At 26.6% G+C, this 72089-nt stretch overlaps 6 protein-coding genes across 8 annotated transcripts in view; 2 read left to right on the forward strand and 4 right to left on the reverse strand.

Moving 5' to 3' along the window:
* Positions 1–10442: 10442 nt before the first annotated feature.
* LOC107168216 (uncharacterized) lies at positions 10443–17173 on the reverse strand. 2 transcript variants are annotated; one of them, XM_015517546.2, is made up of 3 exons: positions 16998–17173; positions 13322–13487; positions 10443–10848 (listed from the first exon to the last, which is right to left on the reverse strand). In XM_015517546.2, the coding sequence occupies exons 2-3, from the start codon at positions 13460–13462 to the stop codon at positions 10609–10611; spliced, it is 381 nt and encodes a 126-aa protein (XP_015373032.1). In that variant the 5' UTR covers positions 13463–13487; positions 16998–17173; the 3' UTR covers positions 10443–10608. The 2 variants fall into 2 exon arrangements, with proteins under 2 accessions (XP_015373032.1, XP_015373031.1); XM_015517545.2 differs by having other exon boundaries at positions 16990–17170.
* A 3920-nt stretch (positions 17174–21093) lies between these two features.
* Positions 21094–29443, reverse strand: LOC107168217 (uncharacterized). 2 transcript variants are annotated; one of them, XM_015517547.2, is made up of 2 exons: positions 29222–29443; positions 21094–22190 (listed from the first exon to the last, which is right to left on the reverse strand). In XM_015517547.2, exons 1-2 carry the CDS (start codon positions 29238–29240, stop codon positions 21430–21432), a joined length of 780 nt encoding a protein of 259 aa, XP_015373033.2. In that variant the 5' UTR covers positions 29241–29443; the 3' UTR covers positions 21094–21429. The 2 variants fall into 2 exon arrangements, with proteins under 2 accessions (XP_015373033.2, XP_015373034.2); XM_015517548.2 differs by having other exon boundaries at positions 21094–22178; positions 29222–29441.
* Positions 23807–28541, forward strand: LOC149057806 (uncharacterized). The gene is made up of 3 exons (XM_089225088.1): positions 23807–23954; positions 24014–24204; positions 27940–28541. Exons 1-3 carry the CDS (start codon positions 23807–23809, stop codon positions 28384–28386), a joined length of 786 nt encoding a protein of 261 aa, XP_089081214.1. The 3' UTR covers positions 28387–28541.
* A 6899-nt stretch (positions 29444–36342) lies between the features above and the next one.
* On the reverse strand, positions 36343–47251 carry LOC107168214 (uncharacterized). Its single transcript, XM_015517543.2, has 4 exons — positions 47077–47251; positions 39215–39333; positions 38966–39153; positions 36343–38885 (listed from the first exon to the last, which is right to left on the reverse strand). The coding sequence occupies exons 1-4, from the start codon at positions 47126–47128 to the stop codon at positions 37493–37495; spliced, it is 1752 nt and encodes a 583-aa protein (XP_015373029.1). The 5' UTR covers positions 47129–47251; the 3' UTR covers positions 36343–37492.
* An 8771-nt stretch (positions 47252–56022) lies between these two features.
* On the forward strand, positions 56023–65907 carry LOC107168211 (uncharacterized). The gene is made up of 8 exons (XM_089222906.1): positions 56023–57110; positions 57856–58044; positions 58135–58322; positions 60645–60783; positions 61313–61440; positions 62013–62141; positions 62905–62973; positions 65529–65907. The coding sequence occupies exons 1-8, from the start codon at positions 56063–56065 to the stop codon at positions 65700–65702; spliced, it is 2064 nt and encodes a 687-aa protein (XP_089079032.1). The 5' UTR covers positions 56023–56062; the 3' UTR covers positions 65703–65907.
* A 518-nt stretch (positions 65908–66425) lies between these two features.
* The window catches only part of LOC107168215 (uncharacterized), a 5819-nt gene continuing 155 nt past the window's right edge, over positions 66426–72089 (reverse strand). Inside the window, exons 1-6 of the mRNA XM_015517544.2 lie at positions 72005–72089; positions 71751–71892; positions 71562–71672; positions 70037–70097; positions 69768–69839; positions 66426–67591 (exon numbers count right to left, since the gene is read on the reverse strand). The exon at positions 72005–72089 is cut by the window's right edge and continues 155 nt beyond it. Coding sequence (XP_015373030.1) covers positions 69778–69839; positions 70037–70097; positions 71562–71672; positions 71751–71891 — 375 coding nt within the window. The 5' untranslated portion in view covers position 71892; positions 72005–72089 and the 3' untranslated portion in view covers positions 66426–67591; positions 69768–69777. The remainder of the gene's footprint in view (positions 67592–69767; positions 69840–70036; positions 70098–71561; positions 71673–71750; positions 71893–72004) is intronic.

A 72089-nucleotide genomic window follows, 5' to 3' on the forward strand; every position in this document is an offset into this window, starting at 1 on the left:
CTTAATGATATATTATTGTATTTTTTTATGATATAAACACATCTTATAACAACAATAAAATATGCAATATCACGGCAGCTGAAAACAACTTTTATGAATTCCTCATGAACATATAACTTTTAACGTGTTTAAGTACTTGTATCGTATACTCACTTACACACAACTCTGTTTGTTTTTAAAAGTGCTTAGGAACAAATATAAGAATATAACCAAACAACTTGACCGTTTATTAACGGTAAGGTAAATAAAAGTTGTTCTGTTTTATATGTCTTGTTATGTAAGTCATGATAGTTCAATAAGGTGCATAATGGTGAAAATTTCATGTCTTAGTGTTTAAATAATACATTTTAGATTCTGAACGAAGTGATGAATGTATTGATTTTACAATGATGTGTTTTTTTTTTTGTGTCTGTGTACAGCATAACTAGTCGAAATAATGCTTCGATTTCAAACTTTGGGGATGGTTTCCGATGTAAAATTGAAGATCCTTGGTGCATTATAAAGGTCAAAAGTAAACATTTTCAAACAGTTTTCAAAAAAATCGAGAAAAACAAAAAAAAAATTGACAGAAAAACGGGAATTTTTACGCAAAACCAGTTTTCGACCAAATCGATATTTTTATATGGTTGTAATTCAAAAACTAATCACTGTAAATACTTGAAATTTTCACCAAATGTTAATGTTAGTAATATCTATATATAGTTTAATTTTCAAAAATGTTCGACTTTTTTTGAGTTATTTATAGACCACTGAAATTTTCGATTTTTTTGAGAATTTTTTTTTGAAGTGTCGATAAAAAAATATTGGACAACCAAAAACACATGAAAATTTAATACAAGGTTCCTTATGAGTTGTTCTAATTGTAGCTAAAAAAAATTAAAAATCGTTTGTCACAATTTTTTTTTATTAGCATTTGAAGTTTAAATATTGACAAAAATTCGACAAAACCATGAATATTTGCAAATTAGTTTTAAGTTGAAAAATCATAAAAAATTCTGCGTTTATAACTAAGGATTAAAAATACAAAACTAAGTTTTCCTTCCCATGATTATAGGAAAAATTTTAAGTGCGTTTGAATTTTAAATTTTTACGAAATAGCGTGACGATAACGATTCATCCTCAAACGATTTTAAATATTTGTTATTATTCAAAAAGTATATGTAGTAGATACTTGAAAATTTTACCAGTTATTAAGTTTGGCATTTTCTTTACATTATTTAATTTTCAAAATATTTTGACTTTTTTTGAGATATTTATAGACGACTGAAATTTTCAATTTGTCTGAAAATTTTTTTTTGAAGTGTCGTTAAAATTTTTTTGGCCCTATCAAAATACTTGAAAATTTAATACAAAGTTCCTCATAAGTTATGCTTATAGTGATTAAAAATTATAAGAATACATAGGCACAATTTTTTTTTATTAGCATTTGAAGTTCAAATATTGACTTAATACGTAAAAATCACGGCAATTTTCAAATTATCTTAGATCGAAATTCATAAAAGTTTTTCTTTTTAATTCTAAGATTTGAGAATTTAATACAAGGCTCCTAAAATATTTTTACATTAATAGTTGAAAAATAAAAGAAATGTATTTTCACATTTTTTTTTACAAGCATTTAAATTTTAATTTTGACAACATACGTAAAAATCACGAAAATTCGTAAATTATTTTATTCTAGAAATTCATAAAAAATTTTCCTTTTATACCTAAGATTTGAAGATTTAATACAAGGCTCCTAAAATATTTTTACATTAGCAGTTGAAAAATAAAAGAAATTCATAGTCACAATTTTTTTTTTTAAGCATTCAAATTTTGAATTTTGACATAATACGTAATAATCACAAAAATTCGCAAATTGTTTTAAGCTAGGAATTCATAAAAAATGTTCTTTTTAAATCTAAGATTTGAAAATTTAATACAAGATTCCTTACAAATTTGTCAATCTTTATCATAAAAAAAATGTCCACCGGAAATTCAAATTAAATTTTTATTAGCATTTGAACATATTGACAAAAATTCGTCAAGACCATGAATATTTGCAAATTATTTTGTAGTCAAAATTCATAATATTGTTTGTATTTATATCTAAGGTCATAAAATTTAACACCAAGTATTCCACAAGTTTTGCTTCAAATAGTTATAGAGAAAATTTGAAGCGTCATTATAGGAAAAATGTTTTGAGCGTTTGAGTTTTAAATTTGTATGAAATCGCGTAATGATAACTATTTATCCTCAAACCAGGTATATGTATATCTATGATAATATAAAGTATTATGAATTATGATAACTACATGCGAACAATTTAATCGTTGGTTGTAAGTAGGTATGTCCAAAAAAAATAATGAGTAACATAATATATTAAACTTTGCAATAATTGTAGTTTATTAAATTGAATAATTTTGAAACATTGCATGTGTATTTTACAGCATGAAAAATAGCATCTAAGATCTAATATTATTTAATATTATTAATTTTATTTCAAATGGGAAAACATATTTTAAACGTGTGATAACTGAGAGGTATTTTGAACTACAGAAGGCCTTTTTGATTTAAAGGTACACCCCGCTATGAATTCCTAGATTCACCTATGGACGCTATAGTTATTGGGCGTGTAGATAGATTATATGTTTTTATAGATTCAAAGCCATGCAATGAACACATTATAATATTATATTACAATTATGTGTTTTCTTAGTTTTTTGTTTTGGTCAGTATTTCTTGTAAATGTATATTATATATCTTTGAAAACAAAGTTTACTATTTAATACGATTTTCAACATTGAGCATGGTTTCTGATAAAGATAATTGAATCTAGATTGCACTTTTAAAATATATCAATTTAAAATTCACAAAACTCTAAAATAATCATAAAAACGATAAAAGGGGATGCACTCGTATAATTAAATCAGTTTTCGGCATAATTCAATAGCCGTAGATACTTTAAATTTTCATCAATTGTTAATTTTATAATCGTCTATACCTAACCTTCTATAACGGATCAAAAAGAGTATTTAAAATGTCCAGCATAAATTATTTTACTATGCAGTAGAATATATAATGTAGCAGCAGCATATCCGATATCGGAACAACCGTTTTATCGCCATTGTTAACTTATGTTATTGTAAGTATTAAGTTATGTAGTTATAACTACATGTATGTTTACTTAAATTTAATTTAACTCAAAAGTATGAATGTATATTGTTTTATTTAGGTTGGCATGTAAAAATATTCTTAGTTATTATTAAAAATTATACATTATTCAAAAAAATGTTCCTTTCACTTACTGTAAACACAAGAAGATGCCAGTAATCCAAATGACTTATACGTATATAGGTGAGTATTAGTGTAGTGAAACAAGTAAGTGTAGGTATATATAGTATGCTATATATATATAGGTTATATAAAGATATAATGACATTTAAGATATTATTAAAAATCTTTACAAGGACATGATACCCGCATGACACTTTCAAAACAATTGCATATATATGCATAAATAATTAGAATATTAGATAAAAATTTAACGAAAAACAAGTAGATATAATCGTATTATATAGACACCAACTATTCGTGACCATAAATAACTCAACCATTGGTCATTGGGTATGTATTTGGAAAAAAGCTTTTTCATAGAATCCGAAGACACAACCTCGTTGGACGTTGATTGGCACAAGACTACATATAGATTAGGCAATTTCAACGAAACGGTTCTTCCAAAAGACCTATGTCTTTACTTCTTTAACGCATAAGGTCGATATCGCATTTTAATAAATCAATTATAATATGTGATGAATTGAATCTGGTGCATTCAAATGTTTCCAACAAAAGAGTTATTATCATACTAGGTACCTATATAGCAATCTTATGAGATTCGCATTTCGCTAGATCATATTATTATATGTAGGTATGAGCGCAATGGACGCAGCTCAGTTTTGTACAAATACTTAATAATTAGATTATGAAATTAAACAAAACCAAGTTAAATTAATTTCCACGATTAAATTGTGCAGTGCGATTATTTACAGTACAACCGATGAAGAAATGTTATTGCTCTTAAACGTAGAAATCTTCTTGAAGAACACCTGGTCTTATTGCCTGTGAGAAAATAATTACACCATTCTGTGTGGAGGTTTTAATAGAATGTGAAAAACAAGGTGTTGTCGAATAAATAGCATTTAATTCGATTGTATTTTATAAGGCAGGTACTGTGATCTTTTAAGCTTACGTACATAATTGAATACGATAAAATATACTGCAGCTGAAATTCATTTTAATTTATGGATGACAAAAATGAGGAAGAGGGATGAGGATTTGGTAATTCAAAAACTGCAGCATTAAATAGTTTTTAATTCAAACTTTCACTATAATGAGAAACATTAAATTTGTGCATACCTTGCGTATATATGTATTGACAGATGCCATGGTATAATACTAATAAAATTAAAATATCACAGTTCACGAATTCCAAATCGATTGCTGAAAAATTATTAATATTTGTTTTTTTTTTAACACTTTATACGTTTTTAAATGTTAATAAATCACTATAAAACATTGTTTAAATAATATTTAAATAATGTTTAAATAAAGTTTAAGTATTTATATTTTGATTAATGACGAAAATTGAATATTTTATTTTTGTCATTCTTTATTTTCTCTTATATCTAACATTTAACAAAAATCAAATAAATATAAGGGCATCATTGTTGTGTATGTCAATAAATTGTGTCACAGTCTCAAATAGTGACACGCGCGTATCATAGGTTCGTCATCTCTGTTATATGCAGTATATGAACCATAATGGAATGCATACGGCGATGTTGCAAATAATATTATGAGTTGACGCTGCCGGAGCAACTCTATTCTTCTTTCATCCATTATTTTTGATTTTGATTTTTAAATATCCAACTTATACTTTCTTAGTTATAAAATGAATAAATTACAAACATTAAAAACAAGCATCAGACAAAACACAAATTATATTTTGCTTAAGGGTTTTTATAGTATTATGTCGAAGTTTTAAGAGGACGTCTCATCCACATGTGTTGTCTCCATCTTGTGTATGTACACATCAACTAGATAACAAATTTTCGTTTACTAGTTTCAATAGTGTGCTGTAATTTCGATAAAGCAAATTGACCCATTGTTGAACATTTAAGTAAGAACATTATCTGTGTTCTCTCGTTGGTTTTTTACAATATTCTCATTTTTAAATGAGTTATGAGTATGTAAATTAAAAATAATTGAAAATTGCACATGAGTTCCGTAACTCACTTAAAAATTAATATATTGTAAACAATCAACGACAGAAACTAGATAAATTTCTTACCTATAAGAGTTCAATAATGCTCAAATAATCGCTCAAATCTCATAATAAACAGCACAATATTGAAACTAGTGATTGACAATTTGATATGTAGTACATTTATAAAACTGAGATAACACATGCTGTTACGACATTCTCTTGATGAAATAAGGCAAACATTTTAAGTATAATTACAAGTGATGATTGATTGCACATCTCCTTAAATGGAAATTTTTGATTTATACAAGTATCATATAATCAATGTAGGTATATTCATTATATTTAATTTTTATTAATTTTAAATAAAATGTTTAACATTCTTTCCTAAATATTTAAGGCATGTGTTATCAGTAGGGTTTAGCTTTTAAAGCACTAAATATAACTAAAATATGCACTGTAAAACGCCCTAAAGACATTAAAACAATTAAAAATAAAGACAAATTAAAAAAAAAAAAAATGTAAAAAGTACGACAAAATATTCTAGAAACAACATTATATAAATACTGATACGAGCCTAATCATTTTAAAATTAAAAAGAGTTTTAGTATTTATTTATTTATTTTATTTTTATAATAAATAAAAATATTGTTGCCATGGTAAAAATAAGTGTTGAAATATAAACATTCAAAATGTTCGTCATTCATAATTTATTATAGTATTGTAACGGTCACGTCATATTATACATACATCGTTCTTTTGTAATTAAAAGTTATAAAGTCTATTTATATTCTTGTACTTATAGAACTATCGAGCTTCATTAAGTGTTACTTAATTTTATTAATCAAAAATATACGTACATTTTGATTAATATATAACGATCATGTCAATTATCAGCAAATTGGAGATATTGAAAGGAGATAATTCGGAAATTGCATCGTCCAAAAATGATGTGATGCAACAAGTTTTCGACGATCTTCGGGGAATTAAACAGAACATTTTGGAAAGTATAGATGATTTGCAGACGTCCGGAAGACTTAGCTTAGTTCCGGAGATGGAGAGATCTTCAGCCGGCGATCCGCTCGTGCTATCCACGACCGATCGTATGTCGCAGGTCTTCTCAGATCTCCGTACAAATCAGCCAAAAATAGTGGAAAGTCATGGACCCGTGGATTTATCGCTAAGTAGAAGATGTAACTCGATGCCCAATATGCCAGTGATGCATAAATCTTCTGTCACCCAGGACCACCCCAAGGATGTCGCGGTGGATACACTGTCCAGTGACTCGTGGACGACGGTGGAGGATTCAGTCTCGACTGCAGACGAGCCAGTTGCAGGACCAATCCCGATAGTCTATGAGAGTACGACATTTTGTTACGATACTCTATTGATGAATACGAAAATAATAATGCCTGTTATTTCAGAAAAATACGAGATCGAACTTGCCCCGTCTACGATATTGGTTCAGCCGTCTGAGATCGATGGTCTCGACGATTCGATACCTCGCATTCGAGGCATTCGAGCAGTATCGATGCCCAACATTGCTATACAGTTTGGTGAGGTCGACACGGAATCTGTAGGCGGCTTTTCAAAACGGTCTGAATCGGTTAGTTCCTTGGAACTGATAACCGACGTCGGTGGTAGTGATGGTGCTGGAAAGGAGCCAACGATAACCCCGGTTATTGCAAGGCGACGTAAATCATTATGGAGTAGGACAAAAAAATTCTTCTTAGTAATGATTTGTTGTGGCTCTAGTAATATGCCCCTTAATTAAATGTTAATTATTTTACATCATAATATATGATTCAATGCATATTTTAATAATATTATCTATTTAATCGTTAAAACATTTTTTTTTATTATTATCATAAATTAATCAATATACATATTTAAATTGTGATATGTTCAAACACACCTCACCAAACAATTTAAATGTTTTTCACAGTAGATATGTCATAAAATATATATTTTCGAAAACTTTATGTGATATTTAAAGCCTTAAAGTTTTGTTTGCATTATCTAAACACACGACTATTTTCAAAGTATCTATTTTATAGTACTTAATAAAAATTGTTTTTTTTCAAGAACTTCACTTGAAAAGGATTTGCATCAGTGTATACTTGTCTAATGTCTAAGATTTCGGTTGTATATTTTTTATTAATTTATTTTTAATGCTAACCTAGAGGCAACGTTTTTTAACAAGTCAAAATCATCAATTTCTAATAAAGTGTAGGTACTAAAGAACAATGTTTTTCAAAAACTAATTGTCATACAAATGTTTCTAATTATACTCATTTATGCATAGATTTTAGGTAATATTTCTTTTGTTGTAGTTTATACGGAAACCGTGACTTTCACAAACCCTGTACTATCATACGTTGCAATTATTACCACTCACACGTATGAATAATTTCAATAATTTCATCGTATGATTTAAGTGTTCATATACGAAAGATATTACTAAACATTAATTTTAAAAAAAGACAATAAAATTATTAGAATTTTATATCAAAATTTATGTACCGAATACAAAATTGACTACCTGTAAAATATATACAATATTTTCACAAATCACATACATATATTCCAGTTTGCCGAGTTTATTAACGATCCATAAGTAGTATTTTAAATTAAAACCAATTAAATAACATACAAATAATCGGTTATTCGTATAAATGTTCATAGAATTCCTGGAATTAATGCAGTATAGCCATTTTATTATTAACAGATAATATTTTTGAGGACAAGTCTTAGTAAAACAATTATACCTCTAAATAATAAAATGTCTATACCACATTACTCGTAGGAGTTCAATGTACGTTTAGACGAATAAACGATTCGTCGTGTTATTTGATTGGTATTTATTTTATGATATTACCTATGTGTATTATTGATATACGCGTCAAACTATTACAGCATTAATGTATGCGGTTTGTGAAAATATTGTCTATATTCTACAGGTTTTGTATATTGTATACGGTAAAATAATGTATTTCGTATATGACAAATTGGACATTTTTTGCATGAAATTTTAATTCGGCATACTTTGTAACATCATTTGTATATACGAAAACTTTAAACGGTTATGGTTGATGCATAACTTTATCCATACGATGAAATTATTCGTACATATGAGTGGTGATAATTTGTTACGTATGATAATACAGGGTTTGTGAAAGTCACGGTTTTCGTATAAACTACAACAAAAGAAATATTACCTAAAATCTATGCATAAATGAGTATAATTAGAAACATTTGTATGACAATTAGTTTTTGAAAAACATTGTTCTTTAGTACTTACAATTTATTAGAAATTGATGATTTTGACTTGTTAAAAAATGTTGCCTCTAAGTTAGCATTAAAAATAAATTAATAAAGAATATGCAACTGAAATCTTAGACATTAGACAAGTATACACTGATGCAAATCCTTTTCAAGTGAAGTTCTTGAAAAAAACAATTTTTATTTTATTAAGTACTATAATATAGATACTTTGAAAATAGTCGTGTGTTTAGATAATGCAAACAAAACTTTAAGGCTTTAAATATCACATAAAGTTTTCGAAAATATATATTATATAACATATCTACTGTGAAAAACATTTAAATTGTTTGGTTTGGTTGTTAGGTGGTTAGGTATGTTTGGACATATCTCTATCACAATATAAGTATGTATATTGATTAAATTAGCATTTGAACATATTGACAAAAATTCGTCAAAACCATGAATATTTGCAAATTATTTTGTAGTTCAAAATTCATAATATTGTTTGTATTTATATATAAGGTCATAAAATTTAACACCAAGGTTTCCACAAGTTTTGCTTCAAATAGCTATAGAGAAAATTTGAAGCGTCATTATAGGATAAATGTTTTGAGTGTTTGAGTTTTAAATTTTTATGAAATCGCGTAATGATAACGATTTATCCTCAAACCTGCAGGTATATGTATATCTATGATAATATAAAGTATTATGAATTATGATAACTACATGCAATGTTTTTGGAAAAATTGATTAACCATGCCTTATTCAAAATGCGTCCTAATTGAAAAATAATTTATTTGTTTAAAATAGAATATATGACAATATTTAAATATAATATATCCTAGACTGACAAATCATTTCCGTTCAGAATCGTTTTTCGTATACAATGATACCTATCATTGCATTCAAATTTAATCCCATCCATTAGAGTAACCTACTGTACAGCAGAGCGACATCCACGACTTACCCGATGTTTTAATATATTAGGTATTACAACAAAATAACTTTAATATTAGTTGACAAATCGATATTTTCTGTTAATCTAAATTTGAACCTAATTTCCAAAAAAAAAATATGCATTTATTATGCCTGTGATGTTTTTAAATTACAATTAATACAATTTATGAGTAATTTTGTGCATATTTTAAGGTTTTAGAGTGAAGAAACAAAATTTAAATCAATAAAAAAAAATTAAATTGAAGAGTAGAAGTTTAAATTTTCATAAAAGACTCAAAAAAAAAAAAATTAATGTCTTGATAATTCTATCAATATTTATTCAAAATTCAAGTATTAATGGTCACTCATTTTTGAATCAAAAACACTTTACATCGTATTATCAGTACATTTATCACTTTGTACTGAATCCCAAAAAATGTAATATGCCTATACCACGTGTGGTGATCTCTAAAATTGTTTATGACAATATTAAAACATTGTATAGCGTTGAAAATATTTAAAAAATACAAATAAGTATCAAATATTATGAGCAATATTTATAAATAATTGCAGTTTGATGAATTTTAAGTTTTCAAAATAATTATATACTCGATATGGGTTAAATATATTTATAACACAAATTACAAGTTATTAGTTAAACTAAACGTCATTTTTATTTTGTTTCAAATTGGTATTAATTCCATAATCGAAAAATGCAAAAAAAAGATTACTTTAAAAATAATCAGTATCACAGAAGATAAAATACCAATACAAAAATTTTTTTTGGGGAGGAAACACCTTACACCCCCCCCCCCTCCGTAACTACGCCACTGATTATATTATATTAAAATAGGTCATAACTTAATAATTACCTAACAAAATACTCATATATTGTAATAAGAAAAAATTGATTCCCTAGTATAAGTTTTTTGTTTGGGGAAAATATACTATTTACTTGTTATTTCGATTGGTTATCTACCAATCTAAAAAAAACAACTTTGACTTACAAAATAAAGATAAAATATAATGATTTATTCTAATATGATATTACAATAATTATTTTCTATTTACAAAGATGAGATAAAATGTACAGTTATTTAACGTATACTATATTTTAATAGTATTAAATAATAATGATAATATTAATCATGTTAATTAATGATGCCAAATCAAGGCGTGGGTAATAGTCCCGCGTTTTTTAGAATGATAAAGATTTTCTCTCTCGGGATCTTTTCCGTTTCCCTGTTGACAGCGTGTTGCTCTCCAGGACCGAACCAACTGTTCTGGGCTAAATTTTCTGCAATCTTAGGATTCTTGTAAAATGAATTTTGCATATGCGGAGGCAGCAAAGCATCCCTCTGAAACGCGGCAACCACAATTGGATTGGTTGGCTTGCCGATAGAATTGATCTGTAATAACACATAAAATTTTTTGTTTTTATAGTTAATTTATTATTAGTAGAACTTATTGAAGTTTATTTCATTACAGACTATAGTAAACCAAATATAGTGTCTAATATAATGTTCATACGAGGTTTATAGCATATACCATAAATATCTATTGGTTTATAGTATATGTTTATGAAGAGGATATCTTAACCTAAAGGTGTAATCCATGCGGAAGACAGAGAAACAATTTTTACTGATCCTCCTTCTGAGCTATCAATCATTACATTATATTATTGTAAAATAAAAAAAATAAAAAGATTCGATTCCTGTTTCGTTAGACGGCAATGTACGAAGCAATTTTCCTGATATGTTCACCAAGCGTTCACAGAGTAGAGGCAAGCAAGTTCTGCACCCCAGAGACTTTTTTTTTACACAGTTTTCCCTGCTTTTTGTTTCAAGCCAATAGTCATAATAATTATGATGATTTCGTTTGTACATAATTATGTTAAAATTAAACAAAAAAGACAATAAAGATTACAGAGTACAAATAGTAAATATAAGAGTATCACCATACTAGGACTTGTATATACAATTCAGTCTTTCTTGGGAAGTATGTTAATGTTAATATAATGTAACATAAATATTTAAAAAGTTTGTATATATAGTTTGTAATGTTATGAAATAAATTATGAAAAATTTTTTGGTCCCCTAAAAAAAATTGACTGACTGCCTAGAAATAATAGGTAGATACACGTATAATGTGTCAAAGTGTAATTCAGACACGCTTTACCACGAGTAATAGAAAATAATACCTATTGATTTCTGCTGTACTTATTATTTTAGAAGGAGATATATCGTTATCATTTTAATAGTCTAGTATTTTGTTTTAATAATAAAGTAAGCTAGTATTGGTTAAGCAACTTAAATGTTTCATATTATATTTAATAACACAAAACATATTAAAAAAATTATTTCAAATGTGTTTTTTTAATAAGGAATGTAATTTATATACGATGATAATGTTATTGATTTAGAATTGTATACTAAAAACTTTTAATTAAAAGTTATTAAAATAATAATAGTACATTTATATTATGTCAATTGGGTAATGCAAGTTGTGTGTTCCATTTGTGTGTTCCAGCTACATCCTAATACAATATGGGTTTTTATTAATTCGATCAATTCGTGTCACATAAAGGCTAAAAGGGGTGTAGGTACACAATTTGCATAAAAAATAGTGCCAAAAATAAATTTGGTAGGTATACATTGTAATCTGCGTCACGTTCAAAAATCAATAACGGTATAATCTCCACCACGAACAATAACCAACAAAAAAGACTTAATTTTCAAAAGTTATTTCTATTACACTATATAAATTATTATATGTAACGATTTAATTATAGGTACATTGCATTGTACCCACTATTTTAGTGGAAAGCAAATTGGCTTAAATTACCATTTGAAAAGGTAAGAAACGGCGAAAAATATAAATTATAAGGTTATACTGAAACATTTTAAGATTATAATAAAAAAAGATCATTTTTTTTTACTTGACGGTTCATTTACTTCATTTACGATTTTTATATAAATATTGAAATGACGTTTTTTGATCTCCTTCAATTTAGTCCAAGGCGTCTAGTAGGTATGCATATTAACGTATTTTCGTGGTTAACCTCTGACACGGCCATCAATATTAAAGCATATCTATATTATAATACAATGTCCAAGTAACCATGAACTAAAAATTGAATAGGTGAACAGTTAATAGAAATAGAAATCTTACTTTATTTTAACCCTATATTGTATTATTATAAAAAATTACTAAGTATTATCAGACAAATCTGTGGTTAGTAAAATCCTCAATTACAACTAAAAGTTGTTTATCAATAATTTAAATAAATTGAGTTCTATTTTTCATTCCGTTTTCACAATGATACTTATGTCTAATTTAAACTTACATATTATGTTAATCTAAATAAAACAATTTTAAAGAGCCAATCAAACCTATTATTCAATATTTTTTATTCGAAAGTATATTGCTAAGATGTTAAATACCAGTTTCTGTGATTAATGTGTTCCGTATATATTAAATATTGATAAACAATGCGTTACGTCAATACTTGTATTCAATACGCCTGCAATAGTCTATACCTATTGATATTGTATTATGTATATTATTGATTTAAAATCTGTTATATTTTTATAAAATTGTTTCTTTTAACTGTTTTTGTATTGTATCGAAACGTAACACATTTCAAAAACAGTAAAAATAGTTTGTATTGTCAATAAACTGTGATTAATTATTATGACAATCTAAATTATTAGTATGGGTAATGAATATCGATGCGTTAATACGATGTGCTTCTATGTACAGCACGCGTGTTAATGTATGACATAAGAATCGAGCAACATTATCCGAGATGCGGTACGGTGGTTAGGTCTTAAGTCACACTTCGGTTATTTTAGAGGTTAGGTAATTATCGTGTGGACTTACTGAAAGATTTATGGCGTTGTTTTGTGGTGTTGCTACGAAACCCTGTTGGATGGGTGGCACTAGAGATATCGGCAATTGCTGTGGGCGTGCCGACGTGAACGCCGTGATTGTTAACGCCGAGAAGAGAAGTTTGATATACATATTATGATGTATGGTTTTTGAGCGTCTGCGAATCAGAAAAATATACATAAAAACGTGGAGTAGGTAGGTAGGTACATCATTTAATCATAATATTAAGTCGTTTTCGTTCAAGCACCACGGTCACAGCTGCCGGACATCAATGTTTATTACGAAGGGTTTACGTTTCGTGGGCTATTAAATGTCGGAAATCCCCTCCAGAACATTTCCTGTGACTGAGAAGTGATTGAATGAGGGTCTACCGGAACTCTGGGTGGCCGGAGTCTAAAGAGATGACCTTTCCAACAGTATCTTGTGTGTGTGTGTGTGAGAGAGAGAGAGTACTCTTGACTGCAGTAGAGAATATCTACCTATACCTAACAACGATAATATCTTAAGAGATGTTGATCGTTGAATGAAAAAATAACACAAACAGTTGAACCCCAAAAAAGGGCAACTGGGATCAAAAAAGAAAAAAAAACCTCTTGTATTTAGATATTTTCACCCCCATGATAACATCAAAACAGGAGTGTTGTTGCAATTCGTTGTTATAAAGCTCTTGTACAACAATAAAAGATATTTAGAAATGTCGAATTTCAAAAATGTATTAAATAATATAAATGTAAATAATATAAAAATGTATTTGTTTAAATTTTAAATGCGTCCATAGTTATTATCCATTGCTACTTTAAAAGTTTAAAACATTGTTTTATTCAATTTAGGAATATATTTCATTAAATTGATTTTATATATTTAACCTAAAAATTTTGTTATGTCGTTATGATAATTAATTATTAATCTATTCTTTAATTAAACACAAGCTAACAATCTTTTTTTGATAATAAACATAGACAACATATTAGTATTTTTCGGGAGGTTACTTTTGGTTGATGAACACATGTATGTTAATCAAGAATTCGTCACTGAATACCTGAGTGGTCGCCTATCTAGGAAACTAACGATGCTGACCGATTCTTGACCTCAGAACACGTTAGTGACCTAATCCGACCATCAAGCCACACTAGGTTTCAGTTAAAAAAATATGGAAAATCATTTAAAGGTTGTTGTCCTGAATTTTTTTTAATCTCCTACTAATATAAAAATACAAAAATACTATACAAATTTTAATACGATATGTTGGTCAAACAATTATTAAGTCATATTTTTTCACATAATTAACACGACGGGAAGAGCGGTTGTTACGCGTACTTATCTCTAGTAGCAAACCATTCGATTATTCTAAATGAACTACAAGGTCGTGTTTTCGTTTAATTTCAAACCATACGTAGTTTCCGTGGCCAGATTTTTGGTGGGGGTTTGCATACCCTATTCTCCTCCGGGTACAGAAAATAGACTCAAAATTCTTTAAATCTGCAACTTCCTTCCACTATTAACCGTAAATATATTTGAGTCATTATTTGTTTGTTTTTTTTTTTTAATTTTTACAAAATTTGAAAATATTAATGACAATTTATTGGTATCAAAAAAAAAAAAAAAATATGTTTTTAATGTTTCTATAATTTTTTCGAAAACTTATAGAAAAAGATGCTCGTTTGTCTGAAAACAGACTTATCGTTAAAACTTAATCTATCAATCTTAGACCTTAATTGTTAGACCACGTATGTATTTGTCCGTCATCATCATTCATCTTTGAATTAGTGTCGCAATATATCGTATTATTATGCTATGAATATTTTCATATTGACAAATAACCACTCTTGTGTTACGTATGAATGGTTGCTATATATGATGATGAGGACTTGAAAGGGTCACACATTTTCGTTTCTACTTGACACACATACACCATGTGATGTAAAAACACGTCCCCTAGTTTATTATATAGAAACTGAGTGAAAAAATCAATGTTTTTTTTTTTATAAATGAAGACGTCTGAATGAACAACTAGAAACTACACTAACATCAAATGAAAACCATTCTTTTATAAAAACCTGAACTATCCTGAGATGTACTAGTTTATGGATATAATTATCTATTTATCGTCATCATAAACGATTTGTATGGCACGCAATTTAGATTCATATTCTTACAGTTTTTGTAGCATATTACACTTAAGATTTATTTAAAAACAAAAACAAAGGATTTTTCCTAAAAAAAAACACCTAAATTTTTCAAATTTTCTAGCCGTTGTCATTGTGTTATGTAATACTAAAATATATTGTTCACTTTTATACTACACTGTCTACACTCATTCTCCTCGATGTGTCGTGAGTTGATGGTTTAAAAAGACAAGGTTATTAATATTAGGTCTAATATTGTATGCCGATGTGAACTACAAACGATAGTCCTATAAATATAGATAAAGAATACTTGTGAATAATTGGTTAAGATGATGATCATTAATTAGCAATAAACAAACGTACAAAATGTTTTTTTTGATTGAATTGAACCAAAAAAGAAAGTAGGTAATTACTCTTAAAGTTATGCATCGATTCACCTTAAGCTTCCTGTTAGACAACTGGTTTTTTAGTTCCATATACTAAGATGTAGATTCTTCTATTCAATAAGACGGAATAATGATTACCTTTGGGCATATTTCAGCAATTACACGTATTTTTACGTAATCATATACAAAAAATAAAAACAACAGTAGTGTTAAATTGGATAATACATTTTAATACTAATTGTTTTACCACCAATTTAGTTCATTAAAAAAAAATCAAAAAATGTTTTTTTTTTTATTAAGAACTTTCAGTATAACTATTATAGTTCAACAATTGTCAAAAAATGTTACACTGTAGGAACCCCATCATTGAGTTATTATATTTGTGACATTTTAATTCAATGATGATTAAATCATTGAATATGTACGAAAATGGTTCTTAATATAGACACACTACATAGTCTTATTTATTTCTAAGAGTATTTTACAATATTTTATTTATATTATTATAAGCAATTAATTTTTTTAATTGTAATTTAGTAGATTGAACTATTGTTTTCCAAAAACATGTCATACCTATATTATATTTTTATAAACTATCATAATATTATACATGTATTTATGTAATTTATTATATCAACGTCACGTAGAATCGTGAGAAAGTTCGTGGTATACATTACAGAACTTATTGTGAACATTTTAATATTTTTAAATATCGTTAATATTGTAATGTGTACATTTAATAAGTACAAACTTTAGAATGAGTGATATTAAGTATGAGTATATTTTTAATTGCAACAAAATACTATAAATAGAATAATGAATAACTATGTTTCTTTAAAATATGAACAAAAAATGCAAATTAAAGCAAAAACAACATTTCGTAAACATTCCCGTTTTACGATTGTTTTTTTGTTTGCATTTGCAATAAATTATTATCTAAGAAAAGTTCTGAGATTATCTAATAATTTTAAAGTTTCGGAATTACCTCTGTGAAACCCAAAATACATATCAAAATTTAACGATTATGAAATAGGAAAATACTACCATGTATTTTAACATAAGCATCATTTATACATATATAATATACTACCTATATTTATTTATTGTCTAAAAATATATTTTACTCAATACTACTAAAACTACTTACCGAAGTACCTGAAAACGGTTGAAGAACTTCGGTGATTCTCAACCACCCGTTTAAAATATGGCAAAAAACGATAAAAAAAAAAATGCAATACCGGGTGTTAAGAATACGGCACTTTGCGGGTACTAAAACGAAATAATACTTTCACTGTTGAAGGTTTGAATCGTTTTGCCAGGAACTGTTGTAGTGCAACTAGAACCTTCGTCCTACTTTCCACCACAATACCAACCACTACTAATAAAAATACGCCTTAGTACTTATTTGACTACTTGAATCGTGTATTAAGCAATAACCAATTTGATTAAGCCTCGAACGCTGCTATTTATCAGTTAGTATTTGCAACACCATAGGTACGAGTCTAACTCGTCATTACAAAATTACAAAATAATAAGCACACAACATTATGCTCAAATACATGTGTTAACTGAAATGTGATTTGATATTGAAAGAACGCACAATTTAGTTTTCAAACAATGAAAAAATCGTTTACTATTTATAAATTCTTGAAAGTGGAAATAACAACAGTAAAAACATCAATATAACAAAACGTTATTCTATTTATAGACGAAATTGGTTTTTGATATTGATATTTTCTAATAAATAACTAATAAGTAGGTAACTAAAAAATCTATTGTGGAAATTACGGACAAAATGTGTGGAGGTTATATTAAAGTAGTTTTAATATAAGTAGTCTACAATTTTCAACAATTTAAAATTTCCTTAATTTCAATTTAATTGCAATATGAAATATATTATAATAACATCAAGTTGATTTATGTTTTAAATTAAATAGCACGACAAATTCAATTTGTTCGATATAATAATATACAAATCTATAATCATATGCATAATGCATAATACAATAGGATTAAGAAGAATAAAAATGTCATAAAATTCTACATGATTATGCAATACGTATTATGGTAACGATTATACACACAGCATAATGTCTTTGTAAAATCAAACATTTTTCTATAACACAAAAATATGAGATCTAAAATAATCTACATAAAATCTAAGACTATTGAATATGTCGCCTGCTTAGAAATCGATCATAAAAATATTTGAATTCAAAGATTTTCATCTACATCCAAATTATATTATTTTTATAAATAATGTATTCTGTTGGATTCAAAGTATAAAATAAAAATGGAAACTGACATATTGTTATATAATGGTGTTAGGTACATGATTACTATACGCAGTACTAATATTTTGGTTACACATTTTTCATAACTATACTTTTTATAAGTATTCATTCGTTTATTCAATCATTTTATTACTTATTTATTAGCTATTATTGGTAAGTAACAATTTGTTAAAGAAAAATAATAAAATAATATTTTAAATTAATAGTTAATGGAAAACTAATGAATAATGGATATAGTATCGACTGTACGTGGAAGATATATTTTACTTAATTTAAATTCTGTAGTTGTATATTCTATATGTTATATTAATACTTTGATGATTTTATATTAATTTTAAGTTAATAATCTTGATACTCATGTATAACTTTCCAACATCTTATTTTATTGCGGCACAAGCTAAAAGTTCTTCCATCCTACATCATAATTTATACGTATGCTGATATAACCACTTCTGATACATATTCAACAAAGGTTCTGAAAGTTTCTTAAATGCTAATAAATCCTAACGAAAAAATATCTTGTGAGTACATAAAAATTGTATTAAATATTAATTATATATTTATTTTCATGTTATAATTTTTATACTATATATAACCACACCATGATATAATGAGATCTTATTGCTCAATTTTCAATATAATAGTATAATATTCTGTTTAGCTTCAAAACACGCCATGGCCAGACGAAAATCGGCGGCTCATCTCTATAAGCGGCATCCTACCTTAGAAGAACCCATAGCGCATAGACAAGGCACCTAACCAGGATTTTATACATTTATTTACTTTTTTTTTTTTGTGTATTTTAATTATTTGTCGTTTAAACACCTGGTGCAATAATCCTGCAATCCAATATCATATGTTTGACGTTTGTTAGTAAGTTATCTTAAGTTAAGAGTTGGAGAAAACTATGCTTTTCATGAATGAACTAGTTTGATAATAAATCTTATAATAAATTGCGTATCTACCTACAGGCTATAGTATAATTGGTACATTAGTCCTAGATAGAATTATCTAAAAGACTTTATGTATTTTGACTTTCAATTTTGTTCAAGTTGACTTGTGCCAAAGATAAAAACTAAAATATTTAAATCAGTAAATAGGTACTGTTAAAATTATAATTAGAAGCCATTTTAAAAAGTGTAATAGTATACCTATGAATAATTAATAATATGTACGACCACATTAAATTAATTTAAAGATTTAATTTTTATAAATATTTAACTTTTCTGTAACATTTTAATCAGTAATATACTTAATAAATTGAATATTTAGTATTTTCTAGTTATTTTGAACAAATTTAAAAAAGAAAGTTATTAATGTATTTGAGTTAAAAACTAAATTTGATTTTGAAAAACATTGGTACACACTTTTTACTTTAAAGTTATTTATCTTAGGCTAAAATAATTTAAGTCATTTTTAGGTATATCATCGATATTACTACTCATATACATATATACATTATCAACCCTGATCAATCTCATTTTTTTTCAATAATGAATTTATTCGAATTTTTAATTTTTAATTACATATCAAGATCATATCTTCGAATTCTTAAGATTTTTTGTGCTACTTGAGGAATGTCTTGTGGTGGTGGAAACGTTTATTTTTTTTTCAAATAAGAACCTTTGCTTCTTTCTGTACATTTATTTATTTCCTTACATTTATTAGGTTTTTTTATAAGCAATACTAAACTTTATTATTTTCTATTTTTAAGTTTTTAATTTTTATACCTTATTATTAGTTAACTACCTATTATTGAGTGCCGACGATAAATTGTAAACAAATGTGATGTATTTAAATTTCGATTTCCTTATAATTTTTTTTAGAAATTTATAGTTATTATAAATCTAATACATTTTTTATATTTATAACATCTTAATAATAATATGATGTTTGACATGGTTTATATTTGATATTTATACATTCGAGTATTATTGTTTTTTATTATATAACGTATCGTAAATGTATTTAATTTTTTTATTTCACCATATATAAGTACTTGATTGTGTCACTTTCCTTTGAATTATTTTACTTTCATCTTCTTATTTTGGTAGTTGGCCAGAAAACATACGATGATTCAACACCAGTTTTCGTGAATTTTAAGGTCATCTAACTCTATACATGATGACGTTTATTAGTTAGCGATTTAATTATCGTACAAATTCGTGACTACGCCTCGTGCCCTCGTGAACTCAACGCTTTTTGGATTACAAAACACAGTTGCATGTTCACCAGAAAGCTTTTTTAAGAAAAGATGCCTAATATTTTCTTTAAAAATTAAATATATAGGTATTTTAAATTAACTGGCTAAAATACAGTAATTATACTTATTTTCATGTTCATTACAAGGAGAACTTATATGTACTCCCTTGTCCATTATTATTACTTTTAATTCATGCTATTATTTTTGTTATTCACTTTTATCATATATTCTGAAACTTATAAATACCCAAATCGAGAGGTGATTCAAAAATGTATTAAGAATTTATTTTCTATTCCTAAAGATAGCAGTCTAATAGTTTGAAACAAATTTTGTTCAAAGCGTTGGACATAACGCCACAAAGCTGTTATTTTATATGAAGAGATGCAGTTCGATGTAGTCAGATAGAAATTTATCTAGTAATTCAAATAGGTACTGGATCAATTGGAGGATGTTTTTGGATTTCTAGTAATAGAAAAGTGACTAAATAATTTATTTAAATATTTAATTTCATGTGATTTTTTTTAGAATGAGAATCGTGCCAATTTATTTGTTTGTACAATAATTTTTACGATACATTATATCGTATTTTTGAAAAATTATTAACATATCATTTATTAATGATCGCGTAATTACACGATTTTTTATAGAACTTAGAATCCATGATATTTTAATATACCAAGTCTAAGACTATGATAAAAACTACTTAAAAACTGCAATTATAGTAATTTCCGTGGATTCGTTATAGAAAATAATATTCAATAATGTAAATAGTATATTTATAGATATAACAATCGCTTAACACATTATTAATGAAGTCTTTAATTGTAAGCAATGTTACTTTCCCATTTGATTACACTATTACAGTGGCCATAGAATTAGTTACAAATAAATGGAATTCTGGGTTAAGATCTGACGGAACCGACTGTTGGACAAGTCGAGTATAATAATAATCAGCGTAAAATGACATTACGTATTTAAAAAATATATAAAAAATAATTATTATTAATATGTACATTAACGCATATAATTTGATATTGATATAGTACCTACAATATCCTGTAATTTTGGGATATTTCGGTACCGGCGGTGTTCATTTGTCCGGTGGTAGTAAGTAGTTGGCCAAAATAAAGTTGGGCTGGGTGTTATGCACGTGCTTATGTTCTGAGCTGTCCCGACTTCCGTTTTCAGAACCATCTCGGACGCTGTTTGCAGGCGCTACTACTATTGGCGTTCTACCGAAAGGATAATATTCCACGTTGTCCACGACTACAGCATCATCGTTGCAAGGACTGTGCGACGGCGGAGACACTGATACAGTAGAAGTTGGAGTTTGGGTAGTTGGCGGTGTTGGTGGTATTGGGGATGGTGAAGGTGGTGGAGGTGGAAGGTATACCGGAGGACATTCGGCAGTCGTGATGGGACGATTATCGCCGCATGGCTGTCGTGGCACACGACCGTCGTCGTCTCCTGTTCGGCCGGTCATTGGTATTTCGCCTTTTAACGGCAAATAAAAATAGTAATAGTACACGTGATGATGAACGCCGGTCGGGGTCACTTGGTTTGACGCCAATGGAGCGGTAGGTAACACGCGTGAAGTTTGCTGATTTGGTGGCATCATAGTTGGTGGTGGAATCGGTGGTGGAGTCGGTGGTTGGTAAAACTCCAACGGCTGCCGAAACTGTGGTTGGTGTACAAAATAACGTTGTGGGAGCAATGGTTCTTGAAAAAATTGTCTAAATGCCATCGGTGGTGACGCCCGTGAAGGAACCGAATGGTAAAACTGTGGAAACTGACCAGACCACGCTGTTGCCAATGTAATAACCATGGTACTGATGATCGCTAGAACACAGACTACAATTTATTATTATTTGCACATTAAAAAAATCGGGTAAATGAATGTCACTCTGCTGTACAGTAGGTTACAAGTGGATTACTGTCATGGATTGCATTAAATTTGAATTCAATGATTTAATATCATTGTATACAAAAAACCCGATTCTGAGTGGAGACGGTTAGGATAGTTTATAACAAAAAAAACTTAAAAGACTGAAAATTTAAAATGCCTAGAAATAACTTAAAAAGATTTGAAATATTTTTAAAATTTTATCTGATATAGAAAATGCAACATTCAGTGAAAATTTCATGTGTCTGCAGTACTTTGTTTTAGTATTACAAAAATATCTAAAATAGATTTTCTCAAAAATTGATTTTGTGTAAAAATTCACGTTTTTCTTTAATTTTGTTTTTCAAGGGGCTTTTGTGAACTACTGAGAATTTCAAAATTTGACCTCTCCAATGCACCAGTTCGTGAATCTAGTTAGATTCACTTTCCAACAGAAAAACACACATCATTGTAAAATCAATATTAATCGCTACAAATCACAAATCGCTGACAAAATAAATGTCACCCTGTAAACTATCTGAAACCTATTCAATGAACAAGTCGTATCAGTTTAAACTTGACAACTGATTCGATTATTATTATTTTTGTTATTATTATGTATTATGTATCATTGTCATGAAATTATGTTAGTGTATTAAGTATTATAAATAAAATAGTACCCATTAAAATATTTATTATTGCCTTGAGTATTATTGTGTTTTAATGCAATAATTATGCCTCGTTCAGTATATTATAAATAATTTCACACGAAATTGTTTAATGAAAAAATTCTTGTGGATTTTCTAAATTATCACAGCTACAACTAATGCCTACTAATTCTATAAATACTATTTATCAATATTTATATCATCTATTCATAAAAATTATCAGTTTAACAATTCATCGAATAAGCTATAGCCTATAGGTATCTATTATAGTATAAAGGAATAATTTGCATACAGTCGAATTATTAATAAGTTCAACATTATTGAAAATGTATTATTATGTAAATAAATAAAAATATTGTTAGTATACGATTACACAAAAATAGATCGTTAATATTAATTTTTAAATTGTAACATAATATCAGAATAGTTGCTTAGCTATATTTTTATCGATTATTATTAGTTATTAATGTATTACTATCTTAATATTTGTTTAAATAATATTTAGTTTTATAAATTATGCTAATGTATTGAAATGAGTAATATTCAAAAGAAAAATTCGTCAAGATTTAATCCATGTACTCAAATTGTTGGTACATAAAACTTCTTAGTTTGTATATAATAACAATCGTATGTGTCAAAATATAAACACAAAATTTGTAATTTTACCAATATTTACATATAACGTGTGTACCAAAAATGAACTTAAAACATTGTTTTTATAAACATTTGACGTGGATTTTTCATACATCACCTATTTTCATCAAACACTGAGAATATTTTAAAATTAAACGAATTTATTACTGTATTAGATATTTTATTTATTTGGTTTATCAGAATCTAATTGTCTACTACTAAAGAAAAAGTAGCAGTGTATTATTGTTTTTTAATAATCTTATCAGTTTGATGCTTTACAAAATATGTTGATATTAGTATCTTTTAAAGATCAACCAAAGTCAAAAAAACAAATCAACAAAAAAGAAAATGTTCAAATAGAAATTAGAAATAAGCTCCATCCTGTGAGACACGCACAACAGATCCAAGCAAATGTGCATAAATATATTTTAGGTGCTATTGTTAAATGTACGATATAAGTAAATTAAACTTTAATAAAATCAAAATTTTAGAAATGGGTTCAGCACAGGAAAAAACGTATTTTGAACCCAAGCATAAAATATTTAACCAAATATTTAAGCAAGAAACAGAGATTCTAATGGAAAAAATGAATTACCAACTTGAGAAAGATACAATATTTATACGAGCTGAATACGATGACAAACTGTTACAGGATACCAAATATTACATGAATAAGTTTAACGTAAGTATAAAAATAAATATACCCTAAAGACCTAAAAGCTATATGAGGTGTATTTACGTGTATTTACGAGTATAATACATGAACATAATTATTAAAATTGTTGATAAATATTTGTCTATGGTTGGAATGCGTTTTAAAAATGTTTAATCAAAAAAAACTTTGAAACCTATTTTAATTTTTTTTTAAATATTAAACCTTAAATGTATTAAAAAACTTTTTAACTGGTTGTTTGCTGTACATTGAGTAATAATATTTTACTTCAAATACTCGTTTATTGTGTAAGCTGCGACACATTTTATATTTAATCTAATTATTTATACGCGTTATTTCGACACCAATGTTGATTTCATACTGAAAGTTACTAAGGTAAAATGATTAATTCCAACAAAACAATGTACATAATAATATATTTTTAGAGATATATTTGAATTTTTTAACAATTTGTTGTTAAAATATTGATACTTTGATACTTAGAAATACGATCAATCAAGTCAAAAAAATATAACAATATATCTGTGTACATATTTTTAAATTTATAATCTTGACCAATCTTGACATTACAATGTTACATCACACATTTCATAATAATTACCGTACTCAATAAAGTACCATTCAATTCATTTACGTTTCAAACATAATTTTTTTCTCAGAACATTTGATAAAAACCATTAGTATACTAAATGTAATGTTATATTGTTACCTATATCAAAATATATTCACAATTTTAGTAGGTAAAAGTATTTTTCAATTATTATAGCATGACTTTAGAGGTTCCTTTAATGACCCCCTTATAACTCCACATTATAGATCACACAAAATCATTATAATAAATTATTGAGTAGAGGTAGTTTCAGAAAGAGTGTACTCTATATCTATATTAAAATACAAATCAATGTCTAATTAAATGAAAGCAAAAATGTATTCTTACAATTTACAATCAACAAATTCATATTTTTTTGTTTTATCACATCAGAATTTTTAACTTTAATACCCAAAGTTAAGGTTAGGTTAAGATTTTAGATCAAATTTTATACCCGAAAACACAATCAAAATTGAAAATTTTTAGTACTCCAGAAGTGGATATAAGACACAGATAAGTAACAAACATTATTATAAAAATAATACATCTATCACTCATCCATTCGGAATCTGAAACAGTAAAATTTGCACAGGATAGATATTGATAGTTTAAATATAATAAATTATGATATAATTCAAATTTATTTATAATCCAGTAATTACTTAGTATTATTTTAATTATTTTCAGCTGATTTCCTGCCTAAATGAAAAAAAATTATAATCTATAGTAATATATTCTTTGTGGTTAGAGCCCTCACATGGGGAATGGTTAAACCTGGGTTAAAGGGATCGGTTATTTTATAGGAAAACTTATTTTATAAAAAATTATATTATTATTTTATTATAATTTATTTTAATTAATTAACTAATTTTACTATTTTATGATATGGATTAACCTTAGATATCTATAATGGGTTGTATTTTATTTGAAATCTTGTATAGGGCCAATAAAAACATTTATCGTGGTGGTCTGTTTGTAGTAGTTCCTATATAATATCACATCGAATAATGATATTGCAAATTATATTGACATAATATAATCCCACTTCCATACTTAACCAATGATAGAGCTTTTAACCCTTTGATATTAATAGCTTAGTGGCATAAGCTTGCGATTCATATTTGACAATTTCTACAGATTGAATCAGTGATGCATTGTACAAAATAAACAGTGTTGATTTATTAGAACACAATAGGTATTTTAATAATAATAATTGTATTATATACTGTACATTCTGACATTCGGTAAAAATTTGACAAATACAAGATTTCCTAAAATGTTGATAAATATTTAATTAATGAAAAATTAAAACTGATTCATAATATAATATTATGTATGTTAGATATAAATGTAATACGAATCTAGTATGAACCAATAATCGATTATTATTTATTAACCATGTTAGGTTAAGTTATTTTTATTAACCTATCCTTATATTAATAGTTGGTATTTAATTCATTTATAGATTAAAGTGTTTAAAATCGTTTAGCAAAAAATATACTAAATAATGTTAATACATTTTAGTAGGCAAGTGTATTTTTTTAAAGTAACTCATGCACACCTAAATGATAAGTTCTAAAGTATGAAGTGGTTCATTGGACACACCCTTTACTTAAGCATTACACCATAACACGTCTATTTATTCAAACATAACTTTTACTCATTGTATTCTACCGATGTATACAGTTTGAATATATATTACTTATTTTCATATAAAAATTAGAGTAGGTTATAATGAATTTAATATGAAATAGATTGTCAAAATGAAAATTAAAACGATTACATAAAAAATATCTAGATAAGTTAAATTATTATCCACAAAAATATTTTGATACAAATGAAGATGAATATTTAAAGTACACCAATATAAAGATAAATTAAAATATAATACTTGACAGATAGGCATTTTACATTGGTGTTTTCGATGCACGAAAAAATGGAATATTTATAGGTATATCTCTTAGTATATTTCTCAGTATTTTTTTTTATTATCATTTTATAACATTCATTTATAAAAAATAAAACATTCTACTAAGCATTTCATGACCAAAAAATATTGATTTTTGATACCTTCATAATCACTTTTAATATGTACGTAAGTAAGTGGTCCAAAAGTCTCATTACTTATTTTCAGTAAGTGATTAGTTATATATTTTTAAGTTGTCAGTGTTGTCACAATTTAGAACATTGTAGTCTATACTCTTAATTTAATTTAAAACTGAATCAATATTTAATATAATCAATAAATATATTATAATAATGTATGAAAAATGAAAACTATTGGGAATATTTAATAAAAAAATATTACGTCAGGGCAAGCATATACCGCATAGAACACGCAATCGTGCCTACATTCTATGCACATAGAAATATAGAATAATGCATGTATTTCTGATCTCACGGAATTTTATTATTTAGTTTAATTACTTATATAAATTTACTTGAAAATTATTATTACAGTCACTGTAGTTGTGTCCTATTAACCAGTGGCTTACAACCAGGAGAGGGAGAATTCGTCCTAAGAGAGAGATTTAGGAACTACTTGAAAGAATATAGTGATGATGAAATAGCGAAAATTTCTTAGTTAAAAAAATTATGATTTTTTAAAATTAGGAAAATCGAAAACAGAAAAATTAATTTTCGAGTGGTAGTCCATCGATAATAATAATTATACGAATATTTTACAATGATTGACCTCTTTGTAGATGATCTAATATTGATACGTACAAAGTTTAGTTATACAGTATATATAAACCGTAAAGTTATTTTATATCATTACAAAAAGAGTTTGTCTTATTTAAGGAAGAATTTAGGTAAAAGGTACCTACTTAATTGATTAAATATAGATGTTCCTGAATTATTATTACGCAAACGGTCGACTCTAACAAATGCATGTTGATATAAGTCACCTCCGCCACACATACGAGGTGCATCGCATTCTTAGGTGATTTTTTTTACTGAATATGTGTCCTCTTAATTATTGTGATACTAATATAAAAATATATCCAAATGTTTTCCCTAAAATTCAATTTTTTTAAATAATATTCTCAATTTCCTTAAATACTTATAATTTGTGAACAATCATAATCCCAAAAAAATTATTTGCACACCTATATTCAAACTGAATAAACTACTATAATTCGGAATGTTTACAGGAAGCTGTATCAGCTATTACAATGAACTTAAACAAAAAATGTGAAGAAAAACTAATACAATCTAAAATTGACGCTGAGAAAACGATGTATACAAGTATTGAAAAAACGTTAACACGAAGAGAAAATTATATAAAACAGGAATTCGGATATTTTAAAGAACAAAATCTAGCAGATTTTAAAGAATACTATCGACAATTGATTATGTCGTACCGTCTGAGATTTGAAAAACAACTAGATGACATGGAAAAAAGACATAGATTAAAATATGAAAAAATAAAACAATCATTTGTATGTAGATATAAAAAAAAAATTTATTTGGAGAAAACTAAACTCGAAGAAAAATTATTGTTAGAAAATTCAAGCTCATTATTGGTTCCTGACGAAGAAAAAGTTGAAGAATCGAAACCAAACTTAAAATCAAATAATCAAAAATACTTTAAATGTTGAATAAGAAAATCGACATTTCAAGTTTTGTAAGTTTGAAATTATGTCCAAAAATATGATGTTTCAAAAATTATATAAAGAGGTTGAATATTATAACCATGGATCCAAGACAAAGAATCCCCTTAAATTGAATTTAGAATAAAAAAAGACAAATAAAGTAAAAACAACAATTCATCTTTTAACAAGGTTATTGGGGTCATATGTTAAAATAAATAAATATTATGAACGATCGTTTGATTATTTTGAGTAATTTTATAATTTAAAATTATAAAATTAAAATAAAGTTTTATAAAAAAATATTTTTGGTAGAGTAAGACCTATTAATAAAATACTTTCAATTTAAATAAAAATAACAGGAAAAAATAAAATACTTTTAAAATTAAGTTGTAATGGCCTCAGTGTTTATTTATTTAAATTGAGTAAAAATAAGCTAATAATAAATCATATATTATTTTTAAACACCTAATATAGATATATTAAAATTGATTTCTGTTGAAAAATTAATAGCCAACAATTTCCATGCATACATTTTTTTTGGTTTTTCTGTGATGAATGATGTATTTTTGTTTTTAAATAGTTTCTATTATATATTTAACAATTAGTTACTATTTTTAAATACTTTTTATCTTAAATATTTAATCATAGATTGGACTAAATTAAAATTTGTAGCAAGTATTACATATTTTATTAACTACCCAACAAAATGATAATAAAGAAACAAATTAAATACATCAATGTAATTGCTTACACTTTTTTATAAAATAAGAAAAATGTCACTTACAAGGTAGGTTTTATAATAACAATAACAATAATAATAACATCAAAGTGTGTAACTCACTAATTTTTAAAAAAGCCATAGCGTCAAATTGTAATCCAGTTGCAATCCGTATTGTTCTTAGCAGGATAGCTGTAAGAGCTTCTCTGAACCTGAACTCGCTGTGCAAACCACTTTTTATAGAAATTATACTGATACAATTTTAAGGAAAATCATATAAAATAAAAACTTCTTTTGTTATGCAAACCACCACACAGTTCGTGATCTAAATATCGGTTCCATAGTGCCGTTTTTTACACTAGTCCGGTTTTAAGGAGAAACTTGTGGATGGTACTGCACTAACGTCGTTAATGGACACTCAAATATGATTTTACGTGATTAATTACTTATTCAATGTGCACCGTTACTATACACTTTCGATGCACGATTTCTTGAAATAATATAGTTATTAATATTCATACATAAAAAATATTATAAAACATTTCTAAAAATATAAAATCAACTACTCTGGTTATAAATAAAAACAATACGAGCAGCTTCTTGTAGGTACATCAATGTTTGCATATAAATCATTTACAGTTATTAGAAAATTCAAGTGACTCATGTTTCCTTATGCAATGTCTTTATGAATTTCATTATTTTGTGATAAAATTGTTTCGATCACAAAAATAATTAAGTGGTAAAAAAATATGATTGATTCTATTTACAACGTTTAGTCTCGAGACTGGAATACCTAATCTGTATCTCTATTGGAATTTTTTTTTAAATTTATACTCAATTTCAATAACATAGTTACATAAAAAAAGAACAAATATTAAATTTTCCTCTCTGAGGTTTACACCTAAATGTACCTATTGTATAAAAAAATAAAATCGAATTTTAATGAATGAAACACAATGTTCAAATTAAAAAAAAAAAAAATGATTTTTAAATATCCATTGAAAAACTGAATACAATTAAATTAAGTAAGATAAAGATGTATAGGTACTCCAGTATTTGAAACAAATACAATTTGATGGAAAAGTTGAATATTATCAGTTAAAGTTTCAAAAATCGGAAACCATAGTTTCCGGAATATTGTATTATATGTGAGTGTGTGGCAGAATTATAAAGAGTAACATAAACGTGTATATAAATATGTACTTACCATGAACGTAGAAAATAATGGAGTTTATAAAATATGTGTAAACATTATCATTGTACATAATCCATGTATCGAGACTTGTGTCAGCTGTTGAACATATTGACGTCAGTACGTCACTTCAAAATATTAACATATATAATGCAATTTTATCAACATTATAAAACCAATATTATCGTTATCACTAAAAATAAAAATCGGTGTACTTAAGTAAAATGATGAGACTCGATTTCAATAGTGACGAAAAGTAGTTATAACAATATATGTAAGTATTTTAGTATGTTATATTTAGATACAACTCAATATAACGAAATGCCATATATATTAATACATAAACTATAACGAATATTAAAAACATAAAAATGCAATTATTGTTTTTTTAAAGCAAGGTTAGTTTATTTTAGCTTTAAAGGTAAGTTTTCTATCTTGTTTTGGCATAAATGATTGTATTTATTCACAAGTGGTATATAGGTAAATTATTAAAGTATTACTATAGCAAAAAGTATATTTTTTAAATTGTTATTATGTATTATAATTAAGGGGAACTCGAGGAACCATACGTCATTGGGTATGAGGTGGTACGGTAGGGTTTGTATATTTTGTTTGTAGGTTATTAAGTTTATAGGGTTGTAACACGTGCAGTTTGTATATGCGTTTCCGCAGATTGAGCGTACGACCGCGCCTCACTAAGCCACCATATTAAAGTATCGTATCTAATTTAAAATAATTTGTAGGTACTTTTCAAATTGTACACTTTTTAGACATTTATAACAATATCGTATAGTACAATTTATTTTACATCTAAAATGTCAACCTCTTTTTGATATGACACATGCGCTTTTGTTGATGGCAGAGTGGTTACTGCTCCGCCTACCTATCCGATTGTAATATGAAAATTCTCAAAACATTATTTTGCTTCGAATTATGAACTTAAAGATATATGTTTGATAAAATGTTTTCAAAAATGTTGTTACATTATAATGAATATAATTAATTATGAAAATAATATTTTCTAAAATTCATAATTAATAAGTATTTTATGGGATAATAAGTATTTACAAATAAAATAATCAATTTATTTTTTTTAAGATGATTGCAAACTATTTGGTTTTAGGAATTCAACTATAACCAATATGAAAAGAACTTTCGTTTCTTGCTCCATGTGAAATGTGATTGTGTATGTAGTAAAATACTAGGTAACCATTTCCCGTGCAGTGATGTTTATCTAATATTAAAAAGGAGGAATGTATGTAACCACTCCACTGTAAAGTATAATGGTGTTGTGTATATACTATAAAAGTCATTGAGTTACTGTAATGTAATATGTGTTCAATTTGAATCCAACAGTAGATCATTGCGTACACGAATTACGATTGTGTTTGAAGACAGACCTATTAGCCTATATCATTAAGTATATTTTTAATTTTATGATGTTATATTAATATCGCTATTTTATTAATACATTATGTAGTATATTGGTCGAAAGAGAATTGTTTAATGAAAAATCGTTATTTAACGTATGGATGTCCTATTTCGTTACCATTTAAATTTAAAATTCAGACGTTCATGAAACATTTTTGAACAGTAAATTACGTACAATTTTTTTTTCAATTCCAGTAATAACAACTGATGAGGAAACTTGTATTAAATGTATAAGTTTATTGAATTTTTTTGTTTTCATCAATCATTGAAAAAAAATTACAAAAATTTCAAATATTTCAATGAAAGTCAAAATATTTTTCAAGGAATATTATCATGTAAAATACTAATACAAATAATGGCGAAAATTTCAAGAATAACAACAAAATTAGAAAACTGATTTTATCGAAAACTGCATATTTCTTAATTTTTTCACCACTATAATTATTTATAAAAATACTAGAAATTTGTAACTTTAACCTTCCAAAAAACAAACTAGATTCACTTTAATACCAGGAAATATTCTCGAGTTGAAAATCTTGAAATCTTTTTCTATACTTTAGATCGTGCATACTACACGTCATAATAAAAAAATTATCATTCCAAAAACTTAATTGTTAGACAGCGACATCACATGCGGTTGTGACGTCCTCATCGCTCCTTGCTCCTTTCAGAATTTAAAATAACAAAGTTAAGTGGATTTTTCTGAACGTAAATTTAACCCGAAGACTACACGTACATGGTCCTCTTAACACATTTTTAAATTTAAATTTATGTACTTTGTTAGACAATACCTACATTTAATGCATATAATATGAAGTACAAAATTTATCGATTTCAATAATAACTTATAGAAAAAAGGTATATTTTATTAAATTAACTCAACTACTTTAATTGACAATTGTTTATATTTGAATAGCTGTAAGTTTTATATTATTACTCCGTCAAACTAAATTCAGCAGTAGCTTATAAATTAATTTTAGTAAAAATGTATTTTTACATAAAATTCTTCACATTAGTTTATTTTTAATACTCATCATAAATATTTTCATTATTTTAAAATCGTAATTTTTACCCTACAATATTTTGTTATATGACTCTAAGGTATAATATAAAGCCGGTTCTACGCTAAAAAGTATATTTTATCTTCACAACAACGATGACAATCTACATTTTATTTATCCTAATAAAAGACACAATGAAGCTAAATGAAAGCTTGTACGATAAAATGAATCATATAATAATAATTAGTATAATAAAAATAATATGTACAATACTTTGAAAAAAACATAATTTACAAATTATACCGAATTATAATATTTTAATTGTACCATGATTTACGAGAGCTTTAATTATTTTAGTTCCATATTGTTATGTAGATAATATTTTAATATGCTTTTATTGTTTACTCCTTTAACTAATTACAACCTACAATACCTACGTTTTCTTGTATTCTTTGTTATCTAACATTCAGGACTTCGGGAGACATTTTAATTTTGTTCTTAAATCGTTTATTTTAATTTTGCTAGTAAAATATTGATTTTTTTTATTAGTGTTATTATTACCTATACAAACACCTAATAACTTAAAATAAGATAAACTATTATAAGTACAAAAAAATGTTCTTTAAATAAATATAACTCAGTGTAATAATTTTATTAGACATTTCGGAAACATCAATTAACTAATACTATTGTATTATACATACCCCATTTTGTTCCAGCTTATTCCGATTTTTAAATGTCAGAAAACAGTAATTAATACATTAATATTGTGGTTTTATTAAATAACCTTATTTTTTTTTAACTAAAACTCATTTAATACAATATATAATTCAATTTTATCTTCATTTTAGTTAGGAATTGACTCTACAGCTTAAATCAGTATAAACAGATAACAGATATTATTACTTATGTTAATAATAATCAATATAATATGTACAGTGGTCGCCGCTTATTGGACTCACTTTGAGACTTGATAATTTGAGTCCATTAACCGAATGAGTCAATAAGGCGAATAACCCAAAATAAATTGTAAAAATGCTTATTTACATAAAAAATATTCATTGAATAGGGTTATATAAAGGTTGTATAAAAATAAAAATATAGCTACACGCAATTAAAAATAAAATAAAATATTATATAGGTATGGAAAATCTAATTAATTTTTCGATAAAAATCCATCTAGGGTTGATTGGATTTTCCCTTCTTCGGCTAACTTCATAATCATATCACCGTAAGATTTATGTTGCTTAATTGACATTGACGACTGCTTGGTTTATCGTGAAAAAGTCATTTATTTTATCTACACGATAAAAGCGAAATACCGGTACCGACTTATATGGCATTTAAATCACGTTTTTTCAATATATGTACATAATATTTTCTTTATTTATCTAATTTTCAAATGACCCTATAACCGTTTTGGAATAGACGAATTTTTGCTGTGTGTTAGTATATGTATATGCAAATTGGAACCAGCCATTTTGAGTCTATAAGCGAATGAGTCAATTAAACGTGAGTCCAATAAGTGACGACCACTGCAGTATTAGGTTCTGTCGTTTTATATTGTTAAAATTGTTTAGAATTGGTCACATGAAAGTATAGGTTTACCGATGTGGTGACATTTATTCTACTCCATAAGGTGATGACAGATATATATATATATATATATATATAATTACTTTTTAATATTAATCAAATAATTGAATATACAATCAATACACAATCGACCCGCATAGAAACATACAATAGCCAGTACACTGTATATATCATAAATAGATAGTTTATAATATTATAGATTAATTTATAGATTAACATGAAACTACTACAATAATGTTGTACCAATATATTTTGCCAATCAATAGTCGATACGATACAAACGTCCAACTTGCTTGAACTAACCTAACCTACGGCGATATTCGCTGCGAAATCCGCCCGACGAATTTCGCGGCGATTTCCGCTGTCGTCGAAAACGTATATGTTTAAATCAGAGAGGCTATACGATTTCGCCGCGAATTAATCCGCCGCGATATTCGTCGTCGACGGATGATTATTTTTAAAACCGCCCAGTCCATAAAACCGCAAAACCGTCTATTTCCATAACTTTTAGGCTGGGGCTATACATGGCGATATTCGCCGCGAAATCCACCCGACGAATTTTACGGCGAATATCGCTCTGCGAGGCTAAACACAGCGAATTCGCATGACTGATTCGTTCAATATTTTCGCAGCGATTTTCAAAATATTTCTACCATAATTTTGCCATGATTCAGTTCCGAAGTTATTAATATAATTCTATTACACAAATTCTACACCCATCTGTCCCATCTGGTGGGCTTAGTTCAAGAAGTCAAGAACATTCACATTGCATGTGTGAGCACGTACGGTACCTGTTCATTTTTCAGTCATTTTCGTTTACTTTATATATATAAACTTTTTTCGTGCCCAGTGAAATAATTTGTTTAGATATATTATGTTTATGATATTTACGACATAATCTACAATAATATTGTATTAAAATACCGTACTATGGTAATAATCGCCGCGAAATTCGTTGAAACAAAATACCTGTATAGGCACTAACATTTATACCCTAATATAAATTATTATTAACCCTAATATAATTTTAAAAAATACATAACTGATGGAACCAAAATAATATGAAAACAATACATGAAATATACTTATATAATTAAATATCACGATCGTGAGAAAAAAATTCCGTACTTTAAATTTCTCACTTTTGTTCTAGCCTTCTTCCTCAATAAGTATACATGTACTCAAGGATGTAGCAAGGAATTTCATTAGGAGAGGTTTACCTCAAGTTAAAAATCTATTAAAACATCATTATGTATATTTATTAGGTATGTACGGAGAGGGAGGCAATTAAAAATTTTTAATACTAAAAATATATCTATGTAGTTAACTAAAAATATTTAAAGATAGCATCAATTTTTATTAAAATTCAAACTCATCATAATGACCAGTATTGGCCTAAATAATAATATCAAGATTCGTGAATACCATTCATGGCTTACCATTTTTTTTCTATAGTCGATTTTTTTTGTGATTAATATTAGAACTGTATACAATAATTATTAAACTATCAATACAAATAATACATACAGGTATTATAATTTTTAATTTGTGATTAAATTTATTACACTGTTTTTTTGGTAATAATTTATAAAATGTTACCATAATTATTATACAATGTGTATACAAAAATGTATTAAATATATAAATAATTTTTATTTGATTCCTAATTTCAAGAATATTATGACGAAATTATGATAAAATATATTTTTAAGAACTGATTAAGAAATTATTTTTTGAATATGATGATTTGTATGATAATAAGTTTTACTTTAAAATTACAACATTTTTCGCTCTCAGCTATTATATGAGTAAGTTGTTTAAAAAGTTTTCAAAATATTACTGAGACTTGTACCCACAATAATAATATTTTTTAATATATTTCAAAACTATCTACTTAAGTTATATATTAACTAATGCATTAATTTTAAAATACCCCGAGTAATTTTTTTTTATAGAAATTTATTTTTTCATGCTTTATTTTTTAAATAACGTTTTTTAAAAAAAAGATTACACTTTCTGAAAAATATTAAATAACTACATTATTTTGTATTTCAAAGAAGTCAAATTTTACAAAATGAAGAAAGAAATAATTTACATAAATACAAAATTATAATTATAATTATAACAATAACAAGAGACGTGTATATGAGCGTGAATTGCGCATTTCTGAAAAATTTAAAATGACTATTTCTACAATTTCCATTTCCATTTTCCGCCAATTTTTAAAAAGTTTGATTCCTTTTTCCTCCTGGATACCTGCTCTGGTAAAATAATTATACTTATATTCCATATTTTTGAAATACATTTTTTATTTTCAATTTATTACGTGTGAAATAATTGATTAACTAATAAATAATCAGTATTAGAATTATATTATGTTGAATGTTGAATCTTAAAAAAATAAACAGTAACATGATAATTGTCAAGGTATATTCAAATTTTAGTTTAAAACAATTTTTCCTAGTTTTTACGACAATGTTTAATATTGACAATTTAGTAATAATTACTCAAATAGAAAATAGTATGGGTAATATACTAATATATTATAATATTTGTTCTGTTTGATCAATAAATTTTTTATAAAAACAACATAATAACTAATAACTCGTATTAAAAAATTTAAGTTATTAACCTGGAATGTTCCATCGCTAGACGAATTCTCTCATCATGTGCTTATTGTGTCTTACTTTATTGTAGATAAATATGTTTATTTACAGTCATCGCTTTTACTTATTGTATTTATTTATTTTATAATATAATTAACAATCTGTCACTGATTAGAACAATAATTAATTCTATGTATATAATTAACTACAAACCATACATTTCTTTAAAAATAAAGTTATTTAACAGACTTTGATGATTTTTTACAATCTGAGTTAAGTTTAAATAAAATGAAAAATAAATTTTTAGTTGCTTTTCAATATTTTGATCATAATTCATAATTTAGTAGGTGAATTTACTGAAATGGGATTCCAACATTTTCCAATATTGGCAGAAACGGGCAATGGCGGAAACTGGTATTTTAGAGCATGGCAGAAACGAGTAATTACGTATATTATACTTTAATACTTAATACATATTATTATTTACAAAGAAAATTAATGATAAATTTAAAACACACTTAATACATAAATAGGCACTTTTTGTTATGTTGATATTTTATGGGTAGTTTCAGAGTTTCTGTTTCAGCTCTGCCAATTTGGGGCGGTTATCCAATGCTAATACATAAGTCAGCGGTAACTCATTTCCTGACTGATCGTAATCCACTCGATATAAGTTACGGATACCTTGAGCTGCGAGGAATTGACGTTGTTGCTCGCTAAGTTCAACCGGCATGGGAACTGGTCTATTCCCCAGGATAAATCGTTCGTTGAGTTTTACATTTGATGATGGTGAATGTGATGCTGTATCAGTATCTGGAGTGTCTCTTAGAAGCTGTTTTTTTTCCACAGATTTGTCGTTGGCGGCAGCGATTCGTGCGCTCGTTTCTTCCAACACTTTTAGTTCGGCAGTGGTTAACGCCTTGAGCTCATGTGGAAATTGCAATAGCTGCAACTGACTTCTGTCTGGCAAGTACTTGGATGTTCCAGAACGGTTACCACTTTTTGCCCTTTGGCTGCCTCTCAGCTTTGGTAAAGCGGCGACTGTCGTTTCTGGTTGTGTCTGCTGGAATCTAGATAGAAGTGACGTGAGAAAATTGTCCGGCTCCACTTCGGATGACTGCGGCAGTTGTTGGTCTTGTTGGTGCTGAGGTCTCTCGGTTCTCACCACCTGTTGTTGTACTCTACTCGATTTGCGACTTTCCTGTCTAGGCCTTTGATTAAGTTTCTTCGGCCGTGGAATCAATACCACTTGCTCTTCTTCTATTGGATCCACGGTAGTAGTTGATGACTTCAAAGACGTGGCACTAGTTGTAGGCCCGGAAGTTACCGCTGATATCGTCTGGTATTCGTCTGTATAGTGATTCTTTCGCGGAATCTGTACAACTGGCTCGGTATCTTCGATCGCTTTGTACATCTGACCGTTTGGCTGGATGTAAACAACATTTTGAGGTAAACGGCTACTAAACGGCACCGGATTCACCTTAGTCACTGCTGAGTAGTCTATCGTCTGTTGAGTGACAGGTTCAACAGCGTAATTTATTCTGGGCCTCGAGACGGATCTTTGACCTTTCGGTCGGCTGACGACTGTTTCCTCTTGTTTGGCCACCGGACCAAATTGGACTTGAGCGTATGAAAACGGTTCATCACTTGAAACAGGCAAAACGGTTTGTTGTTGTGACACTAAATCTTGTTGTTGAGGAACAAAATTTTGTTGACGCACTTGCCCACTTTGATCTATAAATTGCAGTGGTTGTGACTGCTGTTGTTCGGGGATCGATGAAGGTTGGATTTGAAACTGAGTTGGAAGTGGTTGGACTAAAGGCCTCTGACGGGATCTAATTAGCGCTGTCTGCTGTTCTACTAATGTTCTTCTCGCATACTCTTCTTGAAGTCGAACTTGTTCAGCAGTGAATGGCGATAGAGTCGTCGTAGTAGTTGGAGGAAATACATCTGATGGTGATCTAAAATTGACATTACATAATATTTTCATGTTCATATATTAATAATTGATGATTTTGTAAAAAAATATATATATATTTACCCTTGTACAAAAACTTGTTGTTGTACATTTTGTTGTCCAAACTGTCGTACGTCTTGTTGTCCAAACTGTCGTACGTTTTGCTGTCCAAACTGCTGTTGTACGTTTTGTTGTCCAAACTGCTGTTGTTCTGGTACTAAATTACCATCATAATTTTCCTGCTGAATATAATCGAAGTATGTTTGTGGAATCTAATGAAAAATCAGAACATATTATTCAATTAGATGTTACTTTTTAAATGTAATATTTTACTTGTTGTTGGTTAAGATTATCATTTTGGAAATTTGTTTGCCTTTTAGAAATACTCGATACATTTTCTAACGTAAATTTTTTTTCATCGTAGTTATTTTCTGTTAATTCTGATAATACACCTAAATAAAAAATATTAATTTACAATAAAACTCATTTATACATTACTTATTATTTTATGACAAAAACCGAAAAACTCGCTTTACTATATGAAAAGTGTCTTAGTTTCCCTTATTATTGAGCGTATATCTAAGTATTATATTTTCAAGCCTTTTAAGAACTAAAACTGAAAGTTGTATGCATTTTTAACTATAAAATGATTGGCAAGTTTTCGTGATTTTTAATTTCAAACAGTTATGATATTAATTTTTTTAATTACCATAATTTTTATTTTAATATTTATACACGTTTTCAATTTGTATTTTTTACATTTTTAAATATATTGAAGTAAAACTAGTGAGGAACGTTCTATTTTATTTTTAAACATTTTAGCTAACTAATCATGTAGCATAAAAATTATCATTTAAAAAAATGTATACTTATGTAATATTCAATAACAATTTCAAGTACCTAATGTTATTATTATTTTTTAATCTACAACAATATAACAAAATAAATTTTATCAAAAATTAATCTTACGTAAATATCCCCATTTTTCCATACTTTTTTAGTTTAGGGCCAGTTATAGCATCTCCGATTAAAGTTAACCGGGGTTTAATCGGCCGAATTTGTCCGGTTAAATATCTGTTATCAGCTGATTAAGCATAATCGAAGTTTTACCGTAGACGGTACAACTGGCCCTTACTCAGTTAATAAAAATCGGTGAAGCTTTTTAGAGTTAATCATACTATATATTTCAAATTTTCAATTTGTAAATATTATTTTTTAATAATTATAGCATTTTTTATTTGTCTGTTGATAATAATAGTTTTACTGGACTAATAAGCTAGAAAATATAATAGTAACTACTTCATAAGTTTTACCTTTAGTGAATTGATTTTAATAAAATCATAATAATTTTTATTATTATTATTATTATTTAGTTAACCCGCGTCAACATAGGCCTTTAAGTGCTATAATGATTATAAACGATAGAAATATATAATCATTTTATCGTATTATATCATAAGTTAGTATTATAATTAATAATGTAATATTGGTAAGCGATGTTGGGTCTTAAAACTCATTTCTATTAGTTCTATTACGCAAAATATTATTTACTAAATAACATAATTATATCGTTAAAATATTTAGATTAATTTTGCTATTGATACGACCGACTTCTTTAAACCGTTCTACGGTACATTGGTACTACTATATTTAATATTATTTTTTATGAAATTTCAAATAACATTAAAAATTTTGTTTTGAAATATATGCGATCTGTTTTTTCAAAAATTAGTTCCTAAAAGCAATATAAATATTAAAATATCCTTAGAAATATAGATCACAGACTGTCTCCGCTCGGTATCATTTTTCGTATACAATCATATTTTATCCGTCACAGTGACCTACTCAATAACGAGGTACACACGACACCCTCTATAGTATATCATAGTGACTTCTTTTGTTTTATTATATAAATTCTTCCTTATACTCGTATTTTATTTCTAATAATATATGTTTCATTCTTTTAAATAATATTTTTACATTATTATAATATTAACATTATATAATATACTATAACTACATTTATTCATCATGTACTGTAGATATACGTATATCAAAATACGCTCTTATTTTCTATATCATAAAAAGTGGTAACCTTCCAAAAAGCGAAAATAAAATAAATGAAACTAAATTATATCGAATGTTTAGGGGAAAACTCTTGCTTTTATAGTAAGTATTAAACAGAGAATAGAGAATATATATAATCTATATTAATCTGTCATTATTATTGTGACTCAGGGTAATATCCGTTATCGCTTTCATCGTGAATAGTGTACATACTACATGGATATCAAATAGTTTTGTTCGGCAACGTGACAATCGTTGATAAAGTGTTGTTCTTATTAATTTATATTCTATTTGAACTGTATTTTTTAAACTTTATCTTACAATACTAAAGACAATATTAATTATTTAAAAGGTATTGCTTACAACTTACTTAACTCTACAAATGTAACTATGATTTTGTGAATATTTTTTTATATTATATATATATATATATATATATATATATTTTATTGATCTTGAAATTTACACAAATAAATTTCCGATATTTAACTAGCGTTACATTTTTAGTAAGATATATTATATTTTTATACTTGTACTTATTGTGATAATATGTTTTCACTATTTTTTTTCGGTTTTATTTTTTTCGATATAATGGCCTATAATCATAAAAGTATTATCTTCTGTGTCAATAATTAATATCAAATATACATAATCATTATAAACTTCATATTCACAAAGGTTAACTTATGATAAAGTAAGAGTAAAATATTTTAGTTTTTAACTTCTTTATTTTTAGTTAAAATTTGTATTATTGTAGCTTTTTATAGCTAGTTATCATTATAGTGCAGCTAGGTAACTTTTCTTTTTGTTACATATGTATGAAGACTCTTTTTTGATTATGGTCATTTATTTTGTCATGAATCATGATATATCATAAAATAATCTGATATCTTAGTAAATGTATCTTGTTTGAATCAAAATACTAGGGAATTTTATGACTTATAAATAGTATAATTTGGAGAAAAATCCTTTTTTTAACTAAGTTAAGTAAATTTTATTTTCCATCTTAACTCTAAATTCATATATCAATTTTAACCTTAGATACTTCAATCTTTTCTTTGTTAACTATTTTAACAGAAAGTAATTTAATTTAATTTAATTAACTTGTCACAATTAATTATTTTCATTAACTTTCCCAACCTTGTATATTCAGAACCCCGAATCATATTTTAATCGAATTTTAAGTTTTAAGTTCATACGCACTTTTATACAACCACAGAAACTCATTTAATATACAATATTAAATTCTGAATAAGATTTAGTTAGTGCAAAGAACTAAGGTATCTTGATTTAATATTTCATGATTATTTACTTATAACAGTTCTTTCATTTCATTGTCATTTTTAGTGGAAGAAATATTCCTTTAGATACTTATCATATCACAAATTGAAATTTATTTCAGGATATCAACAATGTAAAGTTATTATGTTTAAATTATGTAAATTGAAGACAGATAATAATTTATAGACACAGAGGTATCCCTGTCAGCCGAAGGCCATCTTTTCTGGGTATTTAGAGGCCTCCAATTTTGTATAAATTATTATGTTGATGAATAAACGATACAGGAACGGGTGGCAGTATTTTTATGAACATTTCTATTCGTTCTTGGTTTTTTAACAGGAAAAAAAAGGGGGAAAGTTAACAGAGGTACCTATAGCTATACAAATGTCGAAGAGCTTTGGCGTTTTAATTTTTTTTTATATTCCCGGTTAAATCATTTTTGTCAACTAAATATTAAGAATGTGTTATCTTTAAAATATAATGAAAATATAATATAATATAAAAGTAATATTAATATGTATAGACTAGGTACCAATTTCTATAATTCAATTTGTTCCCAAAAATTGAACATCTTGCATTGTTGAAACCGTTCTAACTTCGATAAATGGACCTTTTTAAAGGTATCGAAAATAGACAATTTCCACCAAAGAAATTTAATTTTTCGACTTTCAATAAGGTCTTCAACACAAATGTTCGTATGTCCTATGCACCCGTATTGATGTTATTATTTATTCGAACATTTTTTTACTGATAAAATATCATACTTAACCGTGCGCTATTGTAGTATTTTATAAAATTATAATATATTTGGATACGATCGGTAGAAATCGGTTTTAATTATATTATGTGAATTTCGATCACAGTTGGCAAACGCAGTTTTGCAATAGTCGGACGAGTTTAATTAACCGTAATGATTTTTTTGAACCATTTTTTTTTTTATACACGCATTTAGATTTTATACTATCCAGTACCGTCTCAAAGATTTTTTACTTAACATTTTTTTTTTACGCGAAACTAATCACGTGACAATGACACACTGACTATAATATAGGTACGCATAAACACATAGGTATACATATAATATAGTGTAGTGTCGCGCAACTCTCGTCCTAAACCTAACCCGACCTAGTTATCGATTAAATACCGTTTTTATATTCACTTTATCGATCTCGCTCACATAGTCCAACAGGGTAAATACTAAATAATAGAAGATACACGGCAGCCTCTCTACCTCATTCACGTGTGACACGTATATCGTTGTTCACCGAATGCCACCACACCCCCCTTCCCCAGAGAAACCGCCCAAAAGTCAAAACAAACTAATATTATACCTACTCGTATCATAGTATTTCCACCATCCAACCTCACATCGTATAGGTAGTCGTTGTTTACACCGTTGCCGGTATTTATGCGGTGATAATCGCCGTACACCTCAAGTATCACTTGAGTACTTGACCCGTTATTCGAGTCGCTACAGTAGTTATTATCATACGTACGTCGCTGCTCTTGCCTTGTCGTCAATTTGAGCTTTTTAATGTTTGCACCAGACGAGTAGAAGTTGGAGCGTCCTTATTAGAAGACATGCGCGTGCGCCGTGCGAAGTCATTCGATTTCATCGGCGACCGAGTTTGTGTTATGGGTACTCGGGTCGGACCATTTGTTTTTAACGATGTATACGTATTATAACTCACACACAATTGCGGTGATGTGGTTTGGATAATAATAATACTCTGTACACGACACACACTCACACACACACGTACTATATTTGGCCTCTGACGTAAGCATTTTAGAAACGTATAAATTATTTAGTTCATTATAAACGTCACGATGAAAAGTTTTCTCAAATCTGTCCCCGCCTAATATTGTGAATAATTAATGCGTTAATTTGCTTTAAATTTATTTATCGTATAAATTTTTACGAGTGTTTCGTAATCTTCATGCAAGCAAATTATGTCTGATGTTGGTGTAGAATTGGAGATATTATGTCAGGAACAACTTTCGAAGTTGAAAAATACATAACATATTATACAAATTCACAAAACATTATAAGCAATAAAAACGAAACCACAAACATCACCAGATAACTACTATAGATATACTACCTAATTACTTGTTTATCTAATCAATAATCATATAATTATTATAGACTGTTATTGCAATAATACAGTTAGTGTTGGCTTCCAGTCGATACTTGATAAATTGGGTAAGGTCGAATTGCACTTGGGTTAAAATAAGAAAATGGTCGAGGAAATGTGCTTGACTAAAAAATTGGTAGGTAATGTTCGAACTGCACTCGAGTTCAAAAAACTTAACTCATTTCCGTTACCACTTAAAGGCTTAGGAATAAATATGGTTTTAATAATTAGCGTGGTTAAAAATTAGTTTTTACATAACGTTAATATAATATACATTATATTTTGTAATAAGTGTGTGCTATTTATTAATGTATATTATAGTATATATAAAAACAAAAAGCGGGTAAATCGTGGATGTCGCTCTACTGTACTGTATAGGTTACAAGTGGGATAATGCGATGGATGGAATTAAATTTGAATCCAATGGTATTATTGGTATTATAACGTTTTATACGAAAAACGATTCTGAGCGGAGACGGTTTATCTGTCAAAGATATATTATAGATTATTAAAAATGCTCAAAACTTAGATTTAAAAAGAAAATGTTTATGAATTTCTAGCTTAAAATAATTTACAAATTTTCGTGATTTTTACATATTTTGTCAAAATTTGAACTTTGAATGCTTATAAAAAAAAATTGTGACTATGTATTTCTTTTATTTTTCAACTGCTATTGTAACAATATGTTAGGAGCCTTGTATTACATTTTCAAGCTTTTCTACCAAACAAATACATTTTTATCGATATTAATTTAAAAAAAACTAATAATGATTGAAAATTGCATATACCTATAAATAGTTCAACTTAAGTCGAAATTATTTGAAAATCGTATGGTGGATAGAATAGGTATACTTATATAAACATTCGGTAAAAATTTCATATACCTATGGCACCAACTAGATTCACTTACTGATCTAACAAAGTACTGAAGTAGAAAATCGAAGCATTTTTACTGTCCCAAAACTTGATAACAGACACAAAAAATAATAATAATAAAATAAAAATACACAAACATATCATGGTAAAATCAATACATTCCTCGCTCCACTCAGAATCTAAAATAATAATTAGTAGTTATGCTGATGATTGAATTTAATGCGAGATGGGAAGTTGGTGGTTTACAAACAGTTAAATTTACTTCATTTTTTGAACATTTTTATTAACACCCTTTTTTGTACCCGAATGCAGTTCGGCGAGTTTGACCATTTTATTTAGAAAAAAAATATGTAGATATTAGGTACCTAGAATATTTATTTATTTAATTATTTAACCCAAAATAAACCGTTTGAAATTTAGATACAGATGGAACTTATGCTTCCTTCTTCAAAATGACAAATTTTCAATAATTTTCCTCGTCATTTCAAAAATTAACTCATAAATTATGAAATACTTGTCAAATATTATTACAAACACTCAAATATGAAATTTTATTTTAATGTAAAAATATTAAAATCAATTTTAGAAAAAAACAACTATTAATTTACAATTAAAATAAACTGAACAGTTCAAGTTTAGTTTATTATTATAAATAAATGAAATCAAAAATTACAAATTCAAAACCTCCAACAGAGTAATCATAAAGATTTAAATATTTTGAATAACTTGCCAGTTCAAAAAAATTAACAAGTACCTACCTATTTCATATTAATTTTTTTTGTAGATAGATACCATTACTATAACAACTAAATTATTAAAATTCAATAGCATTAATTTTAAAAAATGTTATGTATATTTTATACGATTATATTATAATAGATACTCTATATATCTTAACATACCGCTGACCACGGTATTATAGACCCACTTTTCATAATTTTTTTATACTACATTGTTGTAAATAGGTATTGGAAAACCCCTTTGTCAGAATGAATATATTCTTTCTATTAAAATATGAATCAAATATTTTATATCATACGTAATTTAAACATTTTTTGTAATCTTAAACTTAACTCAAAAATGTAAGGCAATTTTTATTGTATTTGGGGTAACAATGTCCCAAATGTATAAGCTCATTGAACCATTTATTTTATAATTTCAGCCAATGTTTTAGCATACAATAAATAATAAATATTGTAGAAATCGAATATTCAACATTTATGTGTTAAAATAGTAACAAAAAACTTTTCTATGGGTACCTTATAACTTTTTATAGTTAAAAGTAACAAAAAACAAACTTCAGTTTTAAAGTTATAAAATCGTAGTAAAGAACCGAACAAAATTATTCAAATTGTTTCTTTTGTAGATAACCTTTAAATGAAACAAAAGTATTAAAAAAATAAATACCTACCAAACGAATTAATGAACATTTGAACAAAATTATTCAAATTACAGAAACAAATTGGATTTGTACTCACACAAAAAAGTTATTTTTAATATGTAACCAAATAAAGTTACTCGCCAATCTTTGATTAAAAATAAAACGATTTCAAGGCTATCTGATATAATCACACATTCACACATCAATGAAAATTAATACGAAAACCAAATCACTTATTGACTTTTGTAGTCATTTTTTATCTTTTTTTCTGCTATATGATTTACTGATTTTAAATAAATATTAACGCATATTTTGTCTTTTCAAAATCGTTTGAACTTTTCGTAGTTTACAACTGTATTTTTTTAACCTTAACAGTCGTTTTTTAGTAATAAAAATAATATCTCGTAATACAAACGTAAATCGATCGCGTACGGGACGTCGGGATTTCTTACCTCCGTGCAGAACAGCGACCATCAACACAAGGCACGCAGATACGAACTCCATGTTTACGCCGTACGTATATAAACTTCCGTCCGGTTTGCGTTTCAGCGGATCACTACGTCTCGCGATACTTAGGGCCTAGGAGCCTATCTAACCGCATCGGTTAAGAGAGCCCCACACGATCTCCGACCCGGCCTACTGTCTAGACCAGCATAATAATATTATTATCTACTGCAACATTGCATAATCCCCGGCACTGAAAACCAGTTACGTTTTACTCACGAACTCTAAAAAATGCTGAGGAAAGTGAAAGCCGCCTGCAGTGCACACGAAATTACACCAGTTCTCACGACGGGGCGATTGGGTTAATCGAACGAAAACAAAACACAGAGCACCGATTGTTTAATAACCCCACTCGGTCGTGTGGTAGACGATCACTAAGCTGACAGCAGCTATGGATACCTACTAAAAAACATGTATACTGTTGGCTGGTTATAGTACCTGCAATGCACACAAACTATATTATAATTGATATATTTCTTGCACGTGAGTAACTCAAACATGATTATGGACCAACGTTGTTAATGTTTGCTTAGTTCGTATACCTACCGACCATAGTTAATTGATATTATACCTACTTCAAAGGTGACGTAAGAAAATTAATACTATAATATTATACATTTATACAATCCGCTCAAATCTGATACTCGGAAAGCTTAACTTTGATGATACAAAATTGATCGCAGGATGTGCAGAATCAAGAAAATATCTTTCATATTTTTGACTACTTATAGGTGCAAAAAAATGTTGCAGTCATTCTTCAAGTGTAGACTGTAACTTTATTAAAACGATATTGTCACCGCCAAAGAGATGTAGGTAGCTTCTTACTTGAAATTAAAAACGGATACCTACAATAATAGAAACGTTTTGTGTATTGTGCTGAAACCTGGTTCAATGAATTTATATTTATTATTATCAGTTTCATGGAACATATCGGTGTATTACGTTTTGTATACTTATTAGTTATTATTGTATAAGTATAAACTAAGTATTCTCCATTTCGATGCTCCTGAAGAATATCGTGACGTTTTCTGGCTGATAATCGAGTCTGAATGTTTCTTATAGTTTGACTAGGTTGTTCTTGGTATATTATGTTTTTCACTTTCTTCTTCATTTGATCTGCATTCGCATTCTGTCATCTGATGTTTTACAGTATGTGTACCTCCACATGAGATGCATTTTGGAGGTGGTTGGTTTTTCATGAGGTGTCCATGTGTGAGGTTAGGTATCGCCGATTCTCAGTCAATTTATAGTTTTTTTTTTTTTTGAAGTTCTATATTATGGCTAGGAATTCAAGCTTTATTTTATTTCTCAAATAACGTACCTATTAATTGTAACTATAAGTCCGTAGTTCATATATCTATTTTATTGGTAACATTTTATTAACAGATGTTTCACTATAAGCAATAGTATAATGACCAATAATATAAATAATGTGCATCGGCACAATTGGGGGGGGAGGGTGAAACGAGGTCTTTAGAACTCGCCCAGTCCTAAATTATAAGCATCCCTTGTTTTTTAAGTCTAGCAGCTATTATTATAATACCATGTTTTTAAAATATGAAATAATTAACGAAAAACTTAAATCTATTTTGGTCATATTATATTAATTCGTTATAAATGATTAAATTTTCCTATAATTGATGGATGAAATGGATTGCTTACAAGTTTTAGTCATTTGGTCACATAAAAAATCTCTAAATAGATGTATGCTATTGACTGCGTATTACTGGTAACCCGCTCATAAGTTATGTCGGTAAAATAATAAGATATTAATAAAAAAAAATATTGTGCATATCTATTTTGTTTTTATCATTAACATGAAGTTTGTGAAAATATGTATAAAAAGTTTTAAGTATTGATTATTGTAGATTTGGAATTTGTAAGATCATGTTATTTTGATTTTTGATAGTACCCATTATGGGGCGTGAGCTATTTATAATTACCTACACGTTTTACAGGTCTAGTTGGACTTGCGATAATAAATGTAATTACGAGCACCCTATTCGTTTAAGTAGAATAGGCAGTCAAGATTAATTGTATTTTCATGTTTATAAACCTAACTTATTCACAATGGTGATTAGTGCCATTACTCTACTCATTAGACTTAGACCTGCTCCGGTGTCATGGCTGCCCTTAATCAGATACATTATCTACAAAGTTTACTTACTCAACGAGGACAATTTTTGTTTTTTCACATCATCAGTGTAATATATTCGAAAGCCAAGATAAGTCTAGTTATAGGTACATAATAATTCTACAATATAAATTAATTACCTAAATATCCTTGCAAGTTAAACCCTAAATATTTTCCCATAATAGTATAATGTTAAATATAATGAATAATACAATAAAACATTTTCGTGTAATATATTCCAAGGTGGGAAACACCATATTATGTAATGAACATTGAATATTGAACTAAAATTATGTAAATAAGTACATAATTTGGCTAGACAAATTATTACAACGAATACAAAACAAATTAGGCAAAAAACATTCCAGATCATCTATATGAAGCACTTGCACCCAGTCTTGAAAACTACAGCAACTTTATAACATTTCTACAAATAACTAAACTTTACAATCTTATATGATGTATAAATGTATCGGTATTGATGTTAATGTTAGCCAATAACCTTAGTTAATGAGACTTAAATAAATAAATAAAAAAATAAAAATTAGGCAAATTATTTTAAGCTTTTAACTAATTGAAATTCTTCACTGTATTGTTCTCATACGCTGTTATACCTACTATACCTACGTTTTTCAATTAACATTTTGAACTTATGCTTTAAATTCAATCTAGGTAGGTATGATCTTAGCTTTTAATAACACAACATCTAAAACTAAAAAAAAAATAAGAATCTCACTCTCAGTAGCTTTTATATTGTATGCATACCTATGTACCTATATTAAATTTATATGAACAACGTTTCTCAATATTATACGATTTGTTTAGCCTCTATTTATATAGATATTTCATAATAGGTATCTTCTATCTGTATTAATTATACTACCCACTATTAATTATTTACTTTTATATTAATTATTTAGTATGTAAGTTATAATACCGGTCGAACTAATTTTTGCCAAAATACATTACCTACAACTTATAGTCAATACTGGATCTAAGTTTTAATCTGCTTAAAATTGTCCATAAAACCATGTAAAATGAACATAATCATATAATATAATATGATATATGATATATATATATAGTATTATATACACACTATAGTCTATATACAATGTTTTATTTTTAAGACTACATTACAGTATTAATATGCTTAAAATCCAATATTATATTATCCACATAATTATTAAGTGTGTCGTCTAGCTACTATATACCATTGTGATATGGATAAACATAAACCTACCTAGGAAATAATCTTTCCTGATACATTTAGGTAGGTAATTTTATGATTAAAATATTTAAAGTCAAACAAAATATCTACAATCATTTAGTCTGAAATACTTCATAGTCATCATTCACAAAAATATAATCATGACAAAATTCCTCGTCGGCGTCAGTTGTGGTACCAGCTTTAATCAAACTTACAGTCAAACGTAGATTAACTGACAATTGTACAACCTGCGAGTTGCGATTAGGAAGGCAGGAAGCCAAGATTATAAATATCCTTTATTCCTGACCGAATCTCTCACTAAACCACAAAAAATCACAAATGCACATTGTACACATTATAATTAACCTCATGGCTTATTATTTAAATTATGTAATGATAATACTTGTAATCTAAACTTCAATGGCCATTTTTGCCTATAATTAAAAAAAAGAAACAATAACATTATTGTTCTGGCAAATGAGATCTTTTATATAGGTATAGTTTTTTAGTCACATTAAAAATAAATGTCAGTAAGTAGGTATATGGCATAACACAAGTAGACATTAATTAATTACATGATTTTATTTCGTTTATAATTATTATTATAGTCAGTAATAAATTATCATATTTACAAACTCGTATATAGTGTAGATGTAATAACAAATAAAACACATGCATTTTTATCCTACAGTAAAATATACCATCGGCATAATCATATAAACTATGACTTTTACCACGTATGTGTATTGTATAAGCTTACATGTCATAAAAAAAATTGTTGAAATAAACGTAACGTTTAAAAAGTTATGTTTATTACAGCATATCAGAATAATAATATAGTAACTAACTTTAATTTACTAGACTTCAGGTATAGAAATAACAAGTCCACATTATTCGATAATAGCTAGGTAGTCTAAGTAAACGTGTACAACTAAATCAAACATTTTATCTGTTTTTTCTTAATTCTTACAACTAAATCTTTATAACATATTTTAATAACATAATATGATATTTTAATAAAAAACAAATACAAATTTTATTTTAATAACATATTTTGTAAATTCTAAGTACCTATTCAGAATAATAAAAACGTAATCTGTTTATTTTCAACTTAATTTGAGTTCCGAAAAGTAAATGAAATTATGTTTAGAAACATTTTGTGAACAGAGGGTGATCAAAATTAAATTTCATAGGATAATGATATCCGATGTTTTAATTTCTTACTACAATTTATAGTATTATCATGAAACCACACTTTGGTTTCAACGTCAAATCAAACAACATAATATTCAAACGCATCTCTGAAACAACATTAGATTTCATGCTTTTCAATGTGTATTATACAATATATATTGGTAGACTAAGAGTGATACATTTAAGTAAGTATGCTAATTATCTCAAAAATTATTAAATTTTTTTGAATTTTTTTTACCCTTTTATTTGTTGGTGAAACCACTATCAACTTTTGATTTTCAAATGGTAACATATAATTAAAATATTATGAATTAATAAAATTATTTTTATTTTTTTTTTTGAATTTATATGTTATCATTGTAATTTTTCGTTGATTAGTAGTTTATGAGATACAAGGTAACAAAATAAATAAAAATTAATTAAAGATAACTATTTTACTTTGAACCCTGATCATTTATAAACTTATCGACTAATTGGACTAATTGGATTTATTTTGTTACCTTGGATTTAGCGATATCGAATTTATCACTATCTTATGGTCCTTACAATTATTGGAAAAATAGTAAAAACTGCTGATACTTTGGGGAGCAGTATCTCACAAACCAATCAATGAAAAAAAATGGTTTTATTAATTCATGATATTTTAATTATATATTACCATTTGAAAATCAAAAGTTGATAGTGGTTTCACCAATAAATATAAAAATGAAAAAAATAAAAATATTATACAGTTTTAGAAAAACATAAACCTAAAAGTTAAAAAAAAAATCAAAAAAGTTTATAATTATCGAGATAGTTAGTTTACCCACTTAAATAGATCCTCCTGTATATAATGCTTAAATATCACTTATCGTATCTACGTCATTAAATTTATTCAAAAACAAAATTATTAATCACATAATGATGCTAGCTATTTTACTTTTAAATTAAAAATAAAAATAGAATAATAAAATTAAATACTAGGTACTTATATATCATTTTAATGCATGCCTTCTAGTTACAAGTTTCCAACAACAATTTCCAATCCCGGAAAAAAAACTATAGAAAGTACAATGTAACATGTTGATTATAATTTATAACTAAGGCATTATATAAAGAAATACCAACTCGTATTAAGCAGTTACCTACGTGACTATATAAGTACTTCATATAAATATACTCCAACGTATAAAATATATATATATATTTAAACATAGTTAACCCACATTTTAACAAACATCAATTAATATTAGACAACACATAAAATAAAAATTAATTACCAATCAAGAAACATATATTTTATTTATTCTTCAGAAAGGTAGACCATAGAGAACATGGTTTTTTGATTCATAAGTTCACAGTTTATAAAAAAATGCACGTCAGATATAATTCTTGTCAAAAATTATTTAATGCATAATATTTCAATATCCTAAAAAGGGAGAAAAAAATTATACATGCCTATAATATTTACCATCTTAACTGTAATAATTATTTTATATCATTAAATTCAAATTAAACACATCCATTACAGTGATTCTTTAGACAACTAATAACCCGCTTTTTTTAGTTTTAAGTGTTGATAAAGATTTCAAGGCTCATTCAGAAGATTAAAAATATCATAAGTTGCTATCATAGCAGTATAAAAATATTGGAAATACGAAACCATAATTTTTTACACATATTCAGTTAAAAATTTTAAGAATTCTACTAATGTGTGGGGATGGATAAAAACACGGCCGAGTACCTAAAAAGTGTAGTACTTTAACATTCGTTTTGATGATTGCAATAAAATATAGATAAATCGTATTAATTTATATAATCACATACCTATGCATATCATATTTAAAACATTTAAATAATAAATTCAAACAATTTTAAAAATTTTAACACATATTACCTACCTATTTATTGCAATATATATTTTTTTATTGTTTTAACATCAAAACAAGATTATTAACTGACAATTATTTAAAAAGTTTATATTTATTATTATATTATTAAATGTATAAGCAATTGTTTTACATTTTATGACTTAGAAATCATGATGATTGTAGCAATATTGATTTCTATTGAATTTGTCTTAAAAAATGTTTATCTAGGTTTCACAACAATTCTTCGTAATTATGATCTCTAACGTATATAATACATTGTATCTTGATCAAGGTAATTTTAAAGACAGTTTAAATATAGACATCTTAAAGCGTGATCATTTAAAGAAAAATGTTGAAATATTTATTTTTAAAAAAATATCAAAAAACGTGATCTTACTAAAAAATAATATTAATTTGGCGATGAGAAGGGAAAATAAAAATACAGTTTAATCAAGGTTGAGCAATAACTTAATGGTAGTAGTTACAGTTCATGTGGTAAGTTAATTATATGGAATTTAAGATTAACTTTTTTTAGTGAAATTACTAATTGTAGTCATGTCATATAAGTTTGATTTTATAATGATAGTAACATTTTTGTAATATATACATTTAACAATTTTTAGTCAATTTTAATTTTGACATCTTTAAAGTACTTAACTACCAACTATATTCAATTTTCTATCAAAAACCAAATCGAAGCTTTTTTTCTATTGCTTTTCGTGTGTACAGAGTAGGTCAGTAGGTGCACATAACATACAATATTACAGATTTTAATAAATACCCTATCAATATTAAATGGCTCAGTTTTCAATACCATTATAACTATAAATTACAATATAATACCTACTCACATATCATTATAAATTATAATTTTTTTTAAATAAAAACGTCAATACTAATTGATGATTAGAAAAAAGCATACTTGGCTAAGTATAAATATTTGATATGGCTGAAATACAAAATAAAGGTGGAATAGCTTTATGAATCATTTCATTTGGGCTCTAGGGTTGCTGCAGCAGATTCCCACTTTGCCGAATGCCAATTCGCTTACAATTCATTTCGCCTATAAATTTACCAGTTTAAAAATATTTTAAAAACATTTCCATTTTGCTAACAGTCTAATTTTTCGACATCTCAGTGCGCCGACAAATTATACCAGTTTTCTAATACAATTTCAATTTTCCCGATTTGCCTACAGTCGACAATTATTTTATCGAAAATAAATATGATAGCGGCAATAATAGGTAGGTATTGTATTTTATTGATAACTTCAATAATCAAATGTTTTTCCACATATCAAATCCATAAGACTATATAATGAATTAGTAAAAATAGTAAATTTAATTCATTTCAGTCGTTTTTACTGTGAAGTTTTGAATTTAATAAACAATTGAAAAGTGGTTGCTAAATATTAAAATGGACCCAATTTGTACGCATAGAATATGAGAATAAGTAATTTTAAATTTTTTTGGATTGAAATCAGAATAAATTGCATTATTGGAGTTCATATATAGACATGCTAAAATATCATATATATATAGTACAAAATATATTTTTATTTATACCTACATAAACAATATTTGTATTGACTATCATTACATAATATAATATAATGTATAATTTTTTTATAATTAAAATAATAAAAACCAATTATTATTATATTTTAAAATTATATTAATTAATGTATTACATTTCATGTAAGTAGTATAATATATTTGTATGTTCTGAGCCCCTTTTTTATGGGCAGATTTCATCAGTTTAAGTAAATATGATGATAATGTGTAAGTACACACTACATATCAGTAGATTAAAAATTGTATGAGATGGACTATTTTTTTAACAAAAATCTTCTATGCAATATAGGTCAAAGCATTTTTAAGGTCTACAAGACACATTTAATAGTTATATATTGATACTTAATATAATTTAATTACATTTTTTTTTTAGGTTAAAAGCTTTGACTGCATAGTAATTGGCACGGTTTATACTGTAGAAGAGGGGGTATACGATTGGTAAGGAACACGTATATTATATGAGACGAAGATTTTTCACTAAAATGCATAGTTGTTTTCGTTCCCGGTTTCACATCCGGGAATTAGCGACTACGGAAAATGCTTTACTTTAGAAAACGTTAGTGACTGAGGCCACCCATCAAGCCACACGAGATTTTATAACATTATTATTAAAATAAAATTTTTGAACATAGTGAATAAGTTGCAATTTTATTATAAAATGATTTTTATTGACAATAATTATCATTAAATTATGTACAATGTACATATATGTCATGTAAACATAATATGTATTTTATTATTGAATTTCCCATAATATTTTTTATTTAGAATAGATGCATTTATTTGGTAAATTAAACCATAATTAATACGTTCTAATAATTCAAAAGCATATAGGTATGTTTTATCATATTAACACAGCCTGTATTTCATAAAGTAAACTAAACTTCATTAAACTATAATAATGTTCCTACCTACTATTAAATTAATTTATTATACAGATGTTCAAAACAATTATCAGTTGTAGTTATAAACATGTGGACGATATTGGAGACTTTTATTTTATCTGAGATTCCCCTAGTACATTTATTTTATTTAATACTAATTGTTACTACCGTTAGCAATCAAACGGTTGAAGAGCCTATCAAATCAACTCATAAACATTCTGATGAAATTATTGATAACGCAGTTGAAGACACAAGTCCTATTCCATCAAATGTGGATAACGTACCAACGATTAATGATGAAAAAGCCGAACAAAATAATGTATTTAGTGAACTGGCTAAAAGAATGAGTACTAGAAATACAATTCCTCAGATTAGTGAAAATGAAAAGAATAATATTGACACTAAAGAAAATGGCATAAATACTATAGATCATAACAAAAAAGTATCAGGTAAAATCTTTAAAAGGACTAAATCTGAGAAGAATAATAGTCATATTAATGGATATGAAGATATTGAACCGGACGTTGAAAAGAAAATTGGTCTAGAAACTAGTGATGATGAACTGCCAGAAATAGCACAATTATTTGAACCTGAAAATGAAATTAACAATACTGTAGCGGACGATGAAAAGAAAATTGGTCTAGAAACTAGTGATGATGAACAGCCAGAAATAGCACAACTATTTAAACCTGAAAATGAAATTATCAATACTGTAGCGGACGATGAAAAGAAAATTGGTCTAGAAACTAGTGATGATGAACAGCCAGAAATAGCACAACTATTTAAACCTGAAAATGAAATTAACAATACTGTAGCGGACGATGAAAAGAAAATTGGTCTAGAAACTAGTGATGATGAACAGCCAGAAATAGCACAACTATTTAAACCTGAAAATGAAATTAACAATACTGTAGCGGACGATGAGAAGAAAATTGGTCTAGAAACTAGTGATGATGAACAGCTAGAAATAGCTCAACTATTTGAACCTGAAAATACTCAAGATGCAAAATATCCATTGAAGCCAATTAATCGAAATGAATTGACGCAATCTCCTATCGACAATGTTGAAATCGTAAAAATCAAAAATGAACAGCTAAGCGAGGACAGTAAAAATAATAGAAAAAATAAGAAAAAAGGTAAAATACAAAAGTTGTCTAGTATAAGCAGTTTAAATAACTGTTATTTAAGAGCTCTATTAATCCTTTAGTAATTTAAAGTATATTTTAACTTCCAAGTTTCTTAAAAATTGCCAATCACTACTTTTGAAAAAAACTTGGCTGAAGTATTAAAGAATACTTACTTATAAATTATAATATATGAGTTCGATTTCCAATTTATAAAGCAATGCATTTGATTATCATTTATACATAATATAATATTATATATTTATATCTTCAACCAAATAGATAAACGAGTAAAACCGTACGTTCCGTTTTTTAAACACCAGGACATTATTCACCCAAAAACAATCTAAAGTCACTACCACAACAGTGTTTCGATACAGAGACCTAAGGTGTGCACATTACTATTATAGTTTATTAAATTACGTAAATAAATTAACTCTAGTTAAAGTGGTCAACGGCAAGTATAATATTTACTATTTAGGTTATTGTAATTACTCAGTTATTTTCATTATCTTCAGATTTCAACCAATATTAACATTCAGACAATTAAACTTACAGTACTTACAGTAATCATGCATTCTACAATTATTATATATTTACATCATAGACAATAATACTACACATCTAAAATACAACTAAAGATGTTTAATACTTAATAATTCATATTTAATGGTCTACCAAAAGGATGATGTAATTTATACAAATACTATGATTAGTAGATAATCTTTTTATTTTAACATTTAGTTTTGTATTCTAGCGACATTTTTTAGAGAATTCAACCCTTCTGATGGTAATGCACGCATATATTGTACATTTTTGGGAGATGTATTTAAAATGTACAAAAAAGTACAAAAACGTTTTGTTGGACACTTTTGTCATGCAATTGTTTTTGGCACTCCGATAATTTTAAAAAAACAACGAGTACACTTGGGACAAAGAATGAGAAGTATATAATATATTAGATATATATTAATTTTAAAAAAGCTTATCAAAAATTAATAATTTAATAATTTTTTTTTTTTTTGTATTCATATAGATCAACTGACTGAAATACATTCACTTAAAAACTTAAGTCTTATCATCGTCATTATGCAATATTCGAGCTATAAATATTGGAAAAATGCGTTAAATCACAGAGACTTGAATATTTTAGTAAAAGATATAATAAACACGGTCATACGATATAAAATCGATGGAATACAATTTTCAAATTTACATCCATCGGTATGAATTAATAATTTTGTTTATTATAAATCCTTAAAATTTTATTTCGAATTTATCGTAAATGAATTGTTACCAGGTAACACATTATTGTAACTAATGTTTTAAAAGTGATTGAATTTTAAATTTTAAAAATTCAAATCAAATGTGCTTTTCATGTTGAGTAACAAAAGAAAAGCCAATTAATGTATAAATGTATAAAACCATAGTCGCAGCGAGGCCCGATTAGCTGATCGCATATACACATAATTATTATCTAAAATATAATTGGAATCTTTCAATTATTAATAAAACAACCTAAGTTCTTGAAGTTTAGGATACTTATTGACTATGCCATACTAAATTATAAATAAGTAACTTTTGTCAAAAAGTAGAGTATTACTTCTAATTAAATTAAAAAACATAACATTAACAACGTATTTTAATTTCATTCCTTTAAACAGTTTAAACCAAAACAACATAGTTACTTATAAAAAATATGTTCAATTTGACCGTTTTACCCATAAAAAAGCTACCAAATGGATATGGCTATGCTGCCAAGGTTGGGCAAGATACTCAAAAAGGAATATTGAGATACTTGGCTTTGGAATATCGCGATACTATAGATAGGTACTTGGCTTTGGAGTATCGCGATACTAGATACTCGATACTTGGCTTTTGAATATCGCGATACTATATACTCGATACATTTAATAAAATTAGTCACTGGATTTTTAAAAATTATGGGGATGAACACTTCATTAAGTAATATTAGAATGACAAATAAAATAATAAAAACTGACACTTATTCAGTAATAATAATACATTAGTAATAAAACAAATCAATCGTGTTCATTACCTACTTTATCGTGAAAGGTTCACTATAAAGTAGTAACTATTAGGTACACCATCATACAAAATTATGGATACCTAATAAGGTACAGACGTAAAGTCCAATTCAATGTACGTGTGTCACAGATATATATATATATATTATACAATATACATCACACATGTAACTGTATTTTATGATTTATATCGGTACTGGGTTGAACAATTATTTCTAACAACCTACAATATTAAATAAGAATATTAATTTCTGGATCATTAATTATTATTTCTTATTAATTATTATTTTGATAATAAAACCAGAATTGTATTGTATCTTGTATCGCACCATAAATTATTTTATGAAATACTAGATACATTGACTAACAATGTATCACGATACAAGATACTCGATAGGTACTTCATATAATTGTATCGAGATACAAGATACAAGATACAATTGTATCTAAGATACGTATCTACGATACTTGTATCGAAGATACTGCCCAACCCTGTCTGCTGCTAAGTAGGCTACAAGTGAGTCACTATAATGGTATTAAATATGAATTCAATGATATACTATCATTGTATACGAAAAACGAGCGGAGGTTTTGCCAATCTAAGATATTTTAACTAAATAATTTATAATAATTTTGTCGACATTTTAACTTAAACAGTGATAAAAAAGCGTACCTATGTATTTTTAATATTTTCCAACTGTTGTTTATCAACTCACGGAGAACATTGTAATAATAGGAATAAATTTAAATCATAATATATGATATATAATGTAGGTATATTTTATACGTTATTGATAGATATACCTAATATAAATGTACTTATTACATATTATATCAAAATGACGTACTACTAAATTCATAGAATTAAAAAAAATTGCTTTACTGTCACTAGTGTAAGCAAAGCATTGCATTTAAATACATTGATTTAAGATCAATTTTATTTGACTTTCTTGTAGATTTTAATAAAATATTACAGAACAAAAAAAAATGGTATTAACGAAATACCAAATATATATAAACGTTATTTTTTAATATTTACCTACTTACTTGTTTTTAACTACCTTCCGAGTCAGATAGAATCGTAAGAGTAAGTTATAATGTTTCATATCATTATTTATCGGGTATTATAATAGATTATAATAAATATACAATATATTACGATATGATGATATTACAGGGACTAGACAATTAAGAAACATCCCAAATGTATTCTTAAAATAATAGATAACTTTTATTTTATTTTATTTTATTTCTTTGTACTTTATTTGGTTGAAACAATCTATACAACATTTTTTATAATCAGCTTAAGTGATAAAAAAAGAAGGTTACAGCCAGGTAAAGTGAAGAAACCATCCTAATGGCAACACTCCTGATGTCATATATATGATTAAGTTAGAGGAGTAGGTCCACAACACATGTGTATTCGTTTTTTAAATACAATATTAATATGTTTTGATTACTGAATTATAAAAACGTTTAAACATTTAAATTGTTATAGGTAGGATATAAAATAGATAAACACATGATGGATAATCTAATAAAATTCTTTAAACTACTACAAAATGAAGCAGAAAAAAAAAATCATAATTTAAAATTTGGCATAACCATCAATATGTACGGTCTGTCGAACACAAAAAGTAAATAACATACATCAATAAAATTTTAAAATTTGTAAGATATCAAATAGTTATAATTATTTTGAACTGAATATATTAAAATTATTTAATTACAAAAATAAAAAAAATAATAACTAATATGGCAATTGCTTAGAATGAGTGTATAAAATTAATGATTAATAACCATTTAACATTGCAATACCATTGACGTTAATTATATTTAGCATTACATCCAAAAAAATGATTCCAAAAGCAATTTAATCAGTATATTATTATTTAAGATTACACTTTAAACTTAGCATACTACTAGCATACAGTATAACAAATTCATCAAAGTATCAATAATTTTATACTCATTAGATACCTATTAAAATATTTCTTAATCGCATTATCTATTTATACTAATGAATACAATTTTAGTTGTTATCCATATAAATTGTAAATAATACCAATTTAACTTAATATATTAATTATAACTTTAAATTTAAACTGGATAACATCACTTAATCTTCATTTATATTATGTTTTATAAATTATAAATTATAAACAGGTTTTACTTCATTCAACAATTTAAATCCGCTGGTCACATGGTATTCATTCGAATCAATTTCCATGGTAAAATGTTCATTGGATTACAAATTTATCGGCACTTCTCCATTACACGGAAAAAATGGCTTTGTAAGTTTGATTTGTTAATCATACCATTAAGTATTACCTCTACGTATTTTTCATAACACTTTTTGATTATTTTAAGAAAACATACCTACACCTACTTTTTTATTATTTTTCTTAACAAATAATTAACATTTATAATGTATGTTATATTGATGACTTATTTATTTTTAATGAATTTTAATTTATCAAATTTTTACCTGCAAATAATATTACTTTAACATAATGAAATAATAAAATCTACAAAATGTTGGTAAGAGTTTCAAAGTTTAAAATGTATTTAACCTCTTTAATTTCCAAGCATAAAGTAGGTACCTTTGAATATAATTACTAAATTACCTATATTTAGAAAAGTTCTGTATTAATTTGTCAATTTCAAACTTACAATTGAAATTGTAGATACTTACTTTTTACAATTGGTATTATAGTAAATAAAATGTATATAATATATAATTAAGATTTTAAAACTAATGCACTATAAATTAAACTACGAAATTCAATTTTACACTATTACCATGATTGTAATATAATTTTATTAATTTACAACTATTGTATCAATATTATTTATTTTTTGTTAGAAAAGTATAATTGAGACATTAATCAAGCATATCAATCATGATGACAAATTTGATATGTCGAAACTCGTAGTTGGTATACAATTGTTTCCAAATAAAATTGGTAATTCAAAGCTATACACATATGAAGAGGTAAGTGTATTAACATTAAGTTTTGAGAGTACCTATGAAAATAAAATTGTTCACGATAAATATTATTTTCATATTCAAGTTTAAGCAATACATGTAAAAATAAAAATAAATATAAATATAAATAAATTAACTGTAATAATTTGTACACAATATTTTATACATTTTTCATTAATGGTTTATTGTACTCGTAACCTAAAGAATTTAAGTTATCCTATTATTAACTTTACTAATACATTAAATACCATTTAAAGCAATCTCCTGGGGACTAATTGAAAAAGTGTCTTAAGTGGGAATTCGTATAATAAATATTATTATTTATTATTTAATATTGTTGAAATCTTAAGACTTAGTCTAAGAACTCGTAAAAATGAGCATATTAGGCAGGACGTCGTCATAAACGGGTGCTGCTGGTATATATTTTTCAACTACCAAAAACCAAGACATTGAATTGTTGAAGACAAAAAAGTGATGATAAAGGTGTTTTTCTATCTAAAATTATCAATTTTCACCACACTTTATTTTCACGCATATGATTCACTTTTAAATAATTGCATTCTAATTTTCGTGATCATACACTATATTATTTTCCCGGACGTAGTTTTTTTTAAACAAAATATTATAGTAAAATAGTTGCACTAAATAGTATAGTATAGTATAGTATAGTATAGTATAGTATAGTATAGTCAATAGTCATAGTTGTAAACATTTAACATAAACATAGCTAATATAAAAATAACAATAGTAAAATGTGTTGTGTGTTTAGTATTGTTCACAACCAAAGAACACTTGGGACTCATGGTGTGCTGCGCAACCTGAAGAACTTTGGTTAAAGGTATCTAATTCTTATAATGATTGTTTCAATTTATATACTAAACAAGTACAATATTTTAGACTTTTTGAGCGTATCAGCGTGTAAAATATTACTCATAGGTACGTAGAAAAAATAATAATTGTGAATCAATATTAAATGATATAAATAATTTCGATAACTTTTTGAATTTTAAAACAACTTACAGTTAATTATGAATAATTTATAACTTGATTTACAACCATAAAAATTTTTTTTAATATTTACGGCACCTAAACAAAATAGCTAAGAACTAGATAATATATCAAGTTGAAACGTTTATTTTCATTATCTTTAACTACCTAACCTACCTATAGTATATTAGTAGAGTGTATATATAAGTAGGTATATATTCCAGTCTTGTAAAAAATACATTTTGAAAGTATTAAAATATAGATACAGCTTAAAAAAAAAAGCGGGTAAGTGGGTATCGCTCTGCTGTACATTGGGGGTGGGGTGGACCTCTGACTAGGGTAGGTTAAATTTGAATGCAATGATAGGTATCATTGTATACGAAAAACGATTCTGAACGGAGACGGTTTATCTGTCTAGGATATATTAAAGATTATTAAAAATTTTCAAATCTTAGATTTAAAAAGGAAATTTTTTATGAATTTCTATCTAAGATAATTTGCAAATTTTTAAATTTTTAATAATTTGAATATTGCCGTAATTTTTATGTATTTAGTGAAAATTTGAACTGTAAATGCTTATAAAAAAAAATTGTGACTATATATTTCTTTTATTTTTCAACTGCTATTGTAAAAATATGTTAGGAGCTTTGTATTAAATTTTCAAATCTTAGATATAAAAGAAAAATACTTTATGAATTTCTAGTTTAAAATAATTTGCGAATTTTCGTGATTTTTACGTATTTTGTCAAAATTCAAACTTTAAATGCTTTTAAAAAAAAATTATGCATATATACATATATATCTTTTATTTTTCAACTACTATTGTAAAAATATGATAGGAGCCTTGTATTAAATTTTCAAATCTTAGATCTAAAAAGAAAAACTTTTATGAATTTCTATCTAAGATAATTTGAAAATTGCCGTAATTTTTACGTATTAAGTCAATAATTGAACTTCAAATGCTAATAAAAAAAATTGTGCCTATGTATTTTTATAATTTTTTTATCACTATAAGAATAACTTATGAGGAACTTTGTATTAAATTTTCAAGTATTTTGATAGGGCCAAAAAAATTTTATCGACACTTCAAAAGAAAATTTTCAGAAAAATTGAAAATTTCAGTTGTATATAAATATCTAAAAAAAAGTCAAAATATTTTGAAAATTAAATCATATAAAAAAAATTCCAATCTTAATAACTTTTAAAATTTTCAAGTATCTACGACTTATACTTTTTGAATAATTACAAATATTTAAAATCGTTATCGTTACGCTATTTCGTAAAAATTTAAAATTCAAACGCACTTAAAATTTTTCCTATAATGATGTTTCGAGTTTTCTCTATATCTTGAAGGAAAACTAATAGAAAACTTAATGTTGTATTTTTAATCTTTAGTTATACTTGCAAATTTTCGCTTTTCGACAGATTTCGTAATAATTTGAACTATAAACGCTTATAAAAAAAAATTGTGACTTACGATTTTAAATTTTTTTTAGTTACAATAAGAACAACTCATAAGGAACCTTGTATTAAATTTTCAAGTTTTTTTGGTCTTCCAACATTTTTTTACCGGCACTCTCAAAAAAATTGATAATTTCAGTGGTCTATAAATAACTCAAAAATTTGTGAAAATTAAACTGTATATAGATATAACTAACATAAAATTTCAAGTATTTACAGTGATTAGTTTTTGAATTACAACCATATAAAAAAATCGATTTGGTTTTGCGTAAAAATTCCCGTTTTTCTGTCATTTTTTCGTTGTTTTTCTCAATTTTTTTGAAAATGTTTACTTTTGACCTCTATAATGCACCAAGGATATTCACTTTTACATCGGAAACCACCCCCAAAGTTAGAAATTGAAGCATTATTTCGACTAGTAATGCTGTACACAGACACAAAAAAAAAAAAAAAAAACATCATTGTAAAATCAATACATTCATCACTTCGTTCAGAATCTAAAATACATATATAGTACTCGGGACCCAACTCGGATGAGCCACAAAAAAATAGACCAATATAGAGCAAAATCTAGTTCTCCACTTTTTAAAATTTTTATTTTTAATATCAGAGGTAGTCATTATAGGCTTTATAAGTACATTTTATTCTATTGTATTTGTATAAGTAGGTACCTACTTATAGAGACTATGTGTAGATAATGACCGAATGGCCAGTAGGTACTTTTATTAATTTTTAGAACTATAATAGGAATACGCATTTTTCTTAATTATTTTAGTATTTTAAAACACCGATATTATACTAAGACCAATAATCCTTTGGAATAGTTTGGGATTTTTTAAGTAGACAAAATGTAAGTATTTGTTTATAAAAAAAACTAATGTCCACGCTTTGTACATTTTATCAATCGACTTTTTATGTTGTTTATTGTTTATTATAATATTATAGGGTGATTTTTTGCGGACTACTCATATTGGAGGCGTTCAACTGTATTACATGCACTCGGACGATTACAGGTCCACATGCGGATGCTTTTCGTTCCCATTGATCCGTGCACTTCTTCGGGGCTTGATTAACATTAAGGAAAAAGAAGAGTGCGATTTTGAAACGGCACACAACTAAATAGTCGTAATCATATTAAGATATAGATAATATTATTAAGTTTTCCTCATTAGTCATAAACTCATGAAATAATATCATATCTTTTCATCGGGTGCTTGGAAATTGGATTATGAATATTTTATATTCAATTTGTTACTACCAGCTATCGTTATTATTATTATATAAATATTTTATAAACCTATTAATAAATGCGTATTATTACGACACATTTACTCATTTTAATTCGTTAAACGTCAATTGTTGTCATTAAATAATATTACAGATGTATAATTTTGGTAACAACAAGCACACATCAATTAATATATAAACTGTGAGTATGTACTACTTAGTTTCTAGCAAAGTAATAACCGTGTTGTTTTAGTACAATAATAATTGAACATTAAACTCGGGTACTTATATTATATCCGTTATACATTCCTAGGAACGTTTTATTTGATGAGTTTGAAATAGGTAACCGTTAAGATCCATACCGCTAATATCTATGACTTTAGTTGTTTAGTTTGTAGTAGGTACCGCTACGAAAATACAATTCACTCATAGAATGCATTAGATAACCAGTCGCTATCGTTTAAATTTCTAATTTCATACAAATTTAAACTTAAAATATCTATATATATTTTTTTAAATAGTTTTTGGTTATAGTATTGTAACTTTCATTGTGTTTTCATTTTCTATAAAAATACATATTTTTTTTTGTTAATTGTTTAAGATACCAACAAGAAGGTTATTAGCATGTGTTACATTTTTTTAGGAATTTACATTAAATAACTTAATTGCTACCTAATAGTTACTACATATAGTCATATTGTTATATTTGTACATAGTTGTCTTAAGTTCTAATAATTTATATAGGTTGACACAGTTCTGTTATGTTGACAAAACTGTTAAGTATAGCATCTCGTATAGTGTCTCTGGTAGCTCCTGTTCGATGCGTCTTCCATTGAACTGTCAACATTCTGTCAATATATGCTTGACCGTAATAAGTGTTCTGCAAATCGTACATGAAGATGGGTCTTACTTGGCCATGAAGTATCTGTGAGTAATGCAGGTGAGGCCTATTCGTAGGTTGGTCCTATGTCTCGTAGGAAATTACCTCGTCCCTTCTGGACATCTCAAAAATAAAAATAATAAATGCAATTACTGATTATATAGATAATTTATGTTTTGGATCACTAATAATTTTATATTTTAAGTGACCCCTTGATTTTAAAAGAGTGGACACTAACCTTGCTGTCCTCATCTTATTACGACACAGTACTAGATATATAATATTAGTTATACCTACATTAAAACTTAATGAAAATAATATTAAGAGTGTCAGTTATAATTATTTAATTTTATTTACACCAAATAGAAATTTACAAAAAAATATGTATAATACATAAATTAGGTGAACAATAATAATAATAAACTAATGGCCTTTGACGATCAATAAAAAAAAAAAAATTATAATAATAATTTTTGACTAAAGATATGAACATTTATTTGGTAATTGAGTAACTGTTTATGTAGGTAATTGTCATATTTACAAATCCAATCAAAATATAACAATAATTTAAAATGAACAATGAAATAAAATAAGAAAAATAGTATAAATCAATTTGATGTTATCGAATAGAACTAAATTAATTGTAATATTTAATTTGTTACACACAAAAATAAAAAAATGATAGTAAGTAGTAAGTATAATTTTATAAAAATAATATTTTACAAATATTTTGATTACCTAAACAAAAATCACCTATTTAGTCAGTACCCATATTGAAATTATGAAAATATCTTATATATATCTTATAAAGTAATAAAGTATATGTATGTTGTATAGTTTTTATTGTCCTTTAAAGTCACTGCAAATCGTCAAGTATTATCTTCAAATGCATATCAAATGCCTGAAAAATGATAGAAAATTAGTTTAATTATAGTATAATTATTAAATGTAATCACTAATAAACTAATTAAATAAAATGTAGCTGATAGTAGCGGTTCCTAACCTTGTGGATCACTAAATTCATAATTCTACATTTTATGGACCTCTTTAAAGTATAATAGTGTTTATACTACCTACAAATTATTAACAAAAATTGACAATATTTGCTATAAATAGCTTAACTTTACGCTGAACTTTTTTTTTTGTTAAAGATAGAAAAACTTATGAGGAATCTTCTATTAAAATTTCTAAGGTTAACTATGAAAAGAAAAGTTATTATGAATTTCCAACTAAAAATAATTGTTGATGAATTTTGTCAAAATTTGAACTTTAAATGCATATAAAAAATAAACGTGCCTAATGCCTATCTATCTTAAATATTTTTGAATTGCTATAAAAAAAAATGGGAGAAACTTAACAATTAATTTTCAAAAAAATTTTTACCAAGGGGAAGCCAAAAGATTTTGATGAAAATTGCATGTGTCTACGTTTATCTGTTTTTAAGTCATACCAAAGAAATAAAAAATTTTTCCAAAATTATTATTAATGTTTACAACCAATAAATACAACTCTATAAATAAACAAAAATTATAATTTTTTTTCTTGAACTGCAAAAAAATTCAAGTGTGAGTTATCCTGAGGGGGTTAAAAATTAGCTTCTTAGGCTCTAAGCATCAAGGAATATATTATTTTAACTTTTATTGAAAACAATCCAGTAGTTTTTAAGTTTATTAATAATTCAGATACACTAATACCCATTTTTATACTCAACATATTATGGATAGAAGCTATATATTAACAAATAGAAAATTACAACTTCACAATTATAATTTCCCATCTCCATAATTTAATAAAAACTAAATATTATCTTAAATTTAAAATGACTACTTTACTATAAACTTCAAAGGTAATTGTTCAATTAGGAAATATATTAATCTACCACATCAAAATATAAAGACATGATTCATTAATTCATTAAAACTTAAAATATCATATATCTTTAGTTTGTTTAAATTAACTTAATATGAATTACTTGAAATATTTCAAAAAATTAAAATGCAAATTAATATTAGTAGTTAAACAGTAAATCAATTATGGAAAATTTCAACGCTATTTCATGTCTAATATGTTTAAAGATTGTAATTTAACATACTACAGAAAATACCTGAGCAATCTGGTGAATATGACATGCGAGTATAAGAAGTATTAGTATTAGTCATACATTTTCCATTAAATCAGCAACAATTGATTCATAAGTGGGATCATTTATATTACTTAAGAACTTTTATTCTACACATTTAAAACTAGTTCATTTTTTTTATACTTTTCACACTATTATGAAATTTAGTATCTTTCGTCAGTATTCCAATTTGTGACCATATAATATGCCTTCTTTTAGCTTTACTTCAGATAAAATTGGAAATTTTACAGATCTTTTGAAAACAATGTCTATTTTTACCAAAAGCCTTTACAAAATGCTTCATTATACCCAACTCTATATGCAAAGTAGGTAATACAATATTTCAGCAGAAAACATAATTTTTGTTATTTAGGTTCTAATAATACTAGAAGTTCTAGAGATAAACCAATTATGGATTTGAATTTAACGAATCAAAATCTATTATTATTGAAATGTAAGGTTAAAACAACAAAATAATCATGGGACTGTGAATTAGTCTATGTAACATTTAATGTATCAACAACAACAACAATGTATTGTTTAGGATCTACTCTGATCCTTTTCTCCTTACTGCATCATGTTTTTAGTTTAAAATTAAAAAAAAATTTAATGAAAATTAAGCATCACTCAAAAAGCAATCACTGATATTTTAACAAATAAATAACTAAATTCAACAAACTTGACCACTTTTGAACAATAAATTACATTTAATATTTAATTGATTAAATATTTTTTTTTTATGTTTTTTCGTAATTTGATACTTATCAAAAATAATCAATCAAGTTGGTTGATTTAAATTTTTTAGGCATAGAGTAGTCTTGAAAAATGTTGAGTAATCCAGAAAAATTGCTAATCTAGACAACACTTAATTTATTTATTTTTTAAATTATCAAGGTTCTTATGTAAGTATGTATATTTATCTATCACACAATTAAAACATTTAATTTATCAGTTTTACCTTTAAAATGTTATGTATTCTTATTAGAATGTATCAATTTTCCCCAAATCTTTTCATTTTCTTCATTAAGTTCTGGAAAAAAAAATTGATAAGAAATTATACATTGTACCTGTCTATCTTAAATTATTTATATTAATAAATTATATTAATATTCTATGTTTATTTCAAATTTTGAATCAATTGCCTTCATAACAAAAATCAATATTATTATTAGGAAATATTGTAACAAGTACAAAAATATGTAATTAACAATCATGTTACAGACTTACTTTTTACATTTTCTGCTTTAAGATTTTTAAAATGCTGTTCTATGCTTGAATTTGAAAAGCACTACAAACATAAAATAATATTATACACTGTGTTACTGTTCAATATAGATACTTCTTTATATTTATGAATAAACTGATTAAACATCAATGAATGAGTTTGAGAATACAAAAAGTATACAAAAATCTAAATAATATAGGAAGAGAACCAGAGAGCCACCAACAGTTATTAAATTATTATTTGGAGAGTTCAGGAGAATATAGCTTCTCTAAAATTTTTTCTTACTTGGTCAGAAAGGAAGGCACAAACTAATGCCCAAAATAATTTATATTAAAATGTAGTTTACATATTTTAACATTAGCTTACTATCTTTTCTATGGTTTAGACTACCTAATACTTTGCTATTGTTAACTTCTCTCGGGGAAATAACGTCAAAAATCCAGCCACCGGACCGAGAATCGAAATCGTGTCTCTCGCTTGCCGGGAGATTGCTCTACCACTAAACTACCCGACCCGCATAGACCCATGACGCTATATTCCCAAGTTAACGGATGTTTACACTATTTTTATTAAAGTTTGTTTACATTATGACACATGCTTGTCCTTTGCCTAGTGAAGTAATGTATAGATATACACAATAAACTAATGTATTACCATGACTAAATAAATCAGTAGCATACACAGGATTTTAGTTTGGTTAAGGTTTTACATGAGTAAATAATTTAAATAATTTGCTTAACAGTGTTTATATAATTAGTTATAATAAATAATAATTAATAGTAAATTAACAATTTAATGTATACCTATTAAAAATTACCAACAATTAATCGACTCAGTGTATTGAAATGGTGGTAAATAAGATTTATTTTATAAAATGAAAAAAATTTCAGTTCTAAAACTCTACTCCTGGATATGCCACTGAAATAAATAGGTAGAACTATAAGTAATGGTTTTGTGTGTATACTAGAGGAAGGATGTGCCAACTGGACGAAATCTGCTTTTTTTTATCATACCTATTTATTTAGTCATTTTTATTACCAAATATCTGTGAACTAGTGTTGGCCTCTTAAACACAAATTATGACACTATCACTGAAAATTATTATTTTTCTTTATTCCCTATTAGAACATGTGGGTATTGTTATCAAAATGGGAATCATAATTTTACAAAACGTCTTTTAACGTGATTTATGTATGAAATGTAATTGGGAAAAATCTAGTAAATATAAGTCCACATTCACTCATGTGTTACATAATTACATATATTATTAAAATTGGAATATAATAAAGCTAAAATGCTGTACCTCAGTTAATATGTACAAGGTACTTAAAATTTAGCAATTTTAAATTAATAGATTCCCCACAAGTTTGTGTTTAATAATATTGTAATTAAAAGGCAGTTTTTGAATCATTGGATTGAGCTCTATTACTTAATTTTTCCCAATTTGAGCACTGATCACCAATGTTATAAAATAATTAAATAATACATAACATAATGTGCATATTAGGTTATAATTATTATACAAACCAAATTTGAATTTTTCATTCTGTCTTTTGAAGACAGAGATTCAGCTAATTGTTGAATGGCCATTCCTCTACCTCCATATTTATGTCGACTTGGTTCAGAAGTAATTGATGGCTATTCAATTAATCGTGAAAAATAAGATAATTATTTTAAAATCAATAAAACATTAAATTAGGTAATAAGAATAAGTACTTTTGAAATCTGTAAAGATCCTGATGCTACAGAATCTACTTCCAAGCCAGAATCAGAATTTGTTCGATTTTGAGAGTGACACTTTAACGATTCATTACTTCTTAACTTGGTTGTAAAAGGTTTTGTTTTTATATTTGACATTCTAAGAACAAAAACTTATAATTTTTATAATATTCTGATGAATTTGATAAAAAAAAATGAACAGTTTTATTTATTATTACTAATTACTAATTAGTTAATAACTAAGTACTCACTTAATTAACCAAGTACTGTAACAAATTTTATGTTGGAACGTAACAATAAGCAATGCTGCAGACCTAATGACCTATACACTTCCTA

The sequence above is a fragment of the Diuraphis noxia genome, unplaced genomic scaffold (genome assembly GCF_037042655.1).
Source record: "Diuraphis noxia isolate RWA-SAM2 unplaced genomic scaffold, SU_Dnox_SAM2 contig0003, whole genome shotgun sequence".
NCBI lineage: Eukaryota > Metazoa > Arthropoda > Insecta > Hemiptera > Aphididae > Diuraphis > Diuraphis noxia.

What these genes read in the sequence shown, in the direction of transcription:
- LOC107168216 (XM_015517546.2), bottom strand. Translation starts at nt 13,462, where the DNA reads ATGTATATCAAACTTCTCTTCTCGGCGTTAACAATCACGGCGTTCACG. An exon ending in ACAACGCCATAAATCTTTCA is followed by an intron (nt 10,849 to 13,321) that starts GTAAGTCCACAC and finishes GTGTTATTACAG; the next exon opens with ATCAATTCTATCGGCAAGCC.
- LOC149057806 (XM_089225088.1), top strand. Translation starts at nt 23,807, where the DNA reads ATGTTGATATTAGTATCTTTTAAAGATCAACCAAAGTCAAAAAAACAA. An exon ending in TGTGCATAAATATATTTTAG is followed by an intron (nt 23,955 to 24,013) that starts GTGCTATTGTTA and finishes TCAAAATTTTAG; the next exon opens with AAATGGGTTCAGCACAGGAA. An exon ending in ATTACATGAATAAGTTTAAC is followed by an intron (nt 24,205 to 27,939) that starts GTAAGTATAAAA and finishes GAATGTTTACAG; the next exon opens with GAAGCTGTATCAGCTATTAC.
- LOC107168214 (XM_015517543.2), bottom strand. Translation starts at nt 47,128, where the DNA reads ATGGAGTTCGTATCTGCGTGCCTTGTGTTGATGGTCGCTGTTCTGCAC. An exon ending in ATAATCTTAACCAACAACAA is followed by an intron (nt 39,154 to 39,214) that starts GTAAAATATTAC and finishes ATTTTTCATTAG; the next exon opens with ATTCCACAAACATACTTCGA. An exon ending in CAACAAGTTTTTGTACAAGG is followed by an intron (nt 38,886 to 38,965) that starts GTAAATATATAT and finishes TGTCAATTTTAG; the next exon opens with ATCACCATCAGATGTATTTC.
- LOC107168211 (XM_089222906.1), top strand. Translation starts at nt 56,063, where the DNA reads ATGTGGACGATATTGGAGACTTTTATTTTATCTGAGATTCCCCTAGTA. An exon ending in CTTGGGACAAAGAATGAGAA is followed by an intron (nt 58,045 to 58,134) that starts GTATATAATATA and finishes GTATTCATATAG; the next exon opens with ATCAACTGACTGAAATACAT. An exon ending in AGCTATACACATATGAAGAG is followed by an intron (nt 62,142 to 62,904) that starts GTAAGTGTATTA and finishes TTGTGTGTTTAG; the next exon opens with TATTGTTCACAACCAAAGAA.